The 72,089-nt window shown below is 34.3% G+C and overlaps 4 protein-coding genes and 1 pseudogene across 5 annotated transcripts in view; 1 reads left to right on the top strand and 4 right to left on the bottom strand.

The window, feature by feature from the left end:
• Positions 1-1,130, bottom strand: part of LOC115970956 — a 3,036-nt pseudogene extending 1,906 nt beyond the window's left edge.
• LOC115976651 (probable phospholipid-transporting ATPase 8) overlaps positions 1-10,258 on the bottom strand; it is a 12,707-nt gene extending 2,449 nt beyond the window's left edge. The window contains exons 1-11 of the mRNA XM_031098085.1: positions 9,556-10,258; positions 6,810-8,146; positions 5,640-5,750; positions 5,273-5,549; positions 4,975-5,063; positions 4,784-4,892; positions 4,495-4,704; positions 4,243-4,368; positions 3,643-3,741; positions 3,187-3,378; positions 1,615-2,274 (exon numbers count right to left, since the gene is read on the bottom strand). Coding sequence (XP_030953945.1) covers positions 1,693-2,274; positions 3,187-3,378; positions 3,643-3,741; positions 4,243-4,368; positions 4,495-4,704; positions 4,784-4,892; positions 4,975-5,063; positions 5,273-5,549; positions 5,640-5,750; positions 6,810-8,146; positions 9,556-9,948 — 3,525 coding nt within the window. The 5' untranslated portion in view covers positions 9,949-10,258 and the 3' untranslated portion in view covers positions 1,615-1,692. The remainder of the gene's footprint in view (positions 1-1,614; positions 2,275-3,186; positions 3,379-3,642; positions 3,742-4,242; positions 4,369-4,494; positions 4,705-4,783; positions 4,893-4,974; positions 5,064-5,272; positions 5,550-5,639; positions 5,751-6,809; positions 8,147-9,555) is intronic.
• Positions 10,259-15,543: 5,285 nt separating this feature from the next.
• LOC115976650 (pentatricopeptide repeat-containing protein At4g21065) lies at positions 15,544-18,394 on the bottom strand. The gene is made up of 2 exons (XM_031098084.1): positions 18,310-18,394; positions 15,544-17,852 (listed from the first exon to the last, which is right to left on the bottom strand). The coding sequence occupies exon 2, from the start codon at positions 17,698-17,700 to the stop codon at positions 15,832-15,834; it is 1,869 nt and encodes a 622-aa protein (XP_030953944.1). The 5' UTR covers positions 17,701-17,852; positions 18,310-18,394; the 3' UTR covers positions 15,544-15,831.
• Positions 18,395-26,928: 8,534 nt separating this feature from the next.
• On the top strand, positions 26,929-47,169 carry LOC115976649 (serine/threonine-protein kinase BLUS1). The gene is made up of 21 exons (XM_031098083.1): positions 26,929-27,185; positions 28,516-29,198; positions 30,071-30,325; positions 35,401-35,525; positions 35,667-35,711; positions 35,795-35,876; positions 35,981-36,049; positions 36,124-36,294; positions 36,397-36,462; positions 37,524-37,592; positions 37,724-37,846; positions 37,997-38,070; positions 38,445-38,651; positions 40,162-40,253; positions 40,496-40,572; positions 44,646-44,771; positions 44,864-44,906; positions 44,994-45,040; positions 45,902-45,963; positions 46,046-46,097; positions 46,838-47,169. The coding sequence occupies exons 2-21, from the start codon at positions 29,031-29,033 to the stop codon at positions 46,886-46,888; spliced, it is 2,004 nt and encodes a 667-aa protein (XP_030953943.1). The 5' UTR covers positions 26,929-27,185; positions 28,516-29,030; the 3' UTR covers positions 46,889-47,169.
• A 3,691-nt stretch (positions 47,170-50,860) lies between these two features.
• LOC115976648 (proteasome assembly chaperone 3-like) lies at positions 50,861-53,687 on the bottom strand. Of its 2 annotated transcripts, none has more exons than XM_031098081.1 (7): positions 53,556-53,687; positions 52,691-52,738; positions 52,529-52,575; positions 51,780-51,846; positions 51,653-51,696; positions 51,277-51,334; positions 50,861-51,167 (listed from the first exon to the last, which is right to left on the bottom strand). In XM_031098081.1, exons 1-7 carry the CDS (start codon positions 53,613-53,615, stop codon positions 51,117-51,119), a joined length of 375 nt encoding a protein of 124 aa, XP_030953941.1. In that variant the 5' UTR covers positions 53,616-53,687; the 3' UTR covers positions 50,861-51,116. The 2 variants fall into 2 exon arrangements, with proteins under 2 accessions (XP_030953941.1, XP_030953942.1); XM_031098082.1 differs by lacking the exon at positions 53,556-53,687 and adding an exon at positions 53,455-53,518.
• Between the last annotated feature and the right edge of the window lie 18,402 nt (positions 53,688-72,089).

The following is a 72,089-nucleotide window of genomic DNA, read 5'->3' as shown; positions in this document are numbered from 1 at the left end:
AACCCCACCAAAAAAAGAGTTGAAACAAAATTAATGAACATTTAGTACAAATATAATGGAAGAGTGATTTTTCTTCCTCAACTTATTGATAATAGTTTTTTTTTTTTGGCCAGGGGAGGGGGGTTAAGTATTAAATATATAGAAGAACTATTTTACCATCATTGCTATTCGTCTGTAACACCAATGTCCATGAACCAGCAATAAACGTTCTAGAAATTGGAATTGAGCTATTGAAAAATCACTTGCCATCACTGCCTGCAGTTGAGAAATTTTTGGAATCAGAAGTAGGGTCCTCACTTTTTTTCAGCTTGAATCAGTCACCAAATAAAACATATGCTTTGTGTATACATAGGTTGTATAATACATATACAATATCTCTGGTTTTACATGAAAACACAATCATTGGGAGGAAAATGTTTGAACCAGTTTTAATTGTCAGCAAAAGCAAAACAAAGAGAAGAAAAGGCAGTGTTTCTAATCAGAACTTCTTTTTATATGCTCTAATTTTTTGCAGCTTTTCACAAATCCAAATCATATATAAATCATTAATCACAAGAAATGGGCAAGAAACGTGTGAAACTCCAGCATTCATTGATTTCAACACAGCATACATAAGCTAAGGAGGGAAAGTGGGGAAGATAAGGGATATGAGAAAAATAATAATATAAACTCCAAACATCTGTGAAATGAAGATTCATATTAGGGAAAAGAGAAGACATACACATCATATAAATAAAAATTAAACATATGTTTACCTGCATCCCTTCAACACCACTAATGCCAACTCCAATATCAGCCTCTTGAAGCATGCAAACATCATTTGACCCATCACCAATAGCGAGCATTGTCTTACCTGTTTCTCCTTTTAATAACAGTCTGGTAACCTGCATAACTTTTATATTTCTATCCGACTATCCTTACGTCATCCAAAACAGTAACTAGCCATTCTTAAGATGCCTAGATAATTTAAACTAGCAGAAACTCGATATTAGCATGATTATAACACTTACCAGAGCTTTCTGCTTTGGCGAAGATCGGCAACATATAACAGAATCACAATTAATTGCAAGTTCAAAAAATGGCTTCTCTATGTCCTTCTTTAGTGAAAAATCTAAGGATTTTCCATCCATTCTTAGGCCAAACTTGACATCACTTTTGACAAACCAAGAATGTATTGACTCCTTGTGATAAATCAACCAATTAATTAGCCAAATTAATTAATTACTCCGATTAACATGCAATAAACGTGGTAGCACAAACAAATCACCAACTAAGTTAATATGCAGCAGAAAATAAAGTTGACACGGAGATTTGTTTATGAATGGGGAAAACCTCCAAGGCAAAAACCTCATCGGGTGATTTTAAGGTCAACACCTCTGAGAATCCACTATCATCACAACAAACAGTTACAAATAAAGGAATCCCAGTACCTTATACCAACTTACAATTGAACCCTTACCCCAATACCCAATTGGACTTGTTCTATAGTGACAATATCTCCTTTTAATGCACGGCTCCCAATATGTGACTAACCAATCGATGCACGGATCCAAGTACGTGACTAACCACTAACTTGAGAAGGATGTTGGTTGCAAAATTCTTCAATTCATCAACCTATGCTTCAAGCACCAACCATAACATCTACAGCCACCAAATATCCCAATTCATATAAGCTAAGAAAAATACTGTCCTTCATGAATTCCTCTGCGTCAATCTCTCCATGAGATGTAGTTTCTTCCTGACTCGCCGAGGTAATTCATCAGCCTCTACACCTTCAAACTCATTTATTTGTATCATGTCATGGTACATTGGTCTAAATCGTGTTTGGAAAGCCCTGAAGGTAAAATTAGGTAGCAGAGTGCAAATGACAGCTAAGAGGGTGATCAACCAATAGAGAACACTCGGAGCACATGCTTCCACAAAAACCCTATATGCTGTTGTTGACAACTCTGGTGGGAGATAACCATAAATAACTAAGAATTTATACCACAAGGCAATGCTGCCCCAGATGAAGAAGTGCTGGATCCAAGTGAAGTAGTTGATGGAGATTGCCATTTGGCAATTTACAGCCCACACGACACAAGTATACATTGTGACTCCAAGGACTTCATAGTCAACTACTTGCCCATCTCTCCGAAAGGCTTGTTTAATCATCGACTTGGTTGTCCAGAAGAAGATAATTATGGAGGTTAGAAATCCATTAAACATCCAACCAAGTATACGGGACCAGCTGAAGAGAATGTTCTCGACTCCCTCCAAATATAAGAAGGGATACTGCAAACAAAGAAGCATGAAAAATAAATGGTTATTTAGGCTCCTACATAAGCTCTCAAGGAATATTTAGGAACCAAAAAGGTGAAATTATATGAAATGAGTATTCTGTTTAAGATATACCTACTTGCCTGCATTGTTGTTTATATAGAATCACAGTTATAAGTTGCAAGATAAATATTGAAACATTATTTTCATGTCATGATACCATTTAGGCATCCTCTAAACTTAAATGAATCCACTGTATTTGATTTTGAAGAATACTTGTAAAGATTTAGTGTGCTTAATCTATCAATTTGAGAAGCAGGAAAGAGAGTTATGGGAAACAGAAGTGAGGAGGCATAACCCAAAAAGAATATTGGAATTGCAGGTATAGAATCAAATTTGCAGAGCAAAAGGTTAATGAAGAAACACCTGTGAGGAATTGTGTCAAAATGTGTAATAAGCACTGCTCACTGTAAAATACATGAAGAATTTAAATAAGAAACAGAACAATAGGAATCCCACTTCAATTGTATTCCAAAAATATAACCTGTTACAAAGCATTACATACTTCAAGCAGGTTCCACTGGAGAAATGTAAATCAAAGAGAGTTTTTTTTTCCCCAATATCAAGAGAAGCAGACCATGCATAACACAGAAAACCCTTCATAGCAGAAAAATATTTTAGTATCAACTATTTTAAATAATGCATAGATGATAAGAACTGATTTGTTTTAACTGCTTATGTTTAAGTGGAATTACCCAATGCTATGCGGCAGCTGTAATATGCTGATGTGTAAAACATGATTATGCAGGCCATATGTTACGCTAAAGGTACAACAGGTTTATTCTTATCTTTATTTTTTTCTTCCTGGGTTTCCATTAGTTCTTTTACTATGTATATAAAGCCTGGAGAAGGGCAATAATTCCGTACCTTGAGGCAAAGTTGTGCAGAAACATCCTGGTCAAAAACACCAAGAGCAATTATGGGAAGTGAGGTGAAGAAGACATTGTAAAATGACATGTACCAATCATTATACGCAGGTTGACCAGAGAAAGAAGCATGGGCCTCAAACCAAAACAGAGTGAACCCAAATGCTATGTTCTTGTAGAAGAAGTAGCATATCTGCATTAACCAAACAGAAGATGATACTGCAAGTCAACTGAAGATGAAGAAAGGAAAGCAAGAGAAGTAAACAAACTTAGTTTCTGTCCTTATTCCCTCCCCCCCCAGACAAAAAAAACCCCACCAAAAAAAGAGTTAAAACAAAATTAATGAACATTTAGTACAAATATAATGAAAGAGTGATTTTTCTTCCTCAACTTATTGATAATAGTTTTCTTTTTTTTGGCCAGGGGAGGGGGGGTTGAGTTAGAAGAACTATTTTACCATCATTGCTATTCGTCTGTAACACCAATGTCCATGAACCAACAACAAACGTTCTAGAAATCGGAATTGAGCTATCGAAAAATCACTTGCCATCACTGCCTGCAGTTGAGAAATTTTTGGAATCAGAAGTTGGGTCCTCACTTTTTTTCAGCTTGAATCAGTCACCAAATAAAACATATGCTTTGTGCATACATAGGTTGTATAAGACATATATAATATCTCTGGTTTTACATGAAAACACAATCTCTAGAAGGAAAATGTTTGAACCAGTTTTAATTGTCAGCAAAAGCAAAACAAAGAGAAGAAAAGGCAGTGTTTCTAATCAGAACTTCTTTTCATATGCTCTAATTTTTTGCAGCTTTTCACAAATCCAAATCAAATATAAATCATTAGTCACAAGAAATGGGCAAGAAACGTGTGAAACTCCAGCATTCATTAATTTCAACAAGAGCTTACATAAGCTAAAGAGGGAAAGGGGGGAAGATAAGGGATATGAGAAAAATAATAATATAGACTCCAAACATCTGTGAAATGAAGATTCATATTAAGGAAAAGAGAAGAAGTACACATCATATTAATAAAAATTAAATATATGTTTACCTGCATCCCTTCAACACCACTAATGCCAACTCCAATATCGGCCTCTTGAAGCATGCTAACATCATTTGCCCCATCACCAATAGCGAGCATTGTCTTACCTGTTTCTCCTTTTAATAATCTTGTAACCTGCATAACTTTTATATTTCTATCAGATTATCCTTACGTCATCCAAAACAGTAACTAGCCATTCTTAAGATGCCTAGATAATTTAAACTAGCAGAAACTCGATATTAGCATGATCATAACACTTACCAGAGCTTTCTGCTTGGGCGAAGATCGGCAACATATAACAGAAGCACAACTAATTGCAAGTTTAAAAAATGACTTCTCTATGTCCTTCTTTAGTGAAAAATCCAAGGATTTTCCATCAATTATTAGGCCAAACTTGACATCACTTTCTTTTGCTGACTTTATCTGAGACATCCCTTCTCTAATTTGCTTCCTTATGCTTTCAAGAGAAGCCTATAACAATCAATGATTTAGAAACTTACTGCCTAAAGAATAAAAAATAATAAATTTTGTGTACTTCAAAATCTTGCACCTTTGCAATGGCCTCTTTATCCCCTTGCTTTTCCAAGGCATCAATGTCTGGTGAATCCAGAGTGATCACAATTTGTTTCATATCTTCTCTAAGTAAACTACAAGCATACCTGGAAAAATTAAAATAGTTAAAATATGTAACTCCAAGAAAAATAACATATATAATCTCTACACCAAAATTTTCTTCAATACCCAATATTAATTGCTGTCTCCATCTTATCACCAGTTAATACCCATAGCTTAATTCTAGCTTGGGCAAGCTTGTCAATACATTCTGGAACCTGAACACCGGAGAACACAATTGAAGTGAAACTAATCACATAAAATAATGCAATCAAAGTTTCCAAAAATAGAATGAGAGGAACTGGTTTGGTCCTAATGGTTATTAACTTCCAATTGGCATACAGTAAGACAGCAGAGAAAGCTTAAACTTATAGTGAGTGCATAATCTAAAAATTAAATAATGAAACTGCAATTTTTCAATACGGACCCCCTTTTGCAGTTTGTCTTCAACTGCTGTAGCACCAAGAAGAATCAAATCCCTTTCTATTTTATCAGCAAGTTCATCCACCGATACATCACGCTCTGTAGTGACAGATGTTTTGGCCTTGGAAAACTCCACATCCCATGATTTATATTCTTCTTCACCAAGCTCACAGTATGCAATTATCATGGTCCGTAGACCTGCTTCAGCGTATTTTTTGATGTGATCCTTGGTCCATGACTCAAACTGCCGCCCGTTTTTTGAAAGCCTTTGAAACATTACACTATAATAAATGCAAATAAATTGAAATCAGTTGACTCAAACTGCAACTTCATATATGTAACATTAAATCAAGTATGCATAGGTTTCTAACCTGTCTGCCCCCTTGCAAAGTAGAAACAACTGATTTTCTGCATTCCTTACAATCACTGACATTCTTTTGCGAGAACTACTAAACTCTAAGACATGTAGACGCTTGTATTTTCTGGAATATAGAAACCAAGTTATCTGATGTTTAACAAAAATACATAAAAAGGAAACTAAAAGAAGTCCAAGAAAACAGAGATCAATAAAAAGAAAAATACAATGACACGCCTTGTCCAAAGGTAGCATTTTGGGCATTTGTCTCAAGATTGACCTAGATGTAGCTGCCATGGATTTGACACACACAACAATGAACCTGATTTTTAAGTTCTTTTTTTTTTTTTTTAAGATGAAAAAAAAAAAAAAGGAATGGCCTTAAAATTTTTAAGAAACTTACATATAAGCAAAATGGTGTTTAGTCTCTCTCTATGAGAGGTCAATATAGTTTTTTCTCTACAAGTTCCTCACATAAACACTCTTCTATTATTTTCTTTGCTCCCTCATCCCATGGTCTTTTTTCACAAAAAGGCCTCATAAGAGTATAAGTTTTCTCCCTCAATCTATCATCTTGATGTCTCCCTAATGAATGCAAGAGCTTTCAGAAACCTTTTTCCTAACAGATCATTGAGCAGAAAATAACTTGTTAGATGTTCTAAAAGATTTATTTTTTTATACATAATGCGACTGCAGACATCATCAACTCTATAAATAAAATATTTCTGACCTTAAAAAAAAACTAAAACATGAGTTGTGTGCTTGTAGACATCATGAAATTAATTGTATTGTATACTTGCGGCAGATTGCAGTTTTCAAGAACAGAGAAAGTTGGAAATTGTATGAATCTAAATGTGCAACCAGACTGACTTTCCTCATAAACAAAAGCTGAAATTTTCTACATCAAAATAAAAACATGGTATCTCAAATATGACAAAATAGAGCAATTACCTATAATCATCAAAAGGTTTGTAGGCAGCTGCCCGCATGGGAGGTAGAAACTATACTTAAATGAACCTAAAATATATTAAATAACTTTCCAAGAGCCTTATAGCTCAACTGGTACCTCATAGTTTTTCTAATGGAGACATTTAGGTTTCCAATCCCCCAACCCTCATTGTAACTATTTAATTATAGAAAAAATTAAAAAATAAATAAATAAATAAATTGTTGCATGAGAGCTTACCTAACAACCTTTTCTCCAGTCTCATAATCTAACTCACGCAATGAGATGCTTGTTTGTGTCACTCTAAAAAACTCAAAGCCAATCTCCTTTGCAGCTATGACAAAAGCAGCTTCATCTGGTGACTCAGATTTATACATAATTTCTCCCAACTCTTCATTTTTTTCAGGAATCACTGTGTGACATATTGCCAAGACCCTGAAGAACTTCTGTATTATATCCCAATGGGGTTCATTAAGCCACTGACCATTCATGATTCGTTCATCTCTAAAGTTGAAACCCCTAACTGACTTTTTACCCTCATGCCCTTGAATATCATCACCAGTTTCAGGCGGTGGATCCCCCCTCCTCCTTGCCAGTGACCTCTCCACTTCTGTCATACCACGGCCATAAGCAGTTCCTGCTATTGAACATTTAACAAACTCCATGGAATTACATGTCAAAGTGCCTGTTTTATCAGACAGTATAGTATCTACCTGACCAAGTTCCTCATTTAAATTAGATGTGCGTGCATGTGCTGGCTTGTCTGTTTCTTCATCATACATATGCTGATCTTGGTTAATAAAAGTACTCTGTAAAACCTTCACAATCTCAATGGATACATACAAAGATATTGGAATTAGGTATCCATACAACATAAGGGCTGTCAGGAAATGAAGAAATGCAGAAAGTGATGGTCGTTTAGGGTCATAAAAGACAGTTGTATCATCTGGATGAAGATACCACCTTCTAAGGTTTCCATCACTGAAATCTTTTTTGGTTTCAATTCCAAAAAACAAAGATCCAACAAAAGCAATCAATACCAGAGTACTGAAAAGTATGTAGACTATCTTATCCATTTTTTTCTCAATTTTACTTCTCTTGGAAGGAGGATCTGTAGCATTCTGCATCACTTTTGTGTCATGTCCCGCAAAAATAACAACACCAAAGACATATTCAGTATTTTTAAGCTTAGAACCTCTTAGTAGTAGCTGTTGTATGGAAAGTGGGTATTCTTTGCCATCACAAGACAAATTTCCAACGAATGAATATAACTTTTCATTGGGGTCCTCACACTTGATCACTGCCGTAAATTGTTTCAAGGAATTTTCATCATGAAGATGGGACGTCACCTCCAAGGCATGCTTCAATTTCAAATTGGTCTCTCCATCAAGGTTCATGGTCTCAACATAACAAACCCCATCTTCATGGCTAGATGAAAGCAGAACTAAATCAGCAGGGAAGTATTCATCCTTACACACCTTTACAATATCACCAACTCGAAGTTCCTTCCAATTGGTCTCATGGAATGTATAATTACTACCATACACTTTGACCTTTCGATTATTTTCCTCTATATCCTGAAACCATTTTCAACATTCAGTAAGTAGCAACGTAATTAGATAAAGAATACCAAAGAATAAAGGGATGGAGTAGGTGTGCAAGAAAGGATTCCAGCAGAATGAACATTATGAAAAAATAAATAAATAAAAGATAAGGAGGATTCATTTCGAAAAAACAGGTAAGATTAGAATAGCAAGACACATCTAAAATGAATCATTAGACAGAGAGATAAATATTCCCTCGAAGTGATCCATATAGAAATATCATGCTCACATAGAGAACCTGAGGCTAAAGTGGCACCCATATCTTAAATCAAATGACTTGTTTGGATGTGCAACACTTTCTTTCCTACATTTTTTTTGGAGAGCCCACCATAGAAGTTAGGGTAGAGAATAATAGATGGGTAAAAGCAGTGTTTGTGAACCAATGCAATCAGAATGAACATTATGAAAGCAACTATTGAATACTTCTTTTAATTGGTAAGTTACACACAGACACACCTAAGATGTCTTGGTCTCATGATCTCACACTCCATATTATTATTGAAGGAGGAAGTTCCATTTGAGCTAGAGCTCATTGGCAAAAGGCAACTATTGAATACCAGAATGGTAGAAGTGAGTCTGGTTGCTAAGAGTTATGTGTTTTTTCAAGAGATTCAAATTAGAGCTATGACTTATGAACTTACTAAAGTTATTTTTTAGACATTCTATGCCTTCAAAGTGGTGGTATAAGAGATTGACAATATGGATGATCTTATGAAATGTGTGAGAATCTTTATTCTCTTCAACTGATTCCCTAGAATTTTAAATTTTTCATAAAGTACTGTTTAATTATGACATCCAATTGGTATAGTAATGTGGTTCATTCCAATCATGCAGCATCCATTTTGGTCGTAAAACAACTCTTATCTTGAAGAAGCGTTTTGATATCATGGTGTGGTTCATTACAATATTTATGACCATTACCCCACATTATTTCAGAACTTATATGGTACCACAAGTGCCAGAAATAACATACCAGAACTTAACTAATAATACTTGATAAAGGAAATGTATGCTCACTATCTTGTTTATTATGAATGTCCCAATCAAGGACCCTGATGCCTTTGCACTCCTAGTCCTAATGGCAATTAGAAGAAGCCAATGCTAATTGCCCATTTCCTTAAATAAAATTTATGACCACAATCCCAATCACCCAGTTCCTCAATACACTTCTAATGATATCAGCATATCTATTTAAACGAACTTTGTTTGAACCAATACAGAGTCTTTTTACTATAGATGTAACTCAAAACTTGACAAAAATATATTTCAGTGTGGAATAATTTATAACAAGTGTATCAACATACAGAATGAATAGTCCAAGGATATCTACAAGATTCAAAATCCAGAATAGCACAAAAAATAAAATTGATTTCAAATATTACCTGCTTTCTTCTTCTCCAATCTTCCACGCCTTCCTTTGCCATAGTAGCTCCAATCACCACTATCAATGGTGCAAGAATACTAAGAGACGAAAAAGGCGCCAATGGGCTAAATGAAACACAAGCCACAACAAGAAAGTACATATTTGCAACCCTCCTGAACTGCTCAAATAAAGACTTGGGAATAAAATTAGCTGCGGAATACTTGGTAGTTGAGACATAATTTCCCCGGTAGTTCAACTTAACTGCCTCCGAATGATAGGGATCATTACAATACACTACCCTTGAGTACCCTTTCTGCCCAATTTGGGAATGGCTATGTTCATACTTAGAGTGAAAACATGCAAATGAATAGAGTTTCCTAAAATGAATCCTTTCCCTTCTCTCTTCTGGCATTTTCACACCTCAACCAGAATGGGTCTCTTTCTTTTTTCCAAGAAAACCAAACTATCCCTCACATCACCATCCACATTGACATCTCTCTTATCACTTTCCAGAGCAATCACCAACCAACCAAACATGTCACAACTCACAACTACTTCTCTAGTTCTCTAAACTTAATTCCCCATAGTTTGCAATATAGAAATATTCACATACTCTTAATGCATATGTCCTTAAATCACCAACAAAATTTGAAAAAATATAAAACCCAAGAAAAGTAATTTAACTTACACCAATTCCACTGAGATACATATAATTGGTGCAATCAATCAAAAATAAAAACTAAAACTTAATAAGTTCAAGAGCATTTACTACTTCGTTTGTAATCTATAGCCAAGCATGGAAAGAAAGTATGTGAAGTTGTGAACAAAGTATAACACCAAGCTCCATTCAATATCACCAACAGAACAGACTTGTTACTCTCCAAACATTGCAAGTAATATGGCAAAACAAAACTGGCTAAAATTTGTTGGCAAACATTAGAGTTCTATGAAGTTCCAGAGAGATCTCTTTCCTGTGGGGTTTAGCTAAATTGTTGGAGAGAGAGAGAAAGGTGAGGTTTGTATTGTATGAGATATATACTAGAAGAGTAGTAGTAGTAGTAGTAGTTAGCTACTTTTGCCGCTTCTATAAGCAAAGCAAAAAAGAAAGAAAAAAAAAAAAACAAACAAAGAGAGGATAAAGTAGGAGCGAAGCAGGAGATTGTTGCCCCTGGACTTACAAAACAGAACAAAACAAGTACAAGGTGTTTCTCAAGAAATCTAGCTAAAGTTCACGTAATACTGTAGGGAGACATGCCACGATTCTGTGCTTACACGTAGCCCATAGTGCTGGGACTTACAGACGTCTCTCTCTCTCTCTTAACAGCCGTGTAACACGCCAAAAAAGATGGATACGAAATGAGAATATATATATATATATATATATATAAATATATATGTTTAATTGATAAATATTGATATATAAAAAATTGCATTTGAAGATAAAAGCAAATTTAATCTGAATTTATTTTTTTAGTTATTAATTCGAATTTATTTTGTGTTGGGTTATTTTATCAATGAAATACATCCATCAAAAAAAAAAAATGAAATACAAGTCATTTTTTGGTAATTAGCTGAAATGAATATTGATTGTGTACAAATTTTGGGGACAGGGCTTCTACACTAGAGTACTAGATAATAGTAGAAACATTGTCCTTTGACTAATAGTACTTGTACCTTATACTTATACCCAAAAAAAAAAAGTATCTGGTACATATGGTAAAACGACAATTAATGAAAAAACAAATATGGGAACATTCATGTAAAACATTTTACACTATAGTTGTTTGGGTATTGTACATTAAGTTTTCTGATTAAATTTATATAAATATGAATTTTGCATAATAACTCTTGATGTATTTTATTGTGATTTGTATATAATAAAAATAATGATAACATAAACATAAAAAGATTTATATTAATTTAATATGACTCTTCTTCCCCATAAAAAATATTAAAATATTCTTCTCAAAAAAAAAATTTAAATGTTCCCTAAAAAAATTATGGAAAATTAGTAAATACTCCGGGAGTATCATAAATGCGCACTCTCCCCTCTCACATGAATTGTAAGTCCATAAATCTAATTAGTGGAACTCACAGTTATGTGAGAATAAGGAGTACGCATTTATGATACTCCGGGAATACCCAATAATTACCCAAAAAGTATATATTAAAATGTATCACTAGTGGAAATGTTCCAAAACTCCAATTTTTTTGGTGTGTGCATATATATATATATGTGTGTGTGTGTGTGTGTGTGTGTGTGTGTGTGAGACATAGTGTATCTTTGCCTCGATGATAACTATTTTTTTTTTATAGGAATATCAAAACTTTATTAAGAATAAAATAAATTTAATACATCTTGAATCAATGTAGACCCAATCATATTAGGATTTTCCCCTAAGTTATATAACTATCACTTCCCTTGGCAAACTATGCCAAAAAGTGTGATGGTTTGTTCTCTTGATGCTATGGAAATCTGAGTAGCTCTAAAATCTAATAATAATCAATAATATTAGTAACATACTTGTCTCAAAAAAAAATATTATTAACATACACTTTGTGTCTGTTTGGCAAAGATTATTTTTGTCAACTTGTTTTACTATTCAGCTTATTTTTGCTATTATTCATGAATCTCACAGCACTTTTTGGTACTATTCATGAGTTTCATTGTACTATTTCAGCTAACTTTTACCTTTATCTACAATATTTTCAGCAAAAAAATTTTAATTTCAACAAAATAAACGAATCTAAAACAAACCTTTTGTCATAATTATCTTATATGTTAGATTATAAGTAATGGGAGAAAAATTAGTGGGCTCATATAATAATAACAAATAGTCCATTATAATTTGTTACATAAAATAATCATAACTTAACGAGAAACTATGTGCGAAAGATAAAAATAATAGCATTGTTTGGTCATATCAACCAAAAAAACATATCATTATTTGAATATTTGACTATTTGTGTAGCAAATGGCACTTCCTATGACAGTGGGTAGAGGTAGACCCTATAATTACAGAATCGCACCTAAGTGATTGTCACTTTTTTTTTCTTTTTTTCTTTTTTTGCTGAAAGTGATTGTCACTTATGAGTAAAGTAAAGCTTCTCTAATTTTTCCCGAAAAGGAAAAAGGGATAACTTCTAACAAATATATTTCAAAAATAAGATATGAAGGCACATAATGTTTTTTTTTTTAATGTATTTTCTATTTACATATTTATTTATTCATTTAATATTACTAGCTATATTTTTTTATTATTATTAATATATCCTATTAAGGTATTTGATTTATATTTAATAGTTTTGTTTTCAATTACCCTATTATATCAAAAATATTGAAAAAACTCATCTCAAGCTTGAACTATAATATTTACAAAAATTATTGCATACTAAGAAATATAAAACAAAATTTAACTATAAAACTTGTTGTAATCTAAAACTACAACATTTATTATCTTTTTGTTTGAGGCCATTTTGAAAAATCCACCATTAAATAACATCTTTTTCTTATATACTCTATTCTTGCAAAAATTTTAGAAAATTAAAGATCAATAATTATGCCATTAATAAATTGTTTATGTAAGGACTCGATTTGTATCGACCCAAAATGATACTGGGTTCGCACGTGAACAGGCCCAAACAATATAATTTGTAAAGCGTGGGTATTAAAAACTAAATTAACTTTTGCGGAATGAAAAGTTTCACCCTCATGTATATTGAAGGCCCAGAATTGGCACAACAATCGGTTTTTCTCGTGTAATCGATACAGTTCTTTTGCTTTTTACGTTCTTCTTCTTCAGTCTTTCTTTTTCTTTTTCTCTTTTATGTTCCAATCCCCTTTTTGCATGTTCTTCTTTCAGTTTATATACCACCCTCTGTGTTCCATCCTCACCACACACGTGTAAGTTGGGTTCAGGGGATTTCTTTCTATCCCATCTAGCGCCTCTTGGAACTTCCTATGGGCAGCTGTAAGGCTGCCTCCTTACTGTTCAGGTATCACCTCCACATTAATGCGGTCAGAGAGTTGGTTGAGAGGTAATTAATGCGGAGGCAGCTGTAGTTATAGATATTTGTTTGCCTTTTCTTTCTTACCCTTAGTCTGTTATCCCATCTTTAGTGGTGACACAATTCCGAGGTCCGATTGTAACAAGACTGCGTCCTGATCGTTCTCGGACGCATACTGCCGAGGAGTATGGCGTCCTTGGACGAATACGGAACTCTACTTTCGTGATATTGACTACCACCACCCCCCTCAATAATTACCCTTATGACCTGACTTGGCTTCCTCAGACGGATATGTATCCTTGGATGGGCCACAGGCCCAACGATCCTGACCTTAATGGGCCTGTTGATTGACTGGCCCCCACAATTTAAATTGCAAATTTTTGTAATTTAAAATTATGCATAATATATAACCTTATAAATCCTATAGTAAATAATATCTGATTGACACAAAATTTGATATGTGTATTAAGAGCGTAAAAAAAAATGCAATTCAGCAATTAGATTTTCAAAATATGCAATAATGTTTATTTTATTGAGTAATGTTATAACCTTAGGTTACAACCAATTTTGTAACAAAACTTTGTCTGAAATATAATCCTTGTTTTGTTTTCTTCCAAGTTCAGAGGAAACAAAATCATAAGATACTAACAAATACCAACTTCCCAAATTTGTACTCCTCGTAGTAGAAATTTTACTATCATTTATTATTGGGAAATCTAAAATGTAGACTACAAGACTTCCAAGGAAAAAGTCCCATGTTTGAATAGTTTAGATTACAAATATATCTCTTCTCACAGAAAATTGAAACTCATCAAATACATCTTGTCTGTTTTCATGTTGCCCAGTTATATTTGTGCTAAATTGCTAACACTACCAGTTTCATTAACAACTTTTAACACAATATCTACTAATGGAAATCTAATTTACAATCAGAATGAAAATAAAAAAAATAAAAAAATTATAGTCTCCCACGAGTTTTCCATTCATCTATTTCATCATCTCTTGCTCGTAATTGACCTTATAAAGATCATACCTCTACGAACAATATGCTGAGAGCTCCCAACTGTGGATACCCCATTGCTTTCATAAGGCAATAATTGTTCACTGATGATCATTGTTCTTGGCAGATTCCCACTAATTCCGAAGTAAAAAGTAGCGTGCGACACACCACTCAAAGAAGATGAATCTCTTTCTATTTAAACTTCTATAGTAAAGAATTACCATTAAAAAGGCTATTAACTACACCATCACTCATATTATTTGTCCAATGACTAACATTCCTCCACAAATTCAATATCCCTAAACGAACAAGACTCTCTAAAGTCGAAATGTAGGAAACAGTAGAGTACGAATATTGCTAGATGCATATTTTCTCCTTTGTGACAATATTATCCTTTTTCTGTGTGTTAAGCAAACTAAATGATTTGGAGATATACCAAAAAAAAAAACCAAAGTAGCCACAAAAATTGAGATTATAAAAATCAAATTATTGAAGTGCCCAAGTAATTTTTTGAACATTAATAAAATGGTAAAACATGCTATTTCTACCCCCTTTTTAATACCAAATGTGTCCAACATGAGATAATCATGTCCAAAATCCAAGACAAAAGAATTTTTTTTTGAAGTCTTCTTTATTTGTTTTTTTTTTTTTATTACAAATAATTAATTATAAAAGTCTCCTTTATGAACAAATTATTGCAACATGAATTTTCCAAAATCCATGACAAAAGAGTTATTGAAGTGTGCTTTGTGAACAAATTATTGCAACAAGAACGTCATTGACCATAATGAATGATGCAGTCCTCAATATTAGTCTAATGCAGTACAATGGCATTATGTTTTGTTGCAAAGGCGGATAGTAGCAGCATTACAATTATAACTGCTGACTTAATGCATGCAGCAGATCAAAGTTTGAAAAAAAAAAATTATAATTAAAGCTTGACACATAACATCAATTTGTGGATATTATTAGGATAAGGACACAAACAAATTAACAATCAAGGTAGAAGTTTGATGTTTTCCTTCACAATTTAACAATGTTGAGTACTAACAAGTAAAGAAAGTAGGCATCAATTACCATCAGAAATAGCAATAATCTCCAAGTTAAGCATAGATTGGCATCACACAAACACGAGGAGAGGGTAACAAGTGAGTGAAGTTTACAGGCATATCTCCAGCAGCAGCTTCATCTCATCTATGTGAATGACTTATCAAAAAAATATCTTTCTTATATGAATGCAAACCTCTACCATATGCTTTTAGCCAACAGTTACAAAGTATCCTTCAGTTACCAGTAATCTCTACAAGAACAAGAACCATCTTTGAAATGGTGAAACCGACTACGATCCCTCACAACAATCTCTCGCTTAAAAACTTTTGATATGAGTTTAATTGCTAGATGGCAATCTGCACAGGCTCTCAGATTTTTTACAACCCTAATTGGGGTCCCTGGTGCTGTATTAATGAGCATAAAAGCAATTGCAATTTTCTCACTGTGATAAGACAAAGCATTCTCCTTTTCCTCCTCCTCTATGTCTGCAAGCACATTTGTTGTATGAGGCATATAACCTTCCAATTTCAACAACTTTGTGATCTCTGCTAACATTGCATATATATCCTTACTTTGAGGATGAGAACTATCACCCATGGTAAATTCATAAACACAATTCCCTAACTCAACAAGGCTATAGCCAGGAGTTTTCCTCACTCCTTCGGCAAGCATTATCCTCCTAACCTTTTGCACGTCTGACCAATGACGCTCTGCTGCATAGAGATTGGAGAGAAGTACATAATCCCCACTGTGTCCAGGCTCCAATTGTAGGAGTTGGGCCCTTGCAACCTCCCCAAGAGCCAAATTTCCATGAATTGTGCATGCTCCTAACAAGGTCCTCCAAACAACAGCATTGGGTTGCAATGGCATGTTTTGAATATATTCATATGCTTCTTTCACTTTGCCTGACCTACCTAACAAATCAACCATGCAACCGTAGTGTTCTATCCTAGGCACAATGCCATATTCATTTTTCATCCTCTTAAAATATTTAAAACCTGCATCCACCATTCCACAATGACTACAAGCATACAGGACCCCAACAAATGTTATCTCACTTGGCACCAACCGTTCTCTTTCCAACTCCTTGAAGAGCTCAAGTGCTTCCTTACCAAACCCATTAACAGCCAACCCAACTATCAAAGAAGTCCAGGAAACCACATTTTTGTCCTCCATCTCATTGAATACTTTATGTGCCTCTCTTATGCTCCCACACTTTGCATAAAGGTCCAAAAGGGCATTGTTAACATGCAAGTTTACACTCAAACCAATCTTCAGTATATAAACATGGGCCCTCCTACCCAATGCCAAAGCTCCAAGCTCAGCACAAGCAGACAACAAACTTACCATAGTGAACCCATCTGGCTGGACACCCTCCAAACCCATTTCCCTGAAAAGTGTAAGAGCCTCACTGGGCAACCCATTAAGAGCAAACCCATTAATCACAGAATTCCAAGCCACAAGATCTCTATCAACCATTAAATCAAACATCTTGTGTGCACTATCGGCATGTCCACAAGCAGCATACATATGAACCAATGAGTTCTGAACAAATACCAACGACTCAAATCCATTCCTTATAGAAATAGAATGTATCTTTTCACCCTCTCTAACAGCAGTCAACTTGGCTACAGCCTTTAAAAGAAAAGGGTATGTGTGTGTGTCAGGTTCAATGGAGGACTCGTGCATTTGGCGATAAAGTTCAATGGCTGGCCACGGGTTCTCACTCTCAGCATAGCCTCTAATCATGGTATTCCATGTGAAAATGTTGGGACCCTGTATCTGTCCAAATATGTGTTGGGCATAAGACATGGGAGCTAAGAGGGACACAATGGTGAAGATGAGGTGTTTGCCCATCTCTGGGTTTGACAGTGGGACAGCATGTCTGATTGAGAAGGCATGGATTTGCTTCAGTTTGAATATGGAGGAGGCACATAACTGCAAGTGAGCAATGCATTTCTTGACAATGTATGGTACTGGGTTTTCTGTGTAAGTTTGTTTCAAGTTTGGCAAGGAAGATAAGTGGTTCCTAGTGTTGTGAGCTAAGGTTGGTGTCGAATAATGTAATATGGATGAGCGAACAAATGAGGACCGGTTAGAGTGCATCAGATTATGTTTCTATAATAAAAGGGCTAGTAGTAGGTGTGGAGAATACACTTACTCCACCTTTTGTGCTCCTCTTCATCCTCTCCAGAACTCTTTCAAAAGCAGGCTTTCCAGTAAGTCTAGCAATGCACCTATCCTGCCACTATAAAATTCTAACCAAATCCAAAGCCCCAAGCAGAAAAATCAAATTTCAGCACCACATTAACATTTAAAGCGCACACACACACACACACAAATGCACAACAAGTTTGGACGTACTTAAACTATATGAAGCATTTCAACAAGCATCTTCTGTGCCAACAGAAAAATAAAGCGCCAACACCATGAATATTATCAACAGCTAGAAATTTTGTTTTATACTACTAGATACTATAAATTTTGTCGAATTCTGTAAAACTATATTTCAGATTTTGATGCATAATCATAACCTATCAAAGTACCCAACAAGAAATGGACAAACTTTAAAAGGGCAATGCAAATTCACGACCCACTTGATTGCAATCAAAATTGAGAGAAAAATACGAGAAAATTCGGAAGAATCAATATTTATTTTCTCTTCTCAAATTTCTAGGCAACCAAACAGACGGCTAAGGTGAAAGTTTGAATTACCTAAACGTTTTGTTGGCGGAACAAACATTATGCGAACAACAACGTTGTTCTGTGATCAAAATAGTTGAAAAAAGAACACTGAAAAAGGCCGAGAAAGCGTGGGAAATGGGCTTAATAAAGGCCCAAATATAACGATGTAGGAGAATAGTGAATAGCGATTCGGCTGGGTAGGCCTTACAAGTTACAACTAGTGTTCATTTTGATGGATGCTATTAAAGCCCACCCAGTCCTACCCTTCTTCTCTTTTTCATTTTCTTTTTTTTGTTAAACTAAAGCCCCTAAATATACTTTTTTTTCTCTTTGTTTGGATAATTCGTTAATTACAATGAGAAAAGACAAATTTGAATCCTGGATGTTTCCTTTGAAAATATCAGAAATTGTCAGTTGAGCTATAAGAATCTTGACCACCAAGTTTAAATTATCTAAGCAACTTCATATAAGACTAGTCTTGTAGGCAATTAAGGTGCTATTAAGTATTATAATTTTATCTATTGAAAATAACGTATTATTTTGATATTTGAATAAAATCTCTCAATCATAAAGGATATGAAAAGGCAAGTAACTCAATTGACAATGTATGTCAAACACTAAAATTGTATTTCTAGGAAAGAATGAAATGATCCATCCACTTATGGCTTCTAGAAGTGTTAGAGAGAGAAAATGGTACAAGTTAATTTTCATTGCAATAAATTGCAAATTTGCTACCACCAAGAAAGAGTGAACCATTCTGAGTTTTAAAATAATACTACAGAAGCAAAGGCAAAAGTAAGTCAGTAAAATAAAAAATTCATTTTGTGGTTAAAATGAATATTATTTTACCTCCTTGATTTTTAGAATGTTACACTCAACCCCTTTAATTTTGGACTAGATTACAACTTCATGTTTTCATCTAAATTGACAAAATATGATATTAAAATGACAAAATATACCTTTCATTTTTTTTTTTTCGTTTGCTTTCTATATCTAATATGTTTTTTAGAATTATCATGCTTGAAGATGAATAACTTAATAAAAATTAAATAAAAAACAATTTAAATATTTTTTCTTAAACTTAATAAGCATTGAAGTTTATTTAGTTGCCCATAAAAATCCTATATGTTATTAAGTGATTTAAAAAAAAAGAAAAAAAAAAGAAAAAAAAGAAAGACATCATTTATTCAAATTCATCAAAGGTGGCTTTATCAGTTTGAACAAAAGAAGAAATGATGGGTGGAATATCCTACATCCACATTGTATTATCTAGAAAAAACACAGCTTGTTTAGCTAAACTATGAGCAACTCTATTACTTTCTCTCATAGTATAAGAGTAAGTCAATTCTAAAAAGAAACTAGAGTAAAGAGTAGTATCCTTCACCAATAAGCCATACGAGGCCAAACTTGTATCACTAGAACATAGAGCTTTCCCCACTATTGCCAAATCTCCTTCAACAATAACCTTGGCAACTGTTATCTCCCTACCAAACTCCATAGCTCTGCTCGCTGCCATAGCTTCAATCTCAACAACTTGATAAGCTTGGGGTAATAGTTGTACGAGGGATGCCATAACAAAACCCCTATTATTTCGGATCGCCACACCTATGCGCAATCTATTCTCAACAGGGAAAACCACTCCATCATTTTTTTTTTTTTTTTTTTTTTTTTTTTTTTTTCATGTGGTGGTGGAATCCATCTAGACCTCTGTTTTGTTGTTTTAAAAAAATGTTATTAAGTGATTGAAGCATTGAAAGGTCAAAATAGTATTTATGTTATTTTATTTCCAACTATGTCAATTTGAACAAGAAATATAAGGGGTCTAGCGCAATGTTCTGAAAGTTTAGGAGGTAAAGTGAGTTTTTTGTTTTTTTTTTTTTTTTGAGAAACAAATAAACACACATAAGGGAGAGGAAAATTGGCTCTAACATAAAGACACACTACAACTCTACTCAAAAATCATGGTAACTTTTAAGGGAGGTGGAGGTACAGTGAGTTATCACTAAATACTAGGAATAAAATGTATTTTCTCTAAATTAAACAAAGATAAGTGAGTGTGGATTGAGGTTAGAGTAGCAATCGAAAAAAGAGAAACGCCATAATCCAATGCGATGGGAAATATCACATGAAGAAGGAAAGTTTTCATATCAATTCTAGACACCGTCATTCTTGTGTAAGTGAATTGCAATTAGTAAATAAGATGCAATATTTTTCTTATCTAATTATTTTTTAAATTTTTTATTTTTGATGGCCAACAATCATAAGGAAGCTAAGAACCACGAGGTTTATCATTGTATTTTGGTAAAAATATCATTTTCATCCTTACATTTTGATCATATTCCTATTTTGGTCTCTACTTTTTTATTTTATCCCTTTTAGCCCCTAATGAATAAAGCGTTCAATTTTGGTCCTCACAGTTACTCACTTAACAAAAATATCTTATATAACAAACAGAATGCATTGTTGACACAGTAAATGCTAATGTGTCCATTAAAATAATATAAAAAAAATTATTTGCCCTTTAAAAAATGACATGAAGAAATAGTTAATTTTTAATTTTTTTTGGAAGAACATGAAGAACTCTAAACATGTGTTTTTCATTTTCTTCCCCAACTAATCTTGCCCAGAAAATTAAAAATTCTAGACTTTCTTTTATTTTCTTGCATCTTCTTAGCAACCAAACCCATAAAATCACTCAGATTTGCAAAATAAAAAGACATGCCCATAAAAATTTACAAAACACAAAGACATTCAACAATTACACAAAGACATTCAACAAGATTTTCTTTTGCTTTGAAACCAAACACAAAAACACAAAACTCAAACCCAAATTTTTGGCCTCCATGCACAACCAAACACAAAATCAACCCATATTTTCTTATGTTTTTTGAGAAACCAAACACAAAACTCAAATCTCAAATCAATGAACAAAACCCCATATTAGAAACCATAAACAGCCATAGGGACAAACCTAGGATTTCAAGCTAAGGGGGTTAGAGATAAGCGAAAAAAAATTCAAATACACATCCATATAGTTGAATCTCTCTCTCTCTCTCTCTCTCTCTCTCTCTCTCTCTCTCTCTCTCTCTCTCTCTCTCTCTCTCTCTCTCTCTCTCTCTCTCTCTCTAGGAGGCTTAGGATTTATACAGGGGAGAAAGCCAAAAAAAAAAAAAAAACTCTTTAAGACAGGGAGTCACAAACACAATCACAGATTCATATATTCAATTCACAATCACCATCATCACTCATCAGTAAAAACACAAACACCACAAGCACAGATTATGAGATTCACAATCATTATATTAGGTTTTGAAGGATAGATTAAATACTTGAGTGTGAAGTGTGAATTGTGAAGGCTGGAGCAACGAAGGTGGACAAGGTAGATCGAGCAATCGACAGCAAGATGGGTCTCGCGTGGTGGCATTGGTGTGGCCATTTGGGTCTACGTCAGGGCAGCGATATAGGTCTCGCGTGGTGGCAACAAGATTGGTCTCTAATTCTCGGTCTCTCTCACCTCTCAAAAAAAAAAAAAATGTTCATTTATTTTTTCATTTGGACTGGGTTTACATTTTGTTGGATTTACATTTTTGTTTTTTAATATTTACTTGGGTTGGGTTAATAGTTAATGATTTTGGAGAGGGCCCAAGCTACAAAGTAAGGGGAGCCCAAGTGTGTGTATATATACATATATATTAAAAATTAACCTACTAATTTTATTTTAACTTTTTGCCCAAGGGGACGAGGCCCCTTTGGGCCCCCACCTGAGTCCATCCTTGAACCGCATAACCTTAAATCTGACAACCCACACACCACCTTTAACCCTAGATCCAAAGCTACCGATTTAGTTAGCCTATGGGTTTAGAGAGAAAGCCGCTGCTGGTTTTGGCCATGAATTTGAAGAGAGAAAGTTTGGGTTTTTGTCCATGGGTTTAGAGAGAGAGAGTTGGGTTTTCGACCAAGATTTAGAGAGAGAGAGCTCACCTTCAGTTAGCCAATAGAAAGAAAGAGAGAGAAAGAGAGCTTGAGAGATTTCCATTTGATCTTGGAGATTTTTGTAGAGAGAGTGAGATCTTGGAGTATTTCATGGAGAGAGAGAGAGAGCTTGGAAAATATGAGTTGGGTCAGATTATTGACTAAAGTTAATATGAGCTTGAGTTCTAATGTTGTGTTTGGTTACCAAGAAAGTTATGCAAACAATTTTTTCCTAATCTTTAAAACTAATTTTTTTTTTCAATTTAAATTAAAATTAAGAAATTAGAAGTTTTTAATTTTTGACTTTTTTAAAAATTAAATTGTTGACGTGGCATTTTTTAAAAACCAAATAAATTTTCTTAATATTATCTTAATGGACACATCTACATTTACTGTGTCAATAGTGTACTCCATTTGTCACCCATGATATTTCTATTAAGTGAGTAACGATAAGGATAAAAATAGAATGCTTTTTTCATTTAATGGACACATCAGCATTTACTGTGTCAATAGTGCACTCTATTTGTCACGTAGGGTATTTCTATTAAGTGAGTAATGTTAGGGACAAAAATGGAATGTTCTTTTCATTTAGGGACTAAAAGTGGTAAAATAAAAAAGTTGGGACCAAAACGGGAATAGAGTTAAAATGTAAGGACAAAAATAGTGTTTTCGCCATGTATTTTTACTTGGCAATGACCATGTTAGCCTAATGGCACCTCCCTAAGCAACTACCTAAGGCTAAGGGAGTCTCGGGTTAAAGACTTAGGGGGTGGGCTATATGTGTGTTTGGATCCACGTTTATTGGTGTATGTGTTTAGCTACGACGCATTTTCTCTCTCTCTCTCTCTCTCTCTTTTTTTTTTTTTTCAAGCCGCAACTTTTGACTATTCTCCTATGAACAGTGTGCACCTGTGCACTGTTCATGGGTCTCACAAATTTCACTTTTCAGCCACTTTTTCATTAAAAATAGGTCTCACGGTACTATTCACACATTTAAAAATTATTTTGTTACAATGTTTTCAGTTTTTAGTTTTTAATTTCAGTAAAATAAGTTCTATCCAAATGGACCCTATATTTAGTATTGATATATGCTTCTAAACTAAGCTAAAAATAATAGTAATAATAAGAGAAGAAGACAAACTTATCTCTTAAGTATATAATGCGGGGTAATATAATTATAATTTTGTATTGAGTAAGAAATAAAAAATCGTTATATTAATGTTATTTTTACACTTCAAAGTTCAAAATAATCACTCATTCATGTATTGGTATTGGCGATGGATCCTACTATCTGAGTGGGGGTGATGTTGGAACCAACAATTATTCATATGGAGATAATATTTCCTATCATATTACCCAAAACTTCAGGTAGCAAAATTGTAATTCAAATGCCGCTACTTGTGTGATCACTTACATGTAGTAAACTTATTGAATATAAAATTGAAATCTAAAAAAAGTAATAATAAAATAATTAAAATGAAGAAGAAAAATCCAACATCTTCAATAAACATTCAACATGATCTTGTGGTTTTCAATATTCAAACTTTTTGATAGTTGTCTTATACCATCCTATACTGTTATGCCTAATTTTTTTTACAAAATCTTTACCATCTTTCTTAAAAAGCGTAAGTGATTATCATAGGAAACTTTAATTAGCCAATTTATTAATCGATGTCCTTTTTATTGGAATTCGTTTTTTTTTTCTTCAGATAAATAATTTTTAATAAATTTTTTAGCCTGTTTTATAAATGTTGCTTATTTTTGTTTTGAACCTTATGTTTGAGTTCAAATCCCATTGTAAGGATAGCAAAATATCCTGGCCTACTCATGTAAATTTTCTTCACCTCAAAAAAGGGATAACCCAAAAATTAATTTTACTTATCTTTCTTGTTTTGTCCAATTCTAAATATGTATGTATAGATATGTAAGTTCAAATTCTTCTTTAAACATATTATAGTTTTCAAAATTTGTATTTTTAATAGGGCAAATTACATTTTTTCACTCTAGACTATATCACCTCGATTATAGTTATACATGACCCTCTAAACTATTAAAATGCATAACTGACCACCAATTTAAAAAAATGCACAATACTTAACCCTTTAACGTTTGAAAGACCAATTTACCATTCTGCTATTCATTTTGGAGAAGGATAAATTAATTTTTAAATGTTATTTTTTTTTCGTACTTAACACTAAAACAAATGGCATATGAGACATTGAAACATAGTTCTAACTTTGGAAGTTTAATTGTGCATTTAATAATTTAGGAAGATAAGGGTAATCAGGGTAATAATCTAGGATGAAAAAATATATTTGAACGAAATTTAGTTGCAAAATTGGTTGTAACCTAAGGAAAATTATTAGGTACTCTCGAAGTACCATAAATGCGTACTCCCTCCTCTCACATGAATGATGAATCCCATCATGAATTTAATTAATAAGACACACCATTCATGTGAGAGGAGGGAATACGCATTTATGGTACTCCAAGGGTACACAATAATTTCCCGTAACCTAAAACCAAAACATACTCAGTATTATTAACATTACTATTTTGAATCGAGAAAAAATCTTAAACTATAACTAATTTTGAAACTAAACTTTAAAAAATAAAAATTATAATTAAATTTTGTCCAATATAATTTAATATATTTTTCCTCCATTTTTCTCTCATCTAGTCTACCGTCGTTACCGTCCCCTTCACCTTATTAAGGTAGCAAATTCCCCATTTATATTCCCCAAAAAAGTAACAACTAAATGGGGAAAAAAAAAAAGATTTGTTGTAAATCTGTAAATCTAAAGATTCTTAAAAAAGAAAAAGAAAAAAAAGAAGTAAATACAATAAATCCACCCAATACCCAACATGGTTGACCCTTTACTTCCTTACCAACCCTCTTCCCACTTCCCAGTGACGCAATCACTCCCCCTCAGACTTGATACCTAACTCCTCATAATAAACTAGCCGATACAATCCCATACTTCTAAACCCCCGAGATTTTCACCTATTAAAACTCAAATCTCTTGGCGGTCATCATTTCTATTTTTCTGTCTCTCAAAGAAATTTGAAAAAAAAAAATAATAATAGAAGATCACAATCATGAAATTATGATAGACCAACTCTTTCTCATCTCGAAGGGAGTTCACTTATTTTTTTATACATAAATAAGCATTATGGAAAATTTTAAATAACTCAGGATGTTTATTAAGTCAATTATTTTTATATAACAAATAATAGTGTAAAAAACAGTGCTAGTGAATTTCTTTTAATGAGTAGGTGTCGTAATTCTATTCACTAATTCGAGTAAACAAAAATTTCGTTCACTAATTTAAACTATATTTAAAAGATGTTTATCTAAGAGATAGGTTCATTTTTACACTTCCATATTTCTTATTCGATGACAAAATACTTTAATAGTTGAGCAAATTGGAACCTACTTTGATTTATTATTATTAATGACACTTAACAAAAAATTATGGGTCTATGAAAATACTTACTGATCAAAGTGGTATTTCTTTTAAGGTTCAAGTAAGAGTTCAACAGTAATGACATTAATTCTTTGTAGTGTTCTATATTTGTGGTTGGAATCTTATCTCTCCTTACCTCACCGTCTAGCTATCTAAAAAAGTAGTAGTATTTCTTTTTGGGGGGGGGGGGGGGGGCCTTTACCACACCGCTCTAAATTTACCTAATTTCATGATTAGAAAATACATAGCATTGTACTTAGTTAAGAATCTCCTCTTCATTATCTTTCACAATATTATGAGACGTATCACTAGCCTTCTTCACTCTTTGTGTGCTAATCAATGCTTGATGCGTAACAACTGACAAGACGACAGAAGCAAACCTAACAATAGGCTATCTAGCCAAAAAATACAAGACAAGAATTTTCTTAACTCTTCCTATACTTTTAGGTTATAAAGCTCAATTCTGCATATATCAATATTATACCATATTCATTATATAAAAAAAAAGGTATGCATTTTTAATTTTATATTATAATTTTCATGAAAGTACAAAGAAATTTCAATTATGAGTTGAGCCTAACTCTTTTTTATTTATAAGAACGCTATTTGGTCCAACTATAATGTTCTCTAGAAAATAAGTCATTTTCGAAAAAGAATTTTCTATAAAATTATATAATTTTCTATGTTTGATAGCAAATTTAAATAAGTTGAAAAATAATATTTTAATTTTCTTTATTTAGCTTGCAGTGTGATAAAATTGTTTTCTAAACAAATCTTTAAGAACAAACCATATTTTTTTCATTGACTAAAAATAGTTTTCCTTTGACTTATTTTTTTTATAATATTACAAAACAATGAAAAACATAAAAACCAATCTTTATAAAAGGTTTTTATCAAAACAAACATAGCATGGGCTTAACTTTTTTTTTTTTCTTTGTTCGTTGAGTACTATCTTTATAAATTTTTTTTTTTATCAAAATAAACATAACATGGGCTTAACTTAATTACTAAATAAATATATATAAACAAATCTCAATTCGTTTATACAGTCATAATATGTTGTATCAGAGTTTATTTTAATTATATTCTTAAGTACACAACTGATGAAAAACTTATTTAAACAAAAAAAAGAAAAAAAAAGAAAAAGGAAAGAAAGAAAAGCAATTCAGCTTTTTTATTAATATCTGGTAATATAAAATGAAAAACGGTGAGAGATTCGATCCCAGGACCTGAGGCTCGGACAGTTGGATACAGAAGGACACACACACAGAGACATAGGAGAGAGAAAACAAAAAAACAAGAGAGACAGAGAGATATCAAAAAAACCTTTCTTCATCGTCGGCGTCATCATTATCATCATCATCATCGTTTACGTCGAACTACAGCTGAATCGGCGTCGTTTTGTTCTGTTCTTTTGAACCGTCAGATTCAGTCCTGTGTTCGATGTGCTTTGTCCCAAAACCCTAGGTCCGTACCATAAATCTCCACGGCTTAATTCCAATTATTATTATTATTATTATTATTTTTTGTTGGTTCTAATTTCAATTTATTTATTTATTGGATTTGTTGAGTTTTGTTTTGTTTATGAAATCGAATTCAGTGTTTTTGGAATGAAATGATTCAGTTTGATTAGGTGAAGTTGGGACACTTAAAGATTGAAACTTTTTAAGTTTGATGATTTGGGATTGGATTGAAGTTTGGAATTTTTTTTTTGTTTGTTGCTGTGGATTTTTTTCTTTTCTGGGTTATGGAAAATTTGAATTTTGGACTACTAAATCTGAATGCCAAGTACTGTTATTGTAGTGAATCATTGTTGTGAGAGTTTCATTGCTGGGTTTTGCTTATTTAGCTATGGGAACAATCAGAGAGTCCTTGGCATTTGCTTTTGTAAGAGCTTTTTTATTTGGGGTGTAATAGCTTTTTTATTTGGGGTTTAATAGCTAGATTAAGCAAATGCATTCAGGGTTTAAATCCCCCTTTCTCCACTTGTTGTGACAATTGAATTATATATATAAAAAAGGTAGATAAATTTGCATTTGAGTAAGCCAATTGCTTGTTGAGGAATTAAGTGATGTGGCACTTCTAATAGGACCCTTTAATATGTTTGCACCAGTGCTACATGGAATCTAAAAATTGAGCTGTTTTTAATTTTTGGTGGAGATTGTTTGGGGTAAAAGATTATGGGTATTTGGTGTGCATCAAAATGGAGTATTTTTGGGGGCCAGTTGAATTGTCTTGCTTAATTGAGTGTCCTTGATTCATTTTGACTTGAATTCAACAACAACAACAACAAAGCTTTAGTCCCAAAATTTTGGGGTCAGCTATGGGTTCCCAACAGATTAGTTGGGGTCAGTATTCTTTTCCTCCATTCTATGATGCCTTTAATGTGAATACCCTTTGATAAATGTCATGTATTTGTTTGATTGAATCCTCTTAATCTTGTAAGTAATTTCATTACAGCAAGTTAATGAGATATTATATTGGGTTGATTTTGTTGTCAAAATGCACTTGGTAATGAGATGAAAAAACTCAAGAAATGCATATATATTTTTTCTATACCTTGAATTATGGAGTTTTGTTACTTGTTAGTACCTTTTGCTGTTCCTGATTTGAGTCACAGACTAGTGGAGGCAATGAGTAATGACATCCTTCTACTTACCACCAAAAAAAAAAGTCCTGTATGTTCATTAGTTTTTTTATGGGTCCTGTATGTTCAACAATTCCCACATTATGCCAAAATCATTATTTTTGTATCAACTTCAATACCACTCTAATAACTAACCTTTTGAATTTGTAGGAGTTATCTGCTTATCTTTCCTCAACAAATACTGGTTCTCCATATTCTGTGTGCATGCTATACACAAAACATTTTTGTTGGTGTTGGGAGCTTTTATTGTTGTTCAGGATTGGACATTAGCCTGTGGTTATGCTGAGGATGCTAGAGATGTAATTGATATTTCTGGGCTCATGACTTATTTACTGGTGTGCGGTTCTAGTAGCAAGTGTACACGATAACTTATATACTTTCATTTTTCCCTCAATCTGAGATAACAATCTTGCACTTGCTGTTATCAGCTTGTATTGCTTGTGGATTGATGATCTTGGCCCTTTTGAGGTCTTCTCTTAAAAAATTGGCTTGATGAAGTCAATGGATACACTTACTATTTTGTCTTGAATAAAGAGAGAATGGTACCAAATTGGAAGAAACCTCACATTAAGTTGACACCTATCTCCTCAGCATACGATTTATTCATGTTCTCTATAACATCTAGGAGTAAAGAGGGTGTTAATGGTGCTGCATAAGAAGAAATCATGGAGCACATATCAGAGAAAAAATTCCCTCTCAATGCAAAAGATTATAAGTTATATGAAGAAGTTGGTGAGGGAGTCAGCGCCACTGTGTACAGGGCTCTCTGTGTTCCACTTAATGAGATAGTTGCAATCAAGGTTCTTGATCTGGAAAAGTGTAATAATGACCTGGTAAGTGCCCATTTATCCAAATATCTTGTATGATATAAGATTTTGATGTGTAATTAATACACACACGCATATTCCCTGGATGCGCAAATTTCATTATATATATATATATATATATATATATATATAAAATACACACACACATACATCCTTACATTTAGTTGATACTTGCCAAATGGTACACAATTATATTTGGTTTGCAGTTGTTATCACTTGCAATACAATTTTCTGTATCAGATATCATGTTTTTACTTGATTAATTGGTTAATTTCACAATTATGCATATGTAGAGTTTAATTTGTTTGGCTACCATTTTCTTGCTGTATCAGGTATCATGTTTTTTACTTGATTAATTTCTTAATTTCACAATTATGCATATGTAGAGCGTAATTTGTTAGGCTACCATTTTCTTTGAGGATTTGTTGCAACATTGTTGACTCCAGTTGCTTATGAACATGGAAAGAGAGCGTAAATTTTTTTATAACATGGTTTAATGGCTCAATTACAAGTCATTCTGTTCTATATATTGCATTGATTTCTCCAATATATATATATATATATATTGCATTGTGTATGTCACATTTGTTCTCCTTGCCATTAAAGATGTTTGAAAGACCTGTTTGCTTAATCTATTCCAAGTTGTCCCCCAGGGGTAGCACAATTGGCTAGGAACCATGCCCTGCTAGTTCAAATCCCCCCTTCCCCTTTGGCCAAGATCAATAAAAAATCAATTCCAGTAGAAACATTACTCATGGCACTTCTTATGTCAGACTGATGCTTATTTTTGAAACTTTCAACTGCTTAAATAAATAGTAATGCAACTTATTATGCTACTTGGTATTGAGATTTATATTTCCTTGGAAAAAAAAATGCAGGATGGTATCCGGCGAGAGGTACAGACAATGAGCTTGATTAATCATCCAAATTTGTTACAGGCGCATTGTTCTTTCACTGCTGGCCACAGCCTTTGGGTTGTGATGCCATACATGGCTGGTGGATCCTGCCTTCATATAATGAAATCTGGTTACCCTGAAGGTTTTGAGGAGCCTGTTATTGCTACTTTATTGCGTGAGGTTCTGAAAGCTCTTGTTTATCTTCATGCACATGGGCACATCCATAGAGATGTGAAGGTGACTTACTCTACCTGCTTGACTCATTCGCCTCTGAATGATTTTTTGGTGTGTGCCTATTTTAGCAGGAAAGCACCATTTAGTCAGTTATTTTTTCCACTATAAATTTTGGACTTTTTTTTTTTTTTTTTGATAAGTAACGTAAGAATATTATTAATAATAGAAAAAGTGCCAAGTCGAGTACATTGGGGATGTACTATGGGGGCACAAATCATGAAACAATAGTACAATGGTCAAGAAAAATAGGAAAGGAAGAACAAGAAAAATGAGAAAAAACCACACTCCATTCAAAGAGAGTGTGCAAGAAAAAAGACTTAATCTCTAGCAAAGAACGTTCACAACTCTCAAAGCTTCTAGCATTCCTTTCACGCCAAATGCACCAAATCAAGCAATGAGGCACTAATATTCCAAACATCAATGTGACGATGTTGTGCAAGCTTTCCTTGCCAAGCCTCAAACAACTCAAGAACGTTGTGAGGCATAACCCATTGAACACCAAACAAGCAGAAAACCAAAGACCACAACTCCCAAGCTACGGGGCAATGAAGTAGAAGATGATCTACCGACTCCCCACATCTCTTACACATATAGCACCAATCAAGCACTATCACACGTCTTTTACGAAGGTTGTCTGTTGTTAAGATCTTACTGAAGGAAGTAGACCAAGAAAAGAAAGCCACCCTTGGAGGAACCTTCGATTGCCATATCATTCTCCATGGGAATGAAACAAGAGTAGGAGGGTAGAAGGAGCTATAATATCCTCTAACCTCAAAACCTTTGTTCCTTGCAGGCTTCCAACAAACCTTATCTGGGCCAAACCCCCGCATTGTTGAAGAATAGACCAACCCCATAAACCGATTAAAGGCTTCTTCCCAATCTTGTGGTGGACTACGAAATTGCACATTCCAGTGAAATCTCCTAGCAGACCAACCCATAACTTCAGCCACCGAGGAATCCTTTGACTTACTAAGACAATAAAGCTCTGGAAAGGCCTCTTGGAAAGTACAATCCCCGCACCACACATGCTTCCAAAATTTCACTCTAGTACCATCCCCCACATCATATACAAGGAGTTTAGAGAAGTTCAACCAGCCACTTTGAATGTATCTCCACATACTAACCCCATAAGGACTTGTCACCTTTTTCGTACACCAACCACCCCAAATATTCCCATATTTTGCCTCTATAACCCTCCTCCATAAAGCATCAGTCTCCATGCCATACCTCCACAACCATTTTCCTAGCAAGGCAGAATTAAAACTTCCCAAACGTCTAATACCCAACCCAACCTGCAATGGCTTACAAACCTTGGCCCATTTAACTAAATGTATTTTAGGTTCACCACCAATCCCATTCCAAAGGAAATCTCTCTGTAATTTATCCATACTCTTGGCCACCTTACCCGGTAAAGGAAGAAGGGAAAGGAAGTATGTAGGTAAAGACGAGAGTGAGCTTTTAATGAGTGTCACTTTACCCCCTTTAGATAAATATAGTCTATTCCAACTTGCTAATCTCCTCTCCATTCTCTCTAGGATAGGATTCAAAACAGTTAAATCCTTAAACTTAGCACCTAATGGAAGGCCCAAATATTTCAAGGGTAGAGAAGATTGCCCACACCCCAACAGACCCACCAAAGCGTCCAAATTGTGCACCCCACCAACAGATACCAACTCAGATTTCCCCAAATTAATACGAAGCCCTGGCACCCCCTCAAATCTAGCAACAATCGCCCTCAAATTAGCAATTTGAGAAGGATCAACATCACAAAAAATCAGAGTGTCATCTGCAAATAAAAGGTGAGACACCATCACTGATGGGCTAGCCGTACTACCCACAGAAAAGCTTGAGAATTGCCCAGCGGAGACAGCCACATCCAACATACGACTTAATGCCTCCATCACAATATCAAACAACAGAGGAGATAATGGGTCTCCTTGCCGAAGCCCCCTAGAACTTCCAAAAATCAGATGGACTACCATTGATCAGAATGGAAAACTTTACAGTTGAAATGTAATACCTTATTCATTTTCTCCATTTCTCTGAGAAACCACAACGTTGAAGCATATACATTAAAAAATCCCAGCTCACACGATCATATGCCTTTTCCACATCCAATTTACACAACACACCTGGAACTCTTGACTTCAATCTACTATCAATACATTCAAAAGCAATCAAGACTTAGTCCAAAATTTGTCTACCCTTCAGAAAGACATTCTGTGAATTTGAAATAAGCCCATGTGCCATCCTACGAAGCCGATTAGCCAACACCTTGGAGATAATCTTATAAATCCCACCAACTAAGCTAATAGGTTGAAAGTCCTTTACCTCCATAGCATCCACTTTCTTAGGAATAAGGGCAAGGAACGAAGCATTAAGACTCTTTTCAAACACCGCTTGGGTATGAAAATTGTGGAATACAGCCATAATTTCTGTTTTCAAAACACACCAGCAAGACTGGAAGAATGCCATAGAAAAGCCATCCGGGCCAGGTGCCTTATCACCATTAAAATCATTGATTACCCCAAACACCTCTTCCCCCTCAAAAGGCCTATCTAGCCAACTTGCATCCTCCACCGAGATATTAGAGAAGTCCACATCATCTAAGACAGGTCTATGAGCCACATCCTCAAAATAAAGCTGCCTATAAAACTGAGAGATACAATCTGCTATAGCTGCCGGATCCGAAGACAACTCCCCATCCACTATAAGCCTATCAATAGAATTAACCTTCCTGTGAGAGTTAGCTATATGGTGGAAAAATTTAGTATTCTTGTCTCCTTCCCTAACACAGAGAACTCTAGATTTCTACCTCCAACAAATTTCTTCCAGCAGAGTAGCTTTTTCTAACTCATCACGAATTCTACCCACTTATACTGTTTCCTCCGCTGATAAATCCCGACTATCCTCCAAATTCTCAAGAACACTCAGGTCCTTCCACAATTTTTTAATCCGATCTTCAACATGACCAAACACCTCCACATTCCATCTTTTCAAATAATTTTTTAAGAGCTTTAATTTATTGGCTAAAACAAAACTCGGTGCACCTTGAAACTGATAGGATTCCCACCAGGATCGAACCCTATCCACAAAACCCTCATCCTTAAGCCACAAAGTTCCTCCCATTAAAACCTCCTGTCTTAGTGCACATTTGGACCATAAACACCAGTAAACGCGCATACAAACTGATCTGACACATGTAAATTTACAAGAAACTGAAAATCTCCCCGCTGCTTCCTCCATCTTATTCACAACCCGTGTGTCCCACATCAATAACACCCCTCCGGAAGCACCACAAGAACCTAAGTAAGACCAATCAACTTGTTGGCCACCCCACAAGCTACGAATCACCGCCCTATTTATTAGTCCCATTTTGGTTTCTTGAAAACAAACCACATTAGGCCCCCATTTCCTAATCAAGTTTCTAACTCTGAGCCTTTTATCCTGCTCATTCAACCCTCTTACATTCCAAGAAATAATCTTCAAACTCATTGATGAGGCACAACAGCCCGTTCCATACTTTCACTCCTTAATTTATTTGCACCATACTCAACATTCAAAGATGCCAACAAAATTTTCAACTCCTGTTGACCTTTCTGGCTTGACTTGACCAATTTCATCTTATTAGCCACCACATGTTTCTGTTTATCTTTTTTTCTGGCCTCTATAGCTAATAACAACCCTGTAACTTGCTCCTCAAAACCTTCCAAAGGAGTGCCCACAGATTTCTTAAAGGCCTTAATCCTATTGGTTACCCATTGTGATAGCTGAGAGTTATCAACACTCTCCTTACACCCAATCTCCTTAACAGGACTAGACACCGACTCCAAAGGACCTTCAGTGGCCAAAGGTACCACAACTAATGGCTCACCACCTCTCTCCCAAGACATCAACCTTTCATCAAATTCCCACATCACATTCTTTGATCCAGGCACCACATGCAAAGACTCTACTAGCCCCTCACCCTCATCTGCCCAACTAATCCTCTGCCCTTCATTAGCAATAGTAGCAATACCTGGTACACACTCTTCCTCTATACTTGAGCAGACCAACATGCTATTTGGAGAACGATAGAGTGAAAGTGGAAGCACTAACTGCTGCCCATCACGCAATTGTAGCATCCAATCTTTAGAGTTACCCCAAGACTTATCCAAGTCTCCAACCAATTCCCTAATAGTGGGGCTAGGTAGATGAACTCCCTCAAGATCAAAATCATTAGTAGTAGTGGCTGATCCTTCCAAGCCCACAAAATCCACATCCCCACCTTCCGTTACCACCTGAGATGTCAAATTCACCCCCATTGGCTTGATTGGCAAGGTGGAGCTCTGATTCTGGCTACTCGGACCACCGAATCCATCAGCACCCATCTCTTCCAACACCGTAATGGAGGACACCATGGCCGAGGACACCGCCGACAGCATAAAAGACCCAATTGGAGCTCTGGCAGCCGATACCAACTCGTGGGAAGCATGGGTCACCGCTGCTGGTTCAGTTGGCACGGTGGATGGCTGCGCTATACAACTTGGGCTGTGCTGACCACCCTCACCTGCCAGTTCCGTCACCGCTAGGGAGGAGATCGTGGCCAAGGGCACCTTTCACAACATCACAGGCTTCACCAAAGTCTTATGCGAGATAGCTGAGCTCTCATGTTTCTTCTTGTTGTTCAATTCACAATTTTGGACTTTTTAATGCCATGTTTCATAAAACATATTAAAGTAGTTTCGTATAACGAAGGGTTCCTGATGACAATTATATATATATATATATTATATTATATTATCTATTAAATGATGCAGGAAAGACATGTCTTCTGTTTTTTAAGATATAAATAATGCTTGTATGGAGTATAAAATCTCTAGGGTCTCACACCTTTTTTATTTGTTCGTAGCATATCAAGGTTAAGGTTTCTAGGTTGGTTTTCTTGTTTATATGAAAGCTAGGATATGTTTTGAATCATATGTCATATTTTAATTTCATGTTAATTGTTTTTTTGTCTTTTTAAATTCTTTCTTTGCTCTTGCATGTGGGAATGCATTATGTTGTTCTAATTAATGTTGAGGAACATGGGTTTGCAGGCCGGGAATATCTTAATTGATTCTAATGGTGCAGTCAAGTTAGCTGATTTTGGTGTATCAGCATGCATGTTTGATACTGGAGATAGGCAGCGTTCCAGAAATACTTTTGTTGGGACTCCATGCTGGTAGGATTTATTATTTGAATTTTATTTTCATTGGGCCTTCCATGATTTTCCATTTTTCTGAGATCCCACCAGAGTCCTTGATTTATCAAGGCATTTGAATTTTTTATATGATTTGTTACTCTTTTTTCTCCCCTTGGTCAGGATGGCTCCTGAAGTTATGCAGCAATTGCATGGTTATGACTTCAAGTCAGTGGTTTGCTTATCTTGTACATTTTTTTGTCCCTTTTTTCCACCAGTATTTCTCATTCTTTAATAATCTTTGTAAATAGAGCGGACATATGGTCATTTGGAATAACAGCACTTGAACTTGCACATGGCCATGCCCCATTTTCCAAGTACCCTCCAATGAAAGTAAATTTCTGAATTTTCTGTGATTTACAATGCTTTTGTATACTGGATTTTTTTCACGTATGTTTACTGAATGATCCTTTAGTCTTGTTTATTAATTATTGCAGGTTTTGCTGATGACTTTACAAAATGCACCTCCAGGTTTGGACTATGAAAGGGACAAGAGATTTTCAAAGGTTTGTTGTTTACTTGAAACTTTCTGATATCTAGTGCTCTTGAATATTGTTTTTGAAGCACTCTATTTTTCCAGTCTTTCAAAGAGTTGGTAGCGACTTGCTTAGTGAAGGATCCAAAAAAACGTCCAGCTTCAGAAAAGCTATTGAAGCACCCTTTTTTCAAGCATGCACGCCCAAATGAATATCTGTCTCATACCATTCTTGATGGCCTTACTCCTTTAGGTGAACGTTTTAGAATGCTGAAGGTCTCTTTCTTATCTGAAATCTCTCTTTCTAGTTTTTAAACTATGTTTGAGTTGAAGCACAACTTCTGATATAATTCCTCTGCATTGTCTTTTCTGTTTAAGGCAAAAGAGGCTGATCTTCTTGTTCAGAACAAGGCTCTTTATGGGGATAAGGAGCAGTTATCGCAGGTGAGAATTCTTCAAAATCATTAGAACAAGTAAAAAAAAGAAGTAATATTGCATTCTAGTCCCGCATGTTTTCTTTCTTTCTTCTTTGTTCCCATATTTTAGGCTTTCTGATATGAAATGAATATGTTTGTTTTCATTCTTTCTCAAAGGATCTTTTTTTTTTTGGGCCAAGAATCTTTGGACCACGTTGCATCTCCCGTAATAAACAAGGGGTTCAAATCTTACCAGGAATATAAAAATTGGACAAAGACATATGAGCATTAGACTTTTAATGCATACATACATTGTTTTCCAAATTCACCTCTCTCTCTCTAGCTCACTTGCTTTATGAGGTCAGGGGAGTGCCTCCTATATAGGAAAAAAACAAGGCTAATAATATTGAGGATGGTCATGTGACAAGAAACATGAAAAACCTGTACTTCTCTAGAGCACATTTGAAAGCAAATGTTGGGAACTCTCTATTAAGCGTTGAATCTGGTATTAAACTTAACATACATGAATTCATTGCTTATTTGCAGTGTCTAATAAACTTGTCATGATGGGAAATAATAGTGAACTTGTGTGGAAGTTAAATCCTTAAATTGATGTCGAATGAACTCTAGTAGAGAGACAAGGAGTTGCATGAATTACCTTTTTCAAGGTTTTATTTAATGGTCAAACTTAGGTTTATTGGTTGATTTACATTTACTAAAGATTTAATAACTGGTTTTTTTCTCTTTATTGCCTCATTGTTGTGCTCAAGTTGGCTTTACTGCTTTTGGCAATGAGCTCTAGCTCATATGACACTTCCTTCTTCTTTAAGATTGGGTGGACATTGAGATTGTGGGTTCTATACCCACCACTGAGTGCGTGTGTATTACCAATTAAAATAAAGTTGGTTTTACTGTTGTTTTTATGTTTATGTCCTTTTGCTTGCTTTTTCTCCCTCTCTCAGTGTTTACTTGATAGCTGATGTTTAAAGAAAGTAAATGGCGCTAATATCTATGCTTGTGTCTTGCACTAAGAAGTCTCTAAGTTGGGTTTCAATGACACCCTGAATGTAAATTCTCATAACTTTGCAGCAAGAGTACATTCGAGGAATAAGTGCCTGGAATTTCAACCTCGAAGATTTAAAAACTCAAGCTGCCCTTGTAAGTAGTGTCAGTTCCTAGTTTTATGTCTAATTACTTTATTTCATAATATCTTGGGCAAAGGGTTTTCTGGTGAAAAGTTATTCCTGTTGCTTTGTTTTCTCTTATTATTAGAACTGTGCTGCCTGCAGATACAGGATGGTGGCATGCCAAATGCTGAAGACCCGGATGCTAATAAGCAAAAATATGGGCATGATTTTGTTGGGTCCCCAGCGGAGAGCATGCTCCATTCAAATGCTGATCCTAGTCAGGAGGTACCACTAACATTGCTAGAATTTGCTCTCTTTTTTTAATTGTATTTGTGTTCATAAATTCCCTTGAATTGTTGAAATTTCATTCTTCCATCTGATTGACATCTGCCTCTTATTTATTATTAAAGAAACATCTTCCTCTGTTTTTTTCAGGATGGGTTCAGTGATATTAGTGATTTGGAGAGCTCATTTGCTTCATTTCCTGTGAAACCTCTTCAAGCACTTAAGTATGAATTGTTATTATTTTTTTTTTGGCCTTGTGTTCAATTCTTAATTACTCAATCTTTAATTCTCTATCACATTTACTGGGTTTGAGCATACTGTTTAAACTTTTCCAAGAACCATCATGTTGAAAGATAATCCTAATGGGATCCTGGCAAAAGAGAAGTACTATATAATATTGCCAAGTAATTTATTGCACACAATGTTTTGTTTTGTTTTTTTATAATGTTTCCAGCTATTGATTACTGTTCTTTTTTGACATCCTTTGCATTCATTCAAATGATAATAAATTTAGCAGTCTGACACCTATATTATTAGCACCCTGATATTCATCGGTTCAATTTATCCTTTATTTAAGCAACCATGTCTTTTGATGCAGAGGTTGTTTTGATATTTGTGAGGATGATGAGACTGCAAATAGTCCAATTGGTGTGGATCAGGAAAATGGACGAAATGAGGGTGAGAGTTCGTGTCAAGGTAGTATTTTACATCGCCATGCCATTCCAGAGCATAAAAAATTCTTGAGTGGTTCACTACTACAAGAGAATTCTCTATCTCCTAAGAAGGTTTTTAGCGATGGGGACAGGTAAAGCCATTTCTAATAAAATTCAACTTTGTTTTGTTGTTGATGTCCTGATTTTTTTTCTCTTCATATTTTTTTAATGCTCTCACTCATTAAAGAAGAGATGTCTTGTTGTCTTTCCATTAACACATTCCTATTTAGGGTATGTTTGGGAACAACTTATTTAGTTGAAACTGAAAACTTTTTGCTGAAAGTACTGTAGATAAAGGTAAAAGTTAGCTGAAATAGTATAGTGAGACTCATCAATAATACCAAAAAGTGCAGTGATACCCATGAATAGTAGCAAAAATAAGTTGAATAGTAAAATAAGCTGAGTAAAACTCTAATGCCAAACACACACTTACGTATCATATTTGATGACTGTATTAGTTTTGCTCAGTGCAGAGGAGGAATCATGGATATAATCCTTGAACTTGTGTTATATTTGTTTTTGATTTGGTTTATTGGCAGCACTCATCGTGATATGAAGATCATGTGGTCTTCTGATATGCTAGGTCTTTAAACCTCTCTGAGTGAGGTGCTGGTCATAATATGTATATATGTTGTAGTGTCACAACTTTGTCAGTTTATTTGTATATGGTTTTCTGCAGTTTCTATATGAATTGTTGTATCAGACTCCTGTTTTTGTTCTCTTTCTTCCTTGAGAGAGGGTTGTATGGAGCTGCGTATGTTTTTATAACTCTTCTATTTATCTGATTTCATTGAAAATTGAAACCATTACGTCATAGAGATACGGTCGCTTTGCTTGGAAGCTCATCTTGTTGAAATGTGGAAGGTCATGAAAATTAGGGAGTACTAGTTTTGTTGGTGACATGGTTGCAGTTTTAGTATTGTTTTATCCTAGGAAGCAGATGCACGGAAAATTGGCTGCGTATCCATGTTGGACACAGACATACCTTGGACAAGATTGCATGCGTGTCCAATCATTTTTTTCTCCCACAAAACTATGATCAGAACACTCACTACCATTGATCTACAGATTTAAATTTGTGATTTTTCTTAGATTTGGAAAAGCAAATTCTATTTTATTGTTATCTGTGTTTCATTTGGCGTGATTCGTGAATAAGTTATATATATATATATATATATATATATATATTTGGCGCGAATCAGTTGTTGGCTTTTTTTTTATGCTCACGTGATTGTTTTCCGGCACTGATCTTTCCATTAAAAGTTTGTTTGTTTTTTTTTTTTTTTTATGTGCAACATTATGTTATCTTATATTTTTTTTTAAAAAAAAAGTTAAGTCTAAAGCCACTACAAAATTCACAACAATTTTCACAAGTGCTGGGTTAGCAGGTTCTGATTGGTGTACACTTAAGGTGAGATCGGTGTTGTTCCCATGTGAAACTGATGTTTCACAACTGTGTTTGTACATTGTTTAAAAAAAAAGAAGAGGTTTCTATTGTCTTGTAGTTATGTTGTACATTTGAATTATCATTGTCATGTACTTGAGTTGAGAAGTTTGGATTTAGTAAGATGTAATAACTCCTGTCTTGAAAATGTTATGAAGGGATTATCTACCATCAAAACACCAAGCTGAGCGTAACTATAGTGGTACATTGTTGTATCGTCAGAAGAAAGATGCTAGTAACATTTCATCTGGTACGTCCATTGTGATTTTATTGATCAACGAGCTTTAGCTCAAATGATACTTATTTCCCTCATAAGAATGGAATCTAGGCTGAGGTCATGGGTCTTAAGACTCACTGGGAGCTTGTATAACTTACCAATAAAAGAAATTATGATTTCCTTCCTTATCTCAACCCTACTTCTTCTTAAAGACGATGTCACTTTTTTATACTTATGAAGAATCTGACATTGAATTCTTGCATCTGCTGATGTAGTTGAAGATACTTCAGAAGGAGCAGTTGTACAGCGTAAGGGCCGCTTTAAGGTCACTTCGGCAGACCTCAGTCCCAAGGTACATATGCATTCATAGGCTATCATCTCCACTCAACCTGAGTCTATGGTTAGCAAGTGGATTCTATCAGTCTGATACAATATTCAAAAGCAGCCTATTTTATATGAGTTTTATATCATTAGACTGATGAATGTCTGTGGGAAATAATATACGTCTTTTTGCCAATTTGGGACCTAATCTCTGGGTTGTATATATTTAGTCTATGTTTCCAATGTACGGATTGCTTCTCTTTTGGCGCGTTTGATCCTAGCATTCCCCTGGGGAGCTTCTGCTTTGGATTAGCCTTTATGTGAAAATATTTTGAGATCTGAAATGGAACAGTTTTTTTCCCCAACTGCACTAATTAATTCAAACAATAAACTACCTTTTACTTAAATTTCTAGTCAAATTATGAATATATGTGACAGCATAGTTTTCCTTTTTATCAAGTTTAATTGTCTATGGAAACACCCTACTTCTAGATAACTGGCAACTTTCACCTTTCAAAGGGGAGAGCCGGAGAGGTCTTGGTCCAATGTCATTTGGGGTGGGGGAGTGGTGGAGGGCTTGTATCCATCATGTTGCATAGCACATAAATAAAAGAAGTTTATTGAAGCAATATAAGGGTTTTCTTTGGGGGGTGATAAGTAAAATATTCATGAATATAATTATGATAAATAAAATATTCTTTAATATAATCAAAAGTAGTGCTACCTAATTAAATGGGATGTATCCATAGAACAAAGCACAGACTGTAAAGAAAAAAATTTAGAAAAGAAGAAAACAAAAAGTACTACAAAAAATTAGAAGACTTCATATGCTAATTTCACTTATGTTGAGCTAGTTTCACCTATACTAGTGTTGGCATATAAATTTTGTACAAAGTTTAGTTGTTTCCTATTACATATCATAGCAAGACATTGTCGCTCATTATTTGTAGCATAAGATTGTCACACTGTACTGATTGCAGTTTCAGTAGCCTTTCTACAGAATGTGCCTTCATTCTGTGGATGGAACTGCCTGCTATCCTAAAGTTTGGCAGCATAAAATGTAGTGTTGTGGATTTATTATTATTATTATTATCATTATTATTATTATCGTCATCATCATCAAGTTCCAAGCTTGTTTTACTTGATGGATGCAACTGATATGCCAACTTCAATATAAAACATTAAATTTGTAAAGCACTATGACGCATGGCGACCAAAACAATGGCTGAACAAATTTCAAAGGAACAAAAAATAAAATAAACCTAGGTTAGTTCTCTTCTATCAGGATGAATTGGATGTGTGCCATGGTGAAGGATGTGCGCCAGGATGAAAGCCATGGTGAAGGATGTTATGGAAAAGGTTGTGGAAAAGGATGTTATGGATGTCTTTGATTATTTTCACTGGCACTCTGTGTTTGAACGGTCTATGAATGTTTCGTTTCTCACTTTAATTCCTAAGAAGTGTAATGCTGTTAACATTAAGGACTTCTGCCCTATCAATTTGGTGGGAAGTGTGTACAAGTTGTTGTGCAAGGTGTTGGATAATAGGTTGAGGGCGGTATTGGATAATCTCATATCTGAGACTCAAAATTCGTTTGTCGGAGGAAGGTAGATTCTGGATTCAGTGCTCATTGCAAATGAGTTTCTGGATAGTAGGTTGAAGAGCCGGTTACCGGGTGTGGTTTGCAAGCTTGATATTGAAAATGCATATGATCATGTTAACTGGGAGGCCTTGTTTTATCTGTTGGACTGGATGGGTTTTGGGTTGAAATGGAAGGGATGGATTAAGGCTTGTGTTACTTCTATTCGTTTTTCAATCCTGATTAATGGATCCCCTCAAGGTTTTTTTGGAAGCTCTCGTGGGTTGAGACAAGGAGACCCTTTATCCCCGCTTTTGTTTCTCTTGATAATGGAGGTTTTAAGCAGAATTTTGAAGAAGACGAGGAGAATAACCTCATTCAAGGTTTTCATGTGGGTGCAGTGAATTCTGTTGGTGTGTGGATTTCCCATTTGTTGTTTGCTGATGATACTATCTTATTTTGTGATGCCTCTACGGATCAGTTGTTGTCCATAAGGTTGGCATTGTCTTGTTTAGGCTTTTACGGGCTTGAAGGTTAATGTTGGGAAAAGTGAGATTGTCTCTGTTGGGGTGGTGTATAATCTATTTGCATTGGCTAGTATTCTTCATTGTAGAGTGGGGAGTTTGCCTATGAAATATTTGGGGATGCTATTGGGAACTTCCTTTAAGACAGTTTCGATTTGGAATCCTATTTTGGAGAAGATGGAGAAGAAATTATGAGGATGGAAGCGTCTTTATTTATCTAAGGGTTGTAGACTCACGTTACTAAGGAGTACTCTCTCAAGTTTTCCAATGTACTTTTTATCTCTTTTCACTATTCCTAAAGCTGTGCTGCTAGAATGGAAAGTATTAAGAGGAATTTTCTTTGGGGGTCTTTTGAGGGGAGTTTCAAATATCTTTTGGTGGTTTGGGAAAATGTGTGCTTACCTGTTGAATTGGGAGGTTTGGGGATGAGAAGTGTGGCGTCGTTTAATCAGGCTTTATTAGGGAAATGGTTGTGGCGTTACAGGCATGAAGTTACCCATCTTTGGCGGGGAGTTATCTCCACAAAATATGGTGAGGGTTAAGGGGGGTGGTGTACGAAAGTGTGCAGGAGGACTCATGGATGTGGCCTTTGGAGAAGCATTCATGAAGGGTGGGAGAGTTTCTCAAAGCATCTGTCTTTTGTAGCGGGTGAAGGCACCCGTATCTGCTTCTAGCATGATAGGTGGATTGGGGACAACACCCTAAAAGATCTTTATCTTGAGCTCTATGTGTGTTCAGCTGCCAAAGAGGCTTGCATCTCTAAGGTTTTATAGAGCTTTTGAAGATTGGGAACTAGCTGCATCTTATTCTCTACTTCAGTGTATCCAACCTCATATTCCTCGGGGTGATAGGAGGGATCATTGGGTTATGCCAGGATCGGTGGCGGGATTGTTATCTTGTTGGTATCAGTGGCTTGAGAAGCATAACTCGAATATTTGGAATTTGATTCCAGGGTGCTTAATGTGGATAGTTTGGTTAGAACGAAATCATCGCTCCTTTGAGAACAGGGAGAAGACGTTGGATGAGTTAAAGGTTTTATGCCAGTGTAGTCTTTTTGAGTGGTTTTGTTGTTGGGGTTTTACTGATTCTTCGTCTCTTCCAGAGTTTATGTTTTCCCTTAGATTATCTTTCTGATCTCCCTCTCTTTTGTTTTGTTGTTTGTTTTATTTGTTTCTTGTTGTTCATCATCATGAACAACTTGTACTTTTCATTTTCTCTCATTAATGATAGTTCTCATATTACCTATCAAAAAAAAATCTAAACCTAGTGTTGCTTAGAATTAGCACCAAATAGGATAGAAAACCTAGGAATCAGAACCTATGGTTGGCTAAATTCAGCACTAGGTCATTGGAAAATTTCCAACTAATTTTTTTTGCCATGAACTTGTCTTCATTGGAGCACAATAGCATGCTCATACAGACTACTAACACTAAACCATCCTAATTGATTCAGATCAAAGTCTAATTATTGAATTACAAAAATAAACTTTGACTCTAGGAAATAAAATAAAACAAAAATTAAGTAATCAGCTAATAAGACCTAGAATAATTTTTTTCCTTTTTGATAATTTAATGTTACATCAAGTGAGCGAGGAGGGATTTGAACTCTAGTTCTCTTTATAATGAAGACTTGGCAATGCCATTGACTACAAGGCTCTTGGCCTAGAACACAATTTAATGGACCAATAATAAAAATACAATCGACTTCTATAATAATAATAAAAAAAAAAAAAAAAAAGCCTTTGCGCTTCCCCCATGACGCTACTTCCTATATGAGGCTTTCTTATACTTTTGGTTTGAATTTCACCCTTTTTTTTTCTTGGTTAGCATCATCCTTGTACGCTTTATTTTGGTTTTTTATAAATTGGCAATGGTTATAAATTGTGATTGGTTTTTTATAAAGTGCTTTGATGCTTGAAGTTCTGAAAACTAGGTATGGAACTTAGCAATTTATCTTTTAGGCAATGGCTTTATAACCATTGCCATGTTTTTCTCTATACAGGGTCCTACAAACAGCATGTTTAGCTCAATTTCTGGAGGTTCAACTGGTATAACAACCGCAAATCTAACGGCTGCCTCAATTCTCCCATCTCTGCAATTCATTTTGCAGCAGAACTCCACACAGAGGGTAAGTTTAAGTTTGTATTTCCTACCTTTCAATGTAGAGATATTATGCCTCAAAATATTTATTTCTTTTTTCCTTTATAAAAAATTTGACAGGAAGAACTTATGAAATTGATCAAGTATGTGGAACAAACCTCTGGTATGGCTCTCATCTTGATCATTCACTTTGCTGGTTAATCCCACATGCAAAAGTTTTGTTGTATTTGACCCCTTTTGCTTGATACAGGTAAGCATGCTGAGTCAACTGAGGTTGTCACAAGTGACCTGTTGCAGGTATTCTCATTTGTTGGAAACTTTAAAAAATATTGCTTGCTAAATATACTAAAATGTCAAAGATTATTCCAATTTAAGCAGTAATCAGGTATTATTTTAGTGTTATGTTTGTAGAAGGGGACAATCACCTATATTATAAATAAAGTAGTAATTAGTAACTTGTAGTGCCTTCGCCTGATGAAACTATCTAGTGGAAATATGATTTTGAATACCTGGGTTAGGATCTCCAAATGACTTTCTTACATCTGACTGATTATTCTCTTAATGGGAGATCGAATATGGGTTGCAATAGGATTTGAGATGGGATGGGAAGAAGGGGATGATATGCATATGCACATATAATCTTTTTTGTGAGATGGTTTTATTATTTGTTGATATCTTAAATTATAAATCAAAACCATCCACTAGTAAAGGCTATGCATTCAAACAAAAAAAAACTGGCTGCCAACACAATTGTCAATTTCCGTGCTTGGCCAAGAGGAAGCAATCCTGTAGTAGTCCCCTTTGTTGGTTATTGACCATTCTTGAAGCAACTTTATTTATAGATTTTCTAATTACTAAGTGAGTAGTTTATGGCATAACAGCCTAAATCCCTTGATAAAACATGGTGGAGGATGAATTAGTGGGTTCAAGATCCATTTGGCTGTGTAATTACCAATGAAAAAAACTACAGCCTTCTCTTATTCACTTTCTGCACCGGTAAATCAGAATATCTGAGGAAATAATAGTTCCAATTTGACTTATAAAGTGTGAATTTATGTAACTATTTTTTTAATGATTTTTAGGGTTAAGGTAATTCAATGTTTAGACAACAGTTGCTTTCTGTTTAATTAAATGTTCTCAAATTTGAGCAACATGCAGATGCCTCCTGCTACCACCAGAGAGAGAGATCTGCAGTCTCAGGTGTTTCATATGCAGCAAAGGTACAGGATGAAATTCAGTGATATCTAATTACATACTCACTTTTTAGTCTTATGCTGAACTGAATCTCATCTTTGATGTTAGTATTGGGAGCCTTGTTGAGGAATTGCAGAGGCAGAAGATGAAAAATGCCCAGGTGTGTATTTCCCTAAGTGGGACTGTGTTTGCTTTGTTGGCCTGTTTTAAGCAGTTGATATTTGCATCTTTCATTGAGTGCAAATGGCCATTGGTACTACTTGTGGTTGAAATCCTTTTTGATGGCACTTCTTTAGAAAATCAGTTCCAAGGCATGCATCTGAGATTCTGACTCCTTAAATTTTTCGATGTTGTATTTTAGTTTTGCTCTCCCCCTCAAAAAAGTGCTGTTTTTCTTTAATGCTATCAGTTAAAATCTATCTCTATGTGGATGCTGTTCAAATTCTTATAAGACATTAGTGCCTAGAAGCCACTACTGACATTTCCACAAGGACAAATCATTCTAACAAAGTAAAGCATCTACATTTCCATACCAATTGCCACTTTATCAAATTTAATGTATTCAATAAGTATGAACCCCAAAGGGTTAGTATAGTGGTTCCTTGGTTTCAAAATTCTCACCATGAATAACTCCATGATGAGATGTATGCCCCTGCACCTCTTTAACTCTCCACAAAATTTATGTATAAAAACATAGCTCTTTCTTCTTTGCTAATTTATTCTTGAACATTTCTCTCATCTCAATTTGTTGGTGTAGTATGAGAATGGGTGTACGGGGTTTGAGTTGGTTTAGTGATTGAAGTGGATTCTTAGGGTGGTTATGAACTTGTTTCTCTCTCTTGTTCACTCGCTTTCCGGTCATTGAACAGTTTAGGTGTCTTTTGTCTTTGGGTTGTGCAGTTAGAAAGACAACTAAATACTTTGGTGAACAAAGAGGAGGATGCACAATGATGTTTTTCATATTACCACCGCCTTGTGAACAAAAAGAAGCATAATTTCTTTATAGTTGGTTGAGGAAGCCGAATTTCTACCGGTTGATTATTTCTTCAGTGGCTAGCGAGGGTCTTCAAGGTACTTTCGAAGGTATAGGGCATTTTTTATTGTATTTTAGTGTATCATATGTGTGAACGTGTGTAAGGCAGATACCCAATTTTGAAATGCTATTCCTTGAGTCACTCTATCGTGTAATTTATTGACTGCTTTTGTAATTATATTCAGTTTGGTCCTCTCTATGTACTAGCCTCGTTTTTTTTTTAGTCCCCCGGAGCGGGGGTGTTCTTATTGTTATTTGTAAGATACAAGAAAGGACAAATATTTTCATTGTGCGAAAAAAAAGAAAAAAAGAAGAAGAAGAAAGATACAGAAAGGACAAAGGTTTATGTGGGCGCTCTCTGTACGGTTAAAAGCGGCCACGACTTTCAGTTGCTTTCTTCTCCAAACATCCCCTGAAAATTTGGAAGGGTTACTATCAAGATTTTTAAAATTGGGATATTTCGTAGGATCGTTGAAGGTAGGTAAGATCGTAAATCATAGGATCGGATCGTGAATTGTAAGATCCTACATATTTTCAGATTTAAAACAAAAAATACATTGATAATAACTTTATATGTTGAATAATCATGTAAATTATAAATTTATCCATAAAAAAACTAAGATTTGCATTATATGATGTAATTTGCATATTATATATCGTTAAGTCTATATTAACAAAAGAAATATATTTAAGTTTTGATCTAATGTATCTAAAAAGATCAATAAATGTTTAATAAGCAACAAAATATCAAAATATTTATCAAAACATATGGAAAATATTTTTCAAGTTTCAAGTTTGAAATTCAAAATAAGTTAGCAAATGGAAACTAGCTAACTACAATATAAAATCCAAAAGTAAGATAAATATTAAGGTGAAGCGAACATTTAATTATTCTCATTTTAAGGTTCTTATAACCACCGTCTTAAATTCCTAATTATCATCATTCATTTCATCATTTATGTAGACATTACATATTTGTATATTAGAGTTACAAAAGACATTAAGATATAATTTCACATTCAACTATTCAAGTTATATCACTCAGCAACAATTAAAGAGCATGCTCAAAAAAATCAATCAATCAATATACAAATACAAGCATAACTGATAAAATTATATAAAAAAAAAATTTTAGTAATATTAAAACACAAATTAGTATATTGATCAAACAAATTTAACAACATTATAGCTTAAAAGGCAGTAAAGCCAATATTAAATTCTTCATTTAGAAATGATGAAGCATTCATTCATTTTGATTACAAGTGAACTAGAAACTAGAAAATATTTGCTTAGATTAACATAATTTTATAAAAATAAAATAAAAAGTTATATCATTACAACGTGAAAAAATAAAAACCCTTAAAGTTTCATCAAAACAAAAAATTTATCCAATAAAAAAAAAAACCAAATTTTTTTGTTTTTGGTAGGATCGGTAGGATTGGTAGGATCCCATCGATCCTGCAATCCTATATGATTCTACACGATCCTACGTACGATCTTAGTGCGATCCTAAACAATGTTTTGGTGAGGTAAGATTATAAGATTGTGCGATTCTACGATTTAGATTGCAATTTTGACAACCATGATTACTATAACTTTTTGGTATACATATGTTAATTTCTTGGGTGTTAATGTGATAATTTAATCGTTTCAATTCTCCTAACAATCTACACCAATCTATTTTCTTTCTTATTCATATCATTAGGCCCCTTGCATCTATGCCTACTTGGCACATGTAACAACACATTGCATTAAACTTTCATCTAATTTGACACTTCTTTTCTCTTAGAAGTAGCTCCAACCTCAGGAATAGAATAAGTAATGAAGAAAAGCCAATTGATTCAAAATACAAATCTTCCACAATAAATATGAGACAAAGTAATCCTTAAAAGATAAGGAGTTAGCACAGATAATAATCTCAATATGATTAGTTGAACTGTTTTACGTTAATTGTGGATGTTAAGGTTCAAGGGCTGTATGTGAAGTGTGAACTAGGAACACTTAGGTATTATTCTGAGCTCGTTACGATGAGCAGGTAAAGGTAATATGTAGAGCGAAGTTCATGGAATGGACATGACCTCTTGCTCCAAGTTAACAAACTTATTGTCAAAAATCTTGTAACTTAATTGGCATATCTTGGTGTTTCCACTTTTCAATGAAGACGTCTAAGGTTCAGATTTTTTTTCCCTCCCATTGTTGTAACTATCAAATTTTTTAAAAGACAAATCCAAGAGGTTGCTTTGGGATGCCATTGTTCTCTCTCTCTCTCTCTCGTGTTACTTAAGCCTAATCACTCTTGTTTTAGTTAAGTGGGTGTATTAATTACTTCCTACTTCCATAGATCCAATATATAATTATACAAGTGAAATAGTGAAAGATACACCTCGTATGTGAGATATTTTGCTAAAACTTGTACAATGGGGAGTGAAGTAGCTTTTTTTTTCAAAAAATATTCAGGCCTCAAGGATGAGGTCTTTAGAGACTTGTCAAGACTATCTAGTAAGTCCACCCTAGAATCGTCCTTTGTCATATTCCCAACCACAACTTGGGACATTTGGGGCCGTTTGGTATGGCATTTTAAGCAATATTTTTCAGTTTTTAAATAACATTATACGTATTTCTATACAATTTTTTACCCACACATATTTCCAAAAATACAAATAACGTTATTAGAACAATGTATCAAAGCATTATATTTAGGAGAAGTTTTTAGAGTTATTTTTCATGTTATCCTATTTTCAAGTTAAACAAGAAATTTACATTGGTTTCAATCTTTGGGAAGCATGTGGTTTCCACTTGAGGCTTGGATTGGTATCTTCAATTTAATGCAGATCGTCTGTTATTTTAAGCAAAACTACACATGGAATGCAGACCTTTGAAATGGCTGAAACTATAGGATCTCTAGTCTCAAGCTAAGAAAGTAGCATTTGGAGTGAGAATGTGAGATCACAAAAGTTGGCTACTTCTTGGAACCATGTGTAAATATTCAGAAAAGATTTGATCTTCCTCAGCGAAGACTCTCAAGATTAATGGTCCATTTAGATTATGGGGGAGGGAGGAGTAATAGAGTAAAATAGAGTAGAATTAACCTAAAATTAGCCTATTTTCAGCCAACTTTACTTTACTCCTCCTCCCTCCCTCCTCAATCCAAACAGGCCCTAACATAGGTCTGCATTTATTCATGTTGAAGAACCCATTAAAGCTATCTACAGAGGCGGTTTCTGCTTCTGCTAGGAAGTAGGCCAAGTGTGTTAGGAAATTAGAAAGTTTCCATGAGAACTGATGCTATGTAGCTCAGAGAGAGGGGGGCCGGTTATTTGAAGAGATGCTACTTTGGGGCAGCATTTCCCTTCCCTACTAATTATTATTGTTTATTTATTCTTGATAAGATAAACTGAGCTTATTTATTTTCAGCCAACTTTACTTTACTCCTCCTCCCTCCCTCCTCAATCCAAACAGGCCCTAACATAGGTCTGCATTTATTCATGTTGAAGAACCCATTAAAGCTATCTACAGAGGCGGTTTTTGCTTCTGCTAGGAAGTAGGCCAAGTGTGTCAGGAAATTAGAAAGTTTCCATGAGAATTGATGCTATGTAGCTCAGAGAGAGGGGGGTCGGTTATTTGAAGAGATGCTACTTTGGGGCAGCATTTCCCTTCCCTACTAATTATTATTGTTTATTTATTCTTGATAAGATAAACTGAGCTTGTTATTGAATAATCTGAGATGATGCTGTTCAAGTAGATTTATGGTAGGTTCAGTCCCAACTTGGAATTAATGCCGACATGCTATACTCGTTCACTTATATAGAAGTATTGGACCATAGCAGCTGAGTTTGGTAGGAGTGCTTCCCCTGCCACGAGAGAGAGAGAGAGAGAGAGAGAGAGAGCCCTAAAAATCAAAGCAGTCCTTGTATTGAAGTAAGGTTTCAGATACAAATCATTAAGCAATGGTTGAACATTCATATCTAATGACATGTACCCCAGCGATAACTATTGAACTACATTTGCATTCAGGCTAGTTAAGTGAGTATTAATATGCAACTAGAAAGTGACCATCAATCTGCAAATGCAGCAGGCTTGAGTCCTGGAGAATGAAACCAACATCTGAGGTTTTAAGCATATTGCTTTAAGTTCAGTTACATTACGTTACCAGAGGCGGTTCTCAATAACAGCAGAAACAACTCCCTTCAGTGTCTCCTGTATAACATAGTGGGATCATGAGTTATACTGTGTCATTTGTTCCAAAGAAGAGGTGAATTTATTTATTTTTATAAATAAAAAAGATGTGAATATCTTTGAATAGTACCGCAGAATGGTCCTTGAGTCCAAGAGAGATCACCAATGACCTGGAGGAGCCTGAGATGCTGAACACACAACAAGACACATTAAATTATTTGTGATTCAGGTAACAGATTCCATGGAAACAGGTATCCAGAACATACATTGCTATTATATTTGGATGTCACTTACGCCGATTGGCATTCTATTAATGCTAGTAATTCCTCTTTTAGGCTAAATGTGAGAAGTGAATACCTTGTTATTAGCATTCACATAAATGATTTTACAAATTCCAATAAATTCTCCCAAAGAAAAAAATGATTGCTAGCAAATTCTAGCTCTGAGAAGCAAGGAACAAAAAATAGCTTTAAAACTATTGTAAATATTTTGAACTGGAAATATACCTGATGTGTTGAATTAACTGACGAGCACATGCCAGCAGCATTGGCTGCATTTGTTGAAGTGGGTTGAAATCAGTATAAGTTAATTAACAGTTATCATACTAAGAGGCTAGAGCCCAAGCTAGCCTACCTCATCTCGTTTGCCAAATACTGCAGACACATTGAATGTTGGCTCGATTGACACCCCTTCCTCCTTCCTGGTGATGAAAAAAGATATATATCTCAGAAGCTCCTCTCAGTAGAATTATCATTTAATGGTTCAATGTGATTCTCAAATCCAAGGATGAGATTACAATGTCACATTACTATGCAATCAATCTCTCACATTTTCAAATGGTCAAACTATAGGATTTAAAAAAAAAAAAAAAAAAAATTCTGCCTCCTCTCAGCCCTGTGTCGATTCTGTTGACCTTAAATTCTCTTCTTATTATCAAGTACTGGAATCAAGTTTTCCCTCATTTATTTATTTTTTCTCTCTCTCTCTCTCAAGATTTTGTTTTATTAAAAAAGCCACATAACAAGATCATTCCTTCTACTCAACAAACATGAGAGAGAGTTTTTTGGATGTAAGTTATGCAAACCTCCCAGGTCAGCAAGCACGTACAAAAACATAGAATAACTAAATTGTGTCAACCATTCTAGGCTGACTGGAGGACAATATATGATATAATACTTCACAGAACAGAACAGGAGTAAAGAATAACAGGATTTTTATCATAAGCCACAAAGTTTCCATATGAACAAAGAATTGGACAAAGTGAGAAAGGAACTAATGTGCATAATTACAGCAATGTTGAACTGAAATATAATTTATGAAGCAACAAAGAAATCCCACTTCACAGGATTGCTCCAGTAGTTCAATGAAAAGAATATGCAGACCTGGCATGGAGTATTGTCCCCATGGCTCCTATTTGAGTTGCAATCACCTAAAAGTTTTTCAAACATTAGAAGTGCACACAAACATGAAGCCATCAACACCCCGTCCCCTATTGGAGGGTCACCAATAAAAAAAATCCAAATGAAGAGGAACTTAGAACTTACAAGAAAATGATCATCATAACTACAAAGGACTACATCTGTTTTGTTCCCCTGACAAGCAGAAACAAAATAAGCAACTGGGAAATAACACATTAGTAGCAATAGCCAAGCAAACAAAACAAGGAATGTTAAACCCAAAAGGACCATGATTTCCATCATGAAATAGATTGGGGTAGTTGAAACTAAAACACAACCATTTAGAGATCCTGACTTACTTGTGCACACTTTGTAAGACCTATAAAATTCAATGTCTCTATGTCACCTGTCTCACATTCTTAGCAAGCCTAACCTTTGCATTCAGGTATTTCATTGAAATGAAGCCTCACTTGATTCTTTTTCTCTCATCTAATAAAAATACATAGTTATATCAACAAGAAAGAAACTAGATGCCATAATATGTAGTATCATACTTCTTATATTTGAGTTAGGTCTTCAAAGTATGCAATCCACATAAATTTCAGAAAACCAAAACAAGCCAAATCAGAATTCTCCATTCAATTATGGTTAAAAATCACAAGAGCCCTTACTCCAGCTGAGAAATTATTCCAAACATTGTTTTTGTTTTTTTGTTTTTAAAGCAAACTGTAATTCCAGAATTAAAAGCCCCACAAGCCCATCTTACAATCACTGACACCATTGACCCATTACTTCAAATCACCTAATCTTATCAGTAAAGTGATATTCAGAAGAAACCCAAAGTAAATTATGAAAAATACAAAGAACCCATTATTACCAAAATCACACAGAATAAAGTATTGGGATTTTACATTGAAGCATTGAATCAAACAGGTGATGGGCAACATGGTTTGTTTTCAGTAAGATTAGATAAAGAAATCCAATGAAAAAGCAAAAGTCGGAATCTTTTTACCTTAATATCCAATGAGAGACTCTTGTAGGTGACAGGAAAGCGCGGGACTGAGCTATCCATAAGGAACTTTCTCTCTCTAGACAGAAGGAGAGAGAGAGAGAGAGATTTTGAGAGAAAGACTCGGTCTTGCAAGTGAACTGGGACCAATTTCAGAAGTCTTGGGCTGAACTGGGCCACGCTGTTGAGCTATTCCGAGTAGATTTATGGCTGCAGCCCAGCCCATCTCTCAAGAATCAGCCCACAAAAGTTGGCCCAGCCCAATTATTTAAGGTTGAGGTGGATCCGAAGTTATTTTATTTTATTTGGCCAAAATGCAAAAATACGCCTTGAGGTTTGAGTCAATTGCAAAAACATTGTTTAAGGTTTCTGTTCTTCCATATAACACCTCCTTTGGAACTAATTTTCATTAGCTTTATGGATGGAAAAATTATGTAGCAATCACGTGACCATATTAAAAAGACTCACCAACTAATTCATGCTACTAGTCACGTAATAGTTTGCCCTAAGAGTTATTGAAATTAGTCCTAATGGTCAATTTGGCGGAAATGGAAATCTCAAAGAGTTATAAGGAATAATTGAAATTCTAGGAATTGTTTTTACAACTTACCTAACCCCAATAGTATTTTGGTATTTAGGCCTTATTTTTTTTAAAAAATAAAAATGTATAATTACAGTAAGATTTTATTGAGACAAATTATCAAAAAAAGAAAAGAAAAGAAAGAACAATTATAAAAATTGGAGAGAATAGTCCCACTAATAAAAGAGCATAAGATAACTCTTGCATCCATGCATATGGAGATAGTCCCTCTCATAATGTGTGGATCCAAAAACTGTGAGAGATAGGGTTGACTCAACCTTTAGACCACCTAAGCAATGGTCTAAATTTCCCAAATGAAAGAAAATAGTCCTACTAATAAAAGAGCATAAGATAACTCTTGCATTCATGTGTATGTAGATAGTCCCTTTGTGGATCCAAATACTGTGAGAGATAGGAATGACTTTCTATCAAAAACTTTGTAACTCAACTAGTATCTTTTGGTGTTTCCAATGGAAACATCCAAGATTCAAATCAACTATTGAATTTAAAAAAAAAAAATGTAAAATTTTCAATCTTCCAAACACATGGAAGGTGGACAAACTCTTTCTTTCTCTCTATCAAAATTAAAATCAGAATTATTGGTTTTCCAGACAATTAAATTCATTACTAAATTCCAATGTTCATTACCTAATAGCACTTAAATTGACAAATTCATTTATAAAAAAACAACATTCATTATCAAAATTTAAACAAATATTATATTATTAGTATTTAAATATAATAAAATACCCTACTTAAAATCGCTGTTTTAGGTCATAAAATGCATTGTGTTCACCTTGGTGAGAGAGTATATGGGTCAAGATATTTAGTGTGACTAATGTTACATCACTTAATAACTTTTTATTAAATTAAAATTTTGAGATCATGCCATTGAATTACATTTTTTCTATGTTACTAATACATCTACCAATTTTTTTTTTTTAAATTAAAAATAAATAACTATGTCATTTATCAAATTTTTATTTAGGTTTTTGTCTTTTAAAATTATATACAAAAGACAGGTTTCTTGATCAAATAGTAAACAGTTTGATTGGTATAAAATTTTGCATGCTTTCTAAGAATATAAAGAACATGTATCCTAATGGCGGGATTTTTAAAATTTAAACTAATTAAAAAGTTATCAGGTGGTGTGACACTATTTAAAGTTGCACCAAGTGCAACTTGATGTGCCAAGAACTTTAAGCTTGTACCTTAACTGGTAACTTCTAGTGTTTCCAACAAAAACATTTGTGGTTCAAATTTCCCTACCCCAAATTATCAATGTATCAAAATGAATAAAACTTGATACGATTGATTCTCAGGTCAAACAACCTCTCAAGATTAGATTATGCTGTACACTTTTGTGTTGGACGCACTTTCACTCATAGAGGTTTAAGAAATTTTTTCTAAAATGTGTTTCCTTTATTATCGGTGATGGCAGAATACCATTCGCACAAGAGGAAAATATGTGGAGAGAGGCAAAACACTTCATGGAGAATAAAGGGACAATGGTGTTGTTTCGATAGAGATGGAGCAATTAAATAGCTAAGGAAAAGTCTAAAAAAAAAGAAAGTAAAGAAGTTGATCACATGTAGGCAGCACAAGATGAGATGGAGCGGTGTGTGTGATATAGATAAGGTCAAAGTCTATACTAAACCCCATATATTTAGATATCAAAAGAGATTCGCAATAGTTTCTAATCACAAAAAAAGAAAAAAGAAAAAGAAAAAAGAGTCCACTCTAAACCAATGTGGGACTCACATTAAAAGTTAGTGTTTGGAGCACACTTGCAACAACAACTAGAACACCCCGAGTAGGAATGATAGTGTATTCATACACCAGTACCAAACTTAAGAACGATTGGTTCGTTATCACTCCACATTTCACCAATTCACATCTAATTTCAAATCAAGAAAACCCTACCACATGTCTTGGTGTATTAACAAGGTACATACTATCCAAACTAAGAGTTATTATAGAATTACAACCAATATATATATATATATATATATCTAAAAACTGAAGCATAACATTTATTGTTACTACGTTCTAATTGAGCCACATCAGCGTCCATGTCATTATCTTTTTTCTTTTCAATTTTCCTATAATTGTTTTTAACATTTATTTTTTTAATATTTATACTTCTCAAACCTTTCTTCCTTTCTTACCTTTTCATCATCTCACTACTTCTCCAACATTTCTACCTCCTTTACCTTTTCATCTCCCCACTAGCCTCTACATTAATATCATTCTTCCTCTTCCCCTTCATCTTCTTTTATTTTTGTCTCTTCTTATTCACACCTTCTTACTATAAATTTGTCACTATCTCTTCCATTCTATGCATAGTTTTCCCTCACAAAACAAATGTTCTCTCTCTCTCTCTCTCTCTCTCTCTCAACTGTTTGGTGGATTTTTTTTATTTTTTTTGTATCTCTACTTTAGGCTAATAATTTTTTATATTCTTTAAAACTCTACTTTAGGTAAATGAGACTTAGTTTTTTTATTTTTTTATTTTGTTATTTTTTATTATTTTTTGGTTCTCTTTGATTGTTAAATTTTATCCTATTGCATTACAAAAAATTAAATATAGTATATAAAAATATAATATTATTCTATTACATAGCATGATTTGGATAATTTGGTATTTATTCTATGACGCATCATGATTTTTTATAGTGCTCAATTTAGATGTTAAACTATGAAACTTTACTAATTTTTGTTTATTTTTAATTCTTTGTGGTGAACAAAGTACTCTTAATAGTAGTATTAGAAATACTCTATAATGTTATTTATTTAGAAAAAAGCAAAGGTTAACCAAACGAAAATAATCAGATGGGTGACAAATTTTAGCTTTTGCAATTTTACTTTAATTGTTATTATTATTTTATAACAATGCATATATAGAAATTTAATTCTTAGATTTTGTTAATAATTGTTTATTTGATAATATGTTTTAGGTGGATGAAATTACAATTTCTGAAAAGAAAATAACCTTAATAGATTATCAACAACAAATTATTTTTCCTAATTGGTCCAATTAATCATTGTTAAGTTTATTAATTTTCCTAGTTACATTTTTCGGTGTTTTGGATTGTAGGCAAAAAAAATAAGGTTTGAGAAATTTTGTTTAAAACTAAAAGAATAATTTCCAAATTTTATATTCTCTTTAATGATTCACAAAATGTTATAAATAACTTTTATTAAAAAATGAATATTTTCATTAATTTGCTTTTTGAATTTCTGAGAAAAACTGTATTTTTTTCATTTTGGTATGACAAAATTTATATTTATGATTTATGATTGTTCTTATATTACAATTATGATTTTTTCTATAATAAATAAAAATATGATTATGAAATACATTATTCTTTATTAAATTAGTTTAAATTGTAAAAAAAAAAAATCACTATAAAAATAATTATCACGTGCAACGCACGAGTTCGCAATAGGTTTCACTAATTTTCACAATTATTCTATATGACAAACTTTGATTGGACAGTCACTTTCATATGAACTCATAACTTTTTTTCATTACTCACAATTAACCACATCTGATAATGGTAAAAATTGGTCTACAATAATTGGTTGTAACCCTAGAAATTATTTTCCCAAATAATAAAGCCAATGTATTATTGTGCATTCGTCTTTCTGGCTTCCGCAACGAGCCCACACCCACAAAAAGTGAAAAACCGAATGGACAGTGGCAGTCCTACAGGTACTCCAACCAGAACATGATAAGTAAGTGGGTGGTCACTCATGGCCTGCTGATCAATTAGGCCATTAAAGTTTTCCGATACCAGCTGCCAAAATTTTCAGAAAATTTAATGAGAGCTTAGTAGGGTTTTTTTTGAGAAACGAGCTTAGTAGTTAGTACAATGTCCCATCGTCTAAAAGTGAAAGGACGTTAACGTCGGTCGTTCCTGTCAATTGGTTGTCATAAATTTTTGGATAAAAGTGATCAATGTAGCCATAAGGCAGCCATTTGGCCCATTTCTTACTGTTCAAGGATGTGTGTATCTATGATTGCACTTGCGATTTCAAACGTTAGAATCTTCAAAAGCTTCTGTACGCGTTTGGGTTAAGATAAAAAATAAAATTATTTTATTATTTAGTTTATTTTTGTTATTATTTATAAGTTTTAATGTATTTTTTTATATTATTCATGAATCTTATTGTATTATTTCAATTAATTTTTACTTTTATCTAGGTATCTTCAATCATAATTTTTCAATTTCTATAAAATAAACGGTATTTAAATACACTCTCTTCTTAAATTTGGTTCACTTCTATCCGATCACTTACTACCATAGCAGGCTTTTCACTATTGATTTTGCAATTCTTTTGTCTTTGGTTGATGTTAGTCTATGTATGTATCAAAGGTTTTTTTTCATGTCCAAATCTATCCCTATATATAGCTAAAATTTCCTTCTTTTTTCCCAAGCTAATAGTGTGGTTAACCTCGATCTGGATGAAACTCCTAGGCTTATTGAGCACGCGCGTACTCAGGATGTAATCCATTTGTCTTCTGTTGTTGTTTAATGAAATTTTCAGGTTTCCCATCAAAAAGAAAAAAAGAAAAAAAAGAAGAATGAGTCTTCTAGGCTCGAATTCAATTTGCCAAGGTATGAATTTTGGGGAGTTAGTGCTTTCAGTCTATTGACAATTATTATAAAAATAGTTTTGTAAATAACATTACAAGGACTTATGGTCCTCGAGTTGTTGATACTAGAAGGTTGATACTAGAGGCTTTGTTAGTTTTGGAAGAAGACTTATAGATGACTTGCTTAGCTCTTTTAACATGTGTCCATTGAAAAAGAGACTTGTAATAGCATGTATACGTAAAGGTTCCTTTACAAGAATAGTCTAATAATGTTTGAAAAAAGAGACAAGACATAGGGACAGGACCAAACTACTTGATAGATACTTACCTTGGAGTAATTAACCTACCTAGGGGCAGGACCAAAATTAAACATAATTAATGCCAATTTCTCAAGAAGGGCCATTGCTATTTTGTAAAATATATATTTCGTTTAGAGTTTTAGTGTGCGTTTAGATGTGGATTAAAATTATAAATTATTTTACTATTTAATTTATTTTTCTACTATTCATAAGTCACATTGCACTTTTTGGCACTATTTATGGGCTCCACTGTACTATTTCAATTAACTTTTACTTTTATCTATAGTCAACAATAAGTTTTCAGTTTCAACAAAATAAGTGGTATTTAAATAGACTTTTATGCTTATTTAGATAACTTAAAGAGGTGACTTGAATGAAAAGGAAAATACAGGGGAGTTTGGCTATGGCAGCGAGAGGGGCTCCCTCTCTTAATAGATAGGTTCCCAAAAGTCATAACATGCATTGTTTATTTCTTAGGAAAAAAGGATTTTCATGATTTCAAACGTACATATGTCAATCACAAAAAAAGTTTTCGAATTTTCTCTTTTCGTATGTAGTTGAACAAACAAGCATCTGAGAGTGAATGATGGCGAAGGGCAAACTCAACTACCTGTAGAATTGGCAAAATTTTTGCCTAGACTTCTCGAGATTTTTGATGAATTTTTGCTTCTGAATGATTAACTTTTTTCTACCTAAAGCGTTTTACTAAAACATAGGTCTTTTCTAAAAAAAAAAAAAATTCTAAAAAAATGTCTCGTTTATATCTATATTTGATAGTGACCTAGAAAACTAGTTAGAAAATATTTTCTGATATTTTTTATAGTTGAAAAAATTGATAACACTTTTTATATAACTCAAAACATGTACAACATATGTATTGTGTAAATCAACTATATAATCAATATAAAATAGTCCACAAACATTATAAAAATAAACCAATTTTTTCATAATTCAAAATAATCATATTCCCCTATCAAAATAGTTCAAGATGCCAAATAGGTCAAACAGGCACATCAAACTATATAATCTTATAATAAGATAACCTACCTTCATTATAATAAGAAGAGTTTATAAATATAAACTGCTTGAGTTTTATCTCACTTCTTTACACAAAAGGCTGTACCCAGTGCACAGAAATCCATTTTTGTTTGGTTATGCTGATTCCTAGAGTGAAATCTAAGATCTATCACTTTTGGTGGAAGGTACTTATTATCATACTAAGGCTTGTCCACTTTCTCACCTCTTCACATATTTAATAAAAAAAAAACTAAATTACAAATTATTCTCTAATTTTGAAATGTTTTCAGTTTAGTTCTTTTAAGTTTTATTTCGTTTTTATATTTTTTGTATTTCAATATTATGTCTTCCTTTTGGTTCTACCTAATGTAGACATTCCATCAACCTCCATATCGTCAAGTCCACACAAATTTCATTTTGGAAAATGAAAAATACTCCCCTAAGGATTGATGTGATTGGTGAATAGGAGATCACAACTTGAAGTCTGTATAGGCTCAACCAACAAAGAGAGTGCCCTTAGCTCGTTTGGATTGAGGGAGAGGAAGAGGGAGAGGGAGATGGAGTAGAGTAAAGTAGATTAGAGTATATTTAGGCCAAGATTAGTCAATTTTCAGTTAACTCTACTTTACTCCTCTCTTTCCCTCCTCCATCCAAATGGGCCGGTAGTTAATGGCCCTTAGGACCACAATAGTTGGGTGCTTTAGAGATGATGTGTCCATAGACCTATGGGTATCAATTGGTATAAACAATCTTCCTAGAGGGGTGTTATCATCCCCTTTCTCTAACATTAACATTTATTATGCCTCACTAATTATCAATTACATTAAGTGTCTGTTTGGGAACAGTTTATTTAGTTGAAACTGAAAACTTTTCACTGAAAAAATTGTAGGTAAAGCTAAAATGTAGCTGAAATAGTACAGTGGGACACATGAATAGTACCAAAAATAAGCTAAATAGTAAAAAAAGCTGGCTTTTCAAGCCAATGCCAAATGCACACTAACTATGATTAGACTTGTTCATTTCACTGTAATTTTGACACACGTCTCCTCAGCTAACCTGAGAGGGATAACCTAGTAGCGACAGGCCTAACAATTGGTTTTGGGAGAAATACCCACCAAACTCACCTCTTCCATGTCCTACAAAAAAACTCATCACCCCCACACCATATGCACATTAAGAATCATTATTACTCTTCAATATTTCATTCCTAAAAATCTTAACATACTAACTAAGCATTCAGTTCGTGAATAATAAAAAATGATGTAGAATTTATATAATTTTGCCTAAAAATGACTCACATCAGTTTGTGTATAATTGTGTAAATTTACAAGTTTACTATAATAACTATGTAAATTTAAACTTGTATTATTCATTTTGCATTTAGTTATTTATTATTTTTTACGTATCTCGAGGATGAAGGAAGTGAGTGGATGGTGGTTGTTGTGTAAATAAAGAGAAATAATAATAGAAAAATCAAGAAAAATCAATATTTTAATGAAATATAATGTAAAAAAGATAATCTGATGTGGAGTGTTCTAAAAAGTGAGTATGTAAAATAAGGAAAAAAAAAAATTCTTATACTAAAATAGATAAATTTTGCACGAGCTGATGCGAATACTCTTAGCCATCAAAGTCGATATTCTTGACTTCTCCTAGTGATTGGTCTTGGAAGAATCAAGGTTTCACGTTCTAATTGGTACAGTATCAGCTCGGTTACGCAAGCCCATACGAGCACAGATTAGTTACATTCCTTGTTGCAGTTCCATCCCTTTCGATCTATCCATCCCACCAGAGGGAATCTTTGTGCTACGATTCTCCTCTAATGTGCTTAGCCAAAAAAAAAACAAGCAAGAACGTAGTGTAGGGTACCCTTTTGTTTTCTTGCCAAATGTGTACATATGTGCCCTTAATTTTGTTTGAAAATTTGTCCAGAGCAACTATTCTCAGGAAAATAACATGAATTAGTTTGCGTTTAGTACTCAAAACATTAATTAGAGTCGATCATTTTCTTAAAAAGCTTACGTCCTTGAACCAATACTATTACAATTTGTTTGGTATTAATTTTAACTTTTACCTTTTAGTTTTTCTATATAGTTTTTTAGCATGTTTTCAACAAAATGTTTTCAGTAAAAAACTAGATAAGTTGTTCTCAAATAGACACTAACTCTTTTGGCTAATCCTATAGGGATATATTTTAATGTTGCTATATATTTTTTTGGGTGAGGTTTGAGTCTAGTGCAACTGGACACTGGATCCGTTGAGATTATAATATATGTTCACTTTTAAATACATGCCACCATCTTAATGGTCCAGTACACTACATGCACTGGACCTAAGCCTCACCTATTTTTTTTCAAATTCCAATCCATGAAAGTCATTTAGAGTAAATTGATTAAAACTTGTGTATTAATTTGCTTAAGTATAATTGATGACAACATAGATTTGGATTATTTTCACTCTCTCTTTTGTAGTTCTTGGACCCAAAGAAGTTAAATTCCGTGACCTGTTGGAATTTGGCAAGCTTTCACTGATATGGCAATGCCCAAAAACCCAAGCATTCCATTTTTAGATAAGTAGTAATTATCACCGTGAAGAAAATAGCAATATGGGGAAATCAATTCCCATGACACCAACTTTCCCTGAGCTTGTACTTGTAGGGGTAGTTGGCGAAGAGAAAAGAGTAGATATCTCGTGCATACCGGTCACTCAAACACGTGACCGACACGAATTTTCTCTACTTACCGACTAAGACATTAATTTTCTCTCCAAGCCTCTAGCCGAGCCATCACTATTTCCATTCTTTGAATGAGTTAATTAAGCGTAAACAACTTTGCTTTTGTTTTACTTTTATTTTTCTTTTCACCCTCATTTTTTTTAAAGCCTTTTATTTGTTTAGAAGGTCTAAAGATACAAAGAAATTCCACAATATTTTTGTTTTGAGTTTTAACGAAATCTGAGATAATATCTATTTTATTTCTTTTTATTTTGATCTATGGTGAATTGATACCTCAGTTTTGTGAAATTTTGTTATAAGATTTAATCTTTTAGAGCTTTTCCAATATAATGTGTGTTTGTGTATATATATATATATATATATATATAATTCTTCAAAGGTTAGGGATGGCAATTAGGTGAGTATGGTGCAGGTCTTAATCCCCCCACCCCTGCCCCACTTTCACTTTAGGAAGGGTTTGTTTCCCTCTCCTGTCTAAGTTGGCACTCACAATACTTGCCTGTCCAACCAAACACAATTTGTTTTTTCATATAAATTTCTTAAAACTTTATTTTAAATATATCATCCATTAAATTAAAACTCATAAAACATAAAAAAAAAAAAAAAAAGGTTATAACGTTACAAAACCTTCTCAAAGTGTAGAAATACAACAATTAAAAAAAAAAAAATTTGATATCATGCTTCATAATTGAAAAAACGAGCATCGTGGAAATACATGCCAATTAGACAATAAAAGATGATGAAGATGAGCTGGCATAGTAAAATATATCATTCATTAAATTAAAACTCATAAAACATAAAAAAAAGAAGTCATAACATTACAAAACCTTCTCAAAGTGTAGAAATACAGCAATTAAAAAATATAAAAAATTGATATCATACTTCATAATTGGAAAAACGAGCATCGTGGAAATACATGCCAATTAGTCAATAAAAAATGATGAAGATGGGCACATAGTAAAATATATCATTCATAAAATTAAAACTCATAAAACATAATAAAAAAAGAAGAAGTCATAACGTTACAAAACCTTCTCAAAGTGTAGAAATACAACAATTAAAAAATATAAAAAATTAATATCATGCTTCATAATTGGAAAAACGAACATCATGGAAATACATCCCAATTAGTCAATGAAAGATGATGGAGATAAGCTGGCCGAAATGGGAACTAAATAGTAAATACTTTTCGGGAGATCTCCTTCAAATCACTAGGGTAAATATTATTAGCAATACATAACTATATTATAAAATAGTTGTATTTTATTTATTTATTTTTGACTTAAGTGTATTTTATTTTATTGAGTCAAGGAGTTAGTCTCCTAAAACATATGATGAGTTCTTTTACAATCACAACTCGAGCATCACAATTTTCACTACAATTCTAACATGATAGACAATAGTTAGCCACCTCAAAGTTGTGAAAAAAATTGTGGCACAAAACTTGTGTCTATAAATTTTCATTTATTAATCTCTAAGATGAGTTCCTTAAAAAAGTATAAACTAATTAAGATAACTTCAGTCCTTTTGTGCCACACATTTAATACAATTTTTTTTTGAGAGTTTCAACCTAGTTATGGCGTCCGCTCCTAATGATAGCTCTTTATCATCAGACTAATATATCAACTGATTTTTGGTGTAGGGGAGATTGAACCCCAGATCTCTTATTCAACTATTAGAAAATTCCTAAGATGTACTTCGGTTGAAGGACGAAACAATGAAGACCAGAAATAAATAACTAACCCAAAATCTGTCAAACAACAAAAGTAATTGACTTGAGCTCATCATCCTCATCCATTTAGTATTATTACAATTGGCATCATGAGTTTCACGACCTTGCTTCTATTCGTCTTTTAAGTTTTACCTCCACTTCTTCTAGATGAAACTAGCACTTTCTTTCTGTGATTTACTTAGTAAAAAAATTTCATATATATTAAAAACTGTTTTAATAGTAATTGAAATTGAAATATAAAATCGATCATTAAAAAATAAATTAACAAAATTTAGTTGATGTAATGAAAGCTAATAGGCTAAGAATGTATTGATCCCTTATGATAAATTAACTAATTAATTAGCAAAGTTAATTAATTAATTCAATTTGCATGCAATAAGTGTGGTAACACAAACAAATCACCAACTAAGTTAAAATGTAGTGGAAAATAAATTGATACGGTGATTTGTTTACGAATGGGGAAAACCTACACGGCAAAAACCTCACCAGGTGATTTTAAGGTCACCACTCCCGAGAATTTACTATTATCACAACAAGCGGTTACAAGTAAAGGAATCCCAGTATCTTATACCAACCTACAGTTGAACCCTTACCCCAATATCCAATTTGATTTGTTCTGTAGTGACAATCTCTCATTTCAATGCATGGCTCCTAGTACATGACTAACCAATTTGATGTGCGGATCCCAGTACGCGACTTACTCACCAACTTGAGAAAGATGTTGGCTGCAAAATTCTTTAGTTCATCAATACAATGAAGATCACGAAGTTCCTTGGTTACAAAACCCTACGGTGTACAAACACAGCAGCTTCTTGAATAGAAAAATGAACTAGGGCATATGTCTTCGGTTCACAATATGCTTGTGAAAAACTTTTGCATTGAGTTGCATCAGCTGTGATGGCCCTTAAAACAATCCTTACATATGTTTAGGATTGTGAGAAAAGAAAGCCCAAACATCTATTTACGAATTGAAGTGAAATCAGTTCTGAAAAACTGATTTTCATAAACCTCGACAGATAACCTATCTATCGAGAAGCTGTTGAGCATTGAGCTGAAACAACTTTTTAAACCTTGATAGAAACTAGCTGTTGAGTTTTAAAATCCAGTACTTCTTCACTTGATTATTGGATAAACTTGCATGGTTTTAACACTTAAACTTGAAACCTTGTTCCTTGAAATATTAAACACATCCTAGATCTACCAAATTACAAGTAAAGTGCGTTTTATCAAAGAATTAGCCAGTACTATATTGACATATGTTTCTAACAATGATTTATATATGTCCTAACAATCTCCCCCTTTGGCAATCCGTGACAAAACCATAACAAATAAATGAACATATGAGAGAAATCTTAAATCACTCAACCTATATTCACTTATTGAATACAATAAAATTTATCCCAACACAAACTCTTGAAGAATTTTGTAAGAAGAGAGTTTATGGCAAGAAGACTTTGACAACCTGTATTTCTGAAACACTTAAAACAAAACTCATCAAAGCATCTTAGTGTGAAATAGAAATAAAAGATTGCATACAATCTATAAGAATCATGTGCATAAATAGAGAAAAGAAACAACACATGTAAAGATAGGCGAAATAACTATAATAACAACCTCAACATATATATAACATCATAAGTACAAGGTTTGCTATCATAATGTAAGAACAATGTATCTCTAAAAGAAAAGAAAAAAAATACATAAATCCTCGCTACATCTCTCAAAGTATAAACACTCCCCCTAACAAAAATCTCCCATGCTAACTCTCCCCCTATGTATATGATTACTCTCATATCAAAATTACTTCCCCTTTTTGTCACGAGTAACAAAGGGTAAGTGAATCAAGTAGACATCTCATCATCACTGGGCAAGCTAGCACCATCGTCCTCATTAGCATCATCACTGCCGGAGCCATCATCACTCTCATCCTCTGAAGTCGGTGGAGATGGAGAAATATAAGTAGTGAAACCACCCATGGCAGCCTGTCGTCGTGCAATACGACCAACACGGGTGTTCATCTGACACAACTCATCATTGCGCGTGTCAAGGCGAGTATCCATATGTACAAGCTGTGCCATAATGGCCTTGAAAGTCACTCCACCTACAGAAGACTAAGGAGTAGAGATGGAAGGAGTGGAAGAAGCTGGAGGAGACGCTGTCTTGGTTTGTGGCCGCTTTAGTCGAAGTTGGGCCTTACTTCGTCGAACGGTAGTAGTGTCTATGGCACACATAACGGAAAAGTGTGTAGACACTGGATAGGAGACAAAAAAATGGTGAAGGATCCGCGTGATAGCCGAAGGAAAAATGAGTTTATCACGGGTCGTTATATCCATATAGACATCTATAAGAGATAGAATGAAGTGAGAAGGGAAGTCAATAGAGATGTCCTCTAAGAGGTATAACAAAAATCGAGCATAAGGCTCTGTGATAGAGTTATAGTGAGACAATGGATGAAGAATGAATGTTATCACCATGTTAAGGAATCTCGGACCTTTTGCAAAGCCTGAGCAAGGGGTGTTTTGACGGTTACCCCAAGATGAAGGTGTCTTATAGAAAAGAGACGAGAGTTCGTCATTGGATACAGTCCTCAGACGATCACAACTAGGATAGTCAGGATGCGCTACCCTCGATACATGTAGTACCTCGGATATAAGATCTGGAGTAACTACAATGCGCGTACCTTAAATGCAAGTGATAAACTGAGGTACTGAAGTATTGAATCTGTGCATGTTGGAGTTAAACTCTTGTATGATCACGGAAGGACAAGTGTTCAGGATGCCACACAGTGACTCCCAACCCCTACTATAGATGACAGTGGGAAGGTCAGTATCGGAAAAGTCCAGTAGAACGACTTGGTGTTTTGAATGAATGCCTCGTCGTGAGAAGTTCTCCAAAAAGTCCTTTCAGGCTTTATCATCACAGAATCGAACAGAAGGAGTAGAATTAACAAGGGAAGAAGAAGATGCCCCAGAATGAAGAGGGTTTTAGGACGGAGTGGATTTTCATTTAGGTGCCATAGAGCAACTAACTAAGAGAGAGAGAGAGAGAAACACGCAGAAAAGCACCAACACAAATCAATATCAAAATAAACATAAATGAAGGTATGTATGCATGAAAAATGCATGAATATGTGACATGCAAACTTAAAAAACATCATGGGCTTAGCCCAATCCAAACCTACCAGCACACATCATTGCAACAAAGTAAACACACATCTAAAATGCATGAAATATTATTATAATGTAGATGTGATGCAATGCATGAACATTTTGGGTAATTTAAACAAAAACCATCCCAAAAATTTCACAAAAACTTCATCAATTTTGAAAAACCCAAAAAATTTTCAAAAACACCAAAACCTAGATCTAAATGCATGAATGCATGAAGAATGAAAGATAACGAGATCATACTAAGTGATTTGAACAAGACAAAGGCCGAAAACCACGTGGGTTGAAAGTGTTTTTGAGAGTGATAGAGTGTTTGGGAGGTGAAAAAACTAAAAAACATCGAGAAAGATTTGGAGGAGAAATGAAGAAAAAATCGCAAAGAACCTTTATATAGAAAAGTAATAAATCTCAACAGATCGAGAGGTGTTGGAGAGGTTTAGGTTTAAAATGCGTAAAAAGTTGTCGAAGAAGCTGTCCTAGAATCTGTCGAGAGGTGTCCACAGTTAGAGGATCTCGATGATCAAGAAGCTAATTGCAAGCATCCAGAAAGTTTTTCAATGGATTAAGCAGCTATGAGGAGCTAATCGAGATACGATAAAAAGCAGCTGAGGGGCTCGTTAGATAGCCTAGCTGTCGAGAATGTGTCCAGCAGTTGTCGGAATTGCTTAAAAACAGTTTTTCAAGAGAGAAAAAACACAGATATGAATGCAATCAAGAAATTCTATAAAACCAAAAAATTCAAACAATCATTTTAAGCTCTAAGTTTCAATCTCTTAACAGAAAACGTCATGCTCATAGATCAAAACACACACACCACCACACTAAACAAGTCAATTCATTTTATATTAAAAAGTAGTTAAGATAATTTAGTGAGGCATACATTAATACATGTGCAGGTACAATGTGATTTGGCCATCACAAGGAATACATGTATTAATGTATGCTCACTAAATTATCTTAACTTACTTTTTAAATATAAAATTGATTAGACTTGTTTAGTGTGTGTGTGTGTGTTTTGGATCTATGAGCATGACGTTTTTCTTGTTAAGAGATGAACTTGAGAGCTTAAAATGTTGTTTGAATTTTTGGTTTTATAGCATGCTTGATTGCATTCATATCTGTGTTTTTTCTCTTCTTGAAAAACTGTTTTTAAGCAATCTCGACAACTGCTGGACACATCTCGACAGCTAGGCTATCTAACGAGCCCCTTCAGCTGCTTTTTATCGTATTCTCGATAGCTCCTCGATAGCTGCTTAATCCATTGAGAAACTTTCTGGATGCTTGATAGCTTCTTGATCCATCGAGATCCTCTAACTGTGGACACCTCTCGACAGATTCTAGACAGCTCTTCGACAACTTTTTTACGCATTTTAAACCTAGACACCTCTCAACACCTCTCGATCTGTTGAGATTTATTACTTTTCTATATAAAGGTTCTGTGCGATTTTTCTTCATTTCTCCTCAATCTTTCTCGATTGTTTTTAGTTTTTTCACCTCCCAAACACTCTCATCACTCTCAAAAACTTCAACCCACGTGGTTTTCGGCCTTTTCTTGTCTCAAATCACTTAGTATGATCTCTTTATCTTTCATTCTTCATGCATTTCATGCATTTAGATCTAGGTTTTGGGTTTTTGAAATTTTTTTGGGGTTTTTCAAAATTGATGAAGTTTTTGTGAAGTTTTTGGGATGGTTTTGTATAAATGATCCTAAATGTTCATGCATTGCATCACATTTGCATTATAACAATGTTTCATGCATTTTAGATGTATGTTTACTTTGTTGCAATGTTTTGTGCTGGTAGATTTGGATTGAGTTGAGCCTATGATGTATTTAAGTTTGCATGTCACATGTTCATACATTTTCATGCATACATACATTCAAGTTTTTATATTTTTATAAATTGTCTTGTTGGTGCTTTTCTAATTGTCTCTTTCTCTCCCTCTCTCTCTCTTGCGTTAGTCTACTCTATGGCACCCAAACGCAAATCTACTCCGTCCTAGAACCTTCTTTGTTATGGGGCATCCACTTCTTCTTCTGACCCTACACCTTCTCATGTTCGGTTCTGTGATGATAAAGCCCGAAAGGACTTTTTGGAGAACTTTTCTCGATGAGGCATTCATTCGGAATGCCAAGTCATCTTATCGGATTTCTCCGATATTGACCTACCTACTATCATTTACAATTGGGGTTGGGGGTCACTATGTGACATTTTGATCACTTGTCCCTCCATGATCATACAGAAGTTTTACTCCAATATGCACGGATTCAATAATTCTATACCTCATTTCTTCTCTCGCGTTCAAGGTACGTGCATAGTAGTTACTTCGGATATTGTATCTGAGGTACTACACGTTCCTAGGGTAGCACATCCAAACTACCCTAGCTGCGATCATTTGAGGGCTGTGTCTAAAGATGAACTCTCGTCTCTCTTTTGTGAGACACCTTCTTCTTGGGGTGACCGTTAAAACACCCCTTACTCGGGCTTTGCAAAAGGTCCGAGGTTCCTGAACATGGTGATGATATTCATTTTTCATACTTTGTCTCACTATAACTCCATTACAAAGCCTCATGCTTGATTTTTGTTATCCCCCTTAGAGGATATCAACTTCCCTTCTCACTTCATTCTATCCTTTATAGATGTCTATAGGGATACGGTGACCCGTGATAAGCTCATTTTTCCTTCAGTTATCACATAGATCTTTCACCATTTTTCTGTCTCCTTTCCTGAGTCTCCTCACTTCATGGTTATAAGTGCCATAGATGCAACTACTATTCGACGAAGTGAGGCATAGCTCAGATCGTGGCGGCCCTGGACAGAGACGGCAAATCCTCCAACTTCTATCGCTCCATCCACATCCGCTCCTTTGTCTTCTGTGGGTAGAGTGACACTTGAGGCCATCATGGCACAGCTTGTGTGCATGGATGCTCGCCTTGACAAACTTAGTGATGAGTTGTGTTAGGTGAAAACCTGTGTTGGTCATATCGCACGATGACAGGCTGTCATAGGTGGTTTCACTATTGCTTCTTCTCCATCTCCATTAGCTTCCGAGGATGAGAGTGACGATGGCTCCGACAGTGATGATGCTGATGAGGACGATAGTGCTAGCTTGCCCAGTGATGATGAGATGTCTACTTGAATTACTTACCCTTTGTCACTCATGACAAAAAGGGGTAGTAGTTTTGATATGAGTGTAGTCATATATAGGGGGAGGGTTAGCATATGAATTTTTGTGATAAGAGGAGTGTTTATGAGGGATGTAGTGAGGACTTTTTGTATCTTTTCTTTCTATTTTAGATACATTATTTTTGTACATTGGTCTTGTGACCATTTAATGACAGCAAACCTTGTACTTATGTTGATATATATATATATATATATATTGAGGTTGTTATTACTTTCTTTCACCTATCTTTACATGTGCTGTTTCTTTTTTCTCTTTGTGCACATGATTCTTATATATTGTATGCAATCTTTTATTTCTGTTTCACACTAAGATGTCCTGATGAATTTTGTTTAAAGTGTTTCAGAAATACAAGTTGTCAAAGTCTTCTTGCCATAAACTCTCTTCTTGCAAAGTTTTTCTAGAGTTTGTGTTAGGATAGATTTTATTGTATTCAACAAGTGAGTATGAGTTGAGTGATTTATGACTTCTCTCATATGTTCATTTGTTTGTTGTGATTTTGTCACGGATTGCCAAAGGGGGAGATTGTTAGAACATATGTAATTCAATGTTAGGAACATATGTCAAATTAGAATTGACTAATCTTTTGATAAAATGCACTTTACTTGTAATTGGGTAAATCTAGAATGTGTTTAATGCTTCAAGAAATAAGGTTTCAAGATCAAGTGTTAAAGTCATGCAAGTCTGTCCAAGAAACAAGTGAAGAAGTGCTGGATTTTAAAGCTCGACGGCTATCTTGACAGCTAGTATGTATCAAGGTTTAAAAGTTGCTAAAACCCGATGCTCAACAGCTAGCTCGACAAATAAGCTATCTATCGAGGTTTATGAAAAACATATTTTTAACTCTCTGTGTGTATATGTTTAGGCTTTCTTTTCTCACAACCCTAAACATATATAAGGATTATTTTAAGGGCCATCAAAGGTTGCGCGAGCGTGAAGCAAAGTTGTGTTTATGCAAATTATGACCAGAGATAGAATTTGTCCTAGTTCATCTTTCTTTTGAAGAAGTTGCTATGTTTGTACACCATAGGGTTTTGTAACCAAGGAGTTTCGTGATCTTCATCGTGTGATGAACTAAAAAACTTTGCAGCCAATATCTTTCTTAAGTTAGTGAGTAAACCGCGTACTAGGATCTGTGTATTGAATTTGTTAGTCATGTATTGGGACCCATGCATTAAAAAGGAGAGATTGTCACTACAAAACAAGTCCAATTGGCATTGGAGTA

The sequence above is a fragment of the Quercus lobata genome, chromosome 2, assembly GCF_001633185.2.
Source record: "Quercus lobata isolate SW786 chromosome 2, ValleyOak3.0 Primary Assembly, whole genome shotgun sequence".
NCBI classification, from domain to species: domain Eukaryota; kingdom Viridiplantae; phylum Streptophyta; class Magnoliopsida; order Fagales; family Fagaceae; genus Quercus; species Quercus lobata.
Note: the sequence above shows the minus strand (reverse complement) of the source record. Positions and strands in the feature narration are given on the sequence as shown.

Coding starts and splice junctions, on each gene's coding strand:
- LOC115976650 (XM_031098084.1), bottom strand. CDS start 17,700: ATGCACTCTAACCGGTCCTCATTTGTTCGCTCATCCATATTACATTAT.
- LOC115976649 (XM_031098083.1), top strand. CDS start 29,031: ATGGAGCACATATCAGAGAAAAAATTCCCTCTCAATGCAAAAGATTAT. Junction 40,573..44,645: donor CGGCAGACCTCAGTCCCAAG/GTACATATGCAT, acceptor TTCTCTATACAG/GGTCCTACAAACAGCATGTT. Junction 44,772..44,863: donor AGCAGAACTCCACACAGAGG/GTAAGTTTAAGT, acceptor AAAATTTGACAG/GAAGAACTTATGAAATTGAT.
- LOC115976648 (XM_031098081.1), bottom strand. CDS start 53,615: ATGGATAGCTCAGTCCCGCGCTTTCCTGTCACCTACAAGAGTCTCTCA. Junction 52,576..52,690: donor GTTATGATGATCATTTTCTT/GTAAGTTCTAAG, acceptor AAAAACTTTTAG/GTGATTGCAACTCAAATAGG. Junction 51,168..51,276: donor GACTCAAGGACCATTCTGCG/GTACTATTCAAA, acceptor TATGTTATACAG/GAGACACTGAAGGGAGTTGT.